The sequence below is a fragment of the Oncorhynchus gorbuscha genome, linkage group LG22, assembly GCF_021184085.1.
Source record: "Oncorhynchus gorbuscha isolate QuinsamMale2020 ecotype Even-year linkage group LG22, OgorEven_v1.0, whole genome shotgun sequence".
Taxonomy (NCBI): Eukaryota; Metazoa; Chordata; class Actinopteri; order Salmoniformes; family Salmonidae; genus Oncorhynchus; species Oncorhynchus gorbuscha.
The window spans coordinates 41975644-42045601 of NC_060194.1; the positions used below are offsets into that span (position 1 = coordinate 41975644).

Genomic DNA, 69958 nt, shown 5'->3' on the forward strand with positions numbered 1-69958 from the left:
GTTACGAGTTTCCGAGTTGTATTGAACACGGCATAAACTCCGAGTTTCCCACTTGTAAAGTGAATGAACCAATAGGAAGCTCGAGTTTCCGAGTTGTCGTGAAATCACCAAGAGAACAGCAAATGCGGCATGATCATCCGAACAACGCCCGCGTGACAGTCCAATAGGAGCGCGAGCTGTCACCATACGTCACTCAGGGATGTGGCTCGTGTAGAGGGGACGGAGGTTTATATACCCTCAAAGTAAACTTCCGAAACTTTTAGAAGCGGCAGTACTGAGTTGAGTTAGCTATGATTTAAATAGGCCTATTTATCTCTTTACAAACGTTTCACACATTTAGTCTCATTGAGTTTATCCAAACTTGTCAGGTCAGTTAGTCGGTCCATAATTTATTTGAAAAGTAATTTTTGGCAACTTGCAGGAGCATCATCATGTATCCACAATCTACAGTGGGGTAAGTGTTTTCCTACAATATCCACTGTTCATTATATCTGCGAATTCAGATATCAGAAGCATCGGTAATAATAATTGTGAACCTTATGGTGCTGTATGGAATTGTTTAACGTTATGAGTGAGTGTGGACTAATATAGATTCATGTGCGTACTTAACGGAAAGCCGTGGTCTTTTGCGCTTCTGTAGCCTGCTATACTATAATTATTTCTGGTCCAGTCCTAGGTTCATTTGTCAACACTTTTTCTCGGAAGAGCAGTTTTACCAGGTGACGGGCGCTAAATGAATGGTTAAAAGAACATCTGTCTATAGTGGTATGTGTAGGGTTTTACTGTGTCTTCATTTCTAAAGTCTACAATTATATCATGCCAGAAGGCTAATGCATAATTGGATTCGACTCCATTGCAGACATTTACTGGGCTGCGGAAATTCCTCAACATGGAAAATGTGGCTGTAACTTCGCGCTTGGTTCGTCACGTAGCCCAGCCCCATGAAAGGAATCTGTTACTAGACCTACACATGCCATGGGGTATGGTAACATTAGGAATGCTGGTAGTACCCTTTTACTGTTAAACCAGAATCAGATGAAGATTATTTACAATAGGAGAGAGCGTGCGTGTGTGGGAAGTCCTTGGAAAATGTTCTCAGTTGTAATCTTGTTGTAATGTTATATTACATAATAAAAGGCTGCTTCAGACACAGCTGTGTTTCCCAATTCCCTTCTCCTCCACCGCTTTAACTCACACTCAGGATTTGACCCAAATGGCACCCTATTCCCTTTACAATGCACTACTTTTGACAAGGACTCACCGGACTCTGGTCAAAAGTAGTGCACTATGTAAGGCATAGGGTGCCATTTGGGCTATGAACACAGATGGTCATGCCCATCTCACTGTTTTCTTACCATGAGGCTGTTTTCCCACACACTTCCCACCTCTCTCTCTCTCTGTCAATTACATTTCTATTTGTTTTCCTCTCTCTCTCTCTCTCTCTCTCTGTCAATTACATTTCTATTTGTTTTCCTCTCTCTCTCTCTCTCTCGCTTTCTCTCTCTCTCTCTCGCTTTCTCTCGCTTTCTCTCTCTCTCTCTCCTCCCTTTTCTCTCTCTCTCCCTCTCTCTCTCGCTTTCTCTCTCTCCTCCCTTTTCTCTCTCTCCTCCCTTTTCTCTCTCTCTCTCTTTCTCTCTCTCTCTCCTCCCTTTTCTCTCTCTCTCTCTCTCTCTCTCTCTCTCTCTCTCTCTCTCTCTCTCTCTCTCTCTCTCTCTCTCTCTCTCTCTCTCTCAGGTGCAGCTTTGAGGAGTGCAGTGCTACAGCTGAATGGCTCCTGTCCCGGACAGAGATACGCCCCCTGGTGGGGATAGTTTGTGGCTCAGGCTTGGGAGGCTTGGCAGAAATGCTGAAAGACCAGATGGCATTTAAATACAGCGACATTCCTAACTTTCCCCAGAGCACAGGTGTGTAGTTTTGTATGTGTGTTATGTATGTATACGTATCTCTAATCTCTAATACACTGTGTGTACTGATCTAACTGGTTTTTGTGTGTTCCAGTGCATGGTCACGCTGGCAGGTTGGTGTTTGGCATGCTGAAAGGGAAAGCATGTGTTTGTATGCAGGGAAGATTCCATCTCTATGAGGGATACCCCATCCATAAGGTTTGTTGATGTTTATATATACACTGCTCAAAAAAATAAAGGGAACACTAAAATAACACATCCTAGATCTGAATGAATGAAATATTCTTATTAAATACTTTTTTCTTTACATAGTTGAATGTGCTGACAACAAAATCACACAAAAATTATCAATGGAAATCAAATGTATCAACCCATGGAGGTCTGGATTTGGAGTCACACTCAAAATTAAAGTGGAAAACCAACTTTGGTGTAATGTCCATAAAACAAGTCAAAATGAGGCTCAGTAGTGTGTGTGGCATCCACGTGCCTGTATGACCTCCCAACAATGCCTGGGCATGCTCCTGATGAGGTGGCAGATGGTCTCATGAGGGATCTCCTCCCAGACCTGGACTAAAGCATCCCCCAACTCCTGGACAGTCTGTGGTGCAACAGTCTGTGGTTGGTGGATGGAGCGAGACATGATATCCCAGATGTGCTCAATTGGATTCAGGTCTGGGGAACGGGCGGGCCAGTCCATAGCATCAATGCCTTCCTCTTGTAGGAACTGCTGACACACTCCAGCCACAGGAGGTCTAGTATTGTCTTGCATTAGGAGGAACCCAGGGCCACCCGAACCAGCATATGGTCTCACAAGGGGTCTGAGGATCTCATCTCGGTACCTCTGGCGAACACATGGAGAGCTGTGCGGCCCCCCAAAGAATGACTGGCCCACCGCCAAACCGGTCATGCTGGAGGATGTTGCAGGCAGCAGAACGTTCTCCACGGCGTCTCCAGACTGTCACATGTGCTCAGTGTGAACCTGCTTTCATGTGTGAAGAGCACAGGGCGCCAGTGGCGAATTTGCCAATCTTGGTGTTCTCTGGCAAATGCCAAACGTCCTGCACGGTGTTGGGCTGTAAGCACAACCCCCACCTGTGGATGTTGGGCCCTCATACCACCCTCATGGAGTCTGTTTCTGACCGTTTGAGCAGACACATGCACATTTGTGGCCTGCTGGAGGTCATTTTGCAGGGCTCTGGCAGTGCTCCTCCTGCTCCTCCTTGCACAAAGGCGGAGGTAGCGGTCCTGCTGCTGGGTTGTTGCCCTCCTACAGCCTCCTTCACATCTCCTGATGTACTAGCCTGTCTCTTGATAGCACCTCCATGCTCTGGACACTACACTGACAGACACAGCAAACCTTCTTGCCACAGCTCGCATTGATGTGCCATCCTGGATGAGCTGCACTACCTGAGCCACTTGTGTGGGTTGTAGACTCCACCTCATGCTACCACTAGAGTGAAAGCACCGCCAGCATTCAAAAGTGACCAAAACATCAGCCAGGAAGCATAGGAACTGAGAAGTGGTCTGTAGTCACCACCTGCAGAACCACTCCTTTATTGGGGGTGTCTTGCTAATTGCCTATAATTTCCACCTGTTGTCTATTCCATTTGCACAACAGCATGTGACATTTATTGTCAATCAGTGTTGCTTCCTAAGTGGACAGTTTGATTTCACAGAAGTGTGAATGACTTGGAGTTACATTGTGTTGTTTAAGTGTTCCCTTAATTTTTTTGAGCAGTATATATATACATATGTGTGTGTGTGGCCTCGTTACAGTTGTGACTTAAATCGGCTTGTAAATAATGTGCAAATATTGTACAATCCAGGTGTGCAAAGCTCTTAGAGATTTACCCAGAAAGACTCCCTGCTGTAATCAAATCAAATCACAATTTAAAAATGCTTACTTACAAACCCTTAACCAACATAGCAGTTTTAATAAATAAGTGTTAAAGTATTTACTAAAATAAACTGAAGTAAAAAATAAAAAAAATAAGAAAAAAATGAAAAATAACAATTAAGGAGCAACAATAAACAGTAGTGAGGCTATATACAGGGGGTTGTCATGCAGGTGAAAGAGGACCCAAAAGCGACTTAACAGAAACAGAGTTTATTTAAGTCCAAACAGGGAATAACAGAAATCCTCTAGTCTGTAGAGGGGAAATAACTGGAGAAGCGGCCACAGACTGCAGGTCGCTTCGGGTAGGCGCAGGCCGTAGTTGACAGAGACACCTGCTCACACGCAGCATCTGATGAAGGCAAAAAACACGACAGGACAGGGCGATACACAATCACAGCAAAAACACGACAGGACAGGGCGAAACGCAATCACAGCATGGTGAATACTAAACAAGGAACCGACGGGACAGGAACGGAACACAAAGGAATAAATAGGGACTCTAATCAGGGGAAAGGATCGGGAACAGGTGTGGGAAGACTAAATGATGATTAGGGGAATAGGAACAGCTGGGAGCAGGAACGGAACGATAGAGAGAAGAGAGAGCGAGAGAGTGAGAGGGGAGGGGGAGAGAGAGGGATAGAAAGAGGGAAAGAACCCAATAAGACCAGCAGAGGGAAACGAACAGAATGGGGAGCACAGGGACAAGACATGATAATAAATGACAAACATGACAGTACCCCCCACTCACCGAGCGCCTCCTGGCGCACTCGAGGAGGAATCCTGGCGGCAACGGAGGAAATCATCGATGAGTGAACGGTCCAGCACGTCCCGAGACGGAACCCAACTCCTCTCCTCAGGACCGTAACCCTCCCAATCCACTAAGTATTGGTGACCCCGTCCCCGAGAACGCATGTCCATGATCTTATGTACCTTGTAAATAGGTGCGCTCTCGACAAGGACGGGAGGGGGAGGGAAGACGAACGGGGGTGCGAAGAAAGGGCTTAACACAGGAGACATGGAAGACAGGATGGACGCGACGAAGATGTCGCGGAAGAAGCAGTCGCACAGCGACAGGATTGACGACCTGGGAGACACGGAACGGACCAATGAACCGCGGAGTCAACTTACGAGAAGCTGTCGTAAGAGGAAGGTTGCGAGTGGAAAGCCACACTCTCTGGCCGCAACAATACCTTGGACTCTTAATCCTGCGTTTATTGGCGGCTCTCACAGTCTTCCCCGCAGACAAAGGCAGACCGGTAGTGAAGCCTAAGGCGATGTGAGACCATGGTCGAGAAGGAATGGGGAGCGGTCTGAGACGACCGGCAGGAGGAGAGTTACCCGACTTAGTCTGCGCGCAGTCCGAACAAGCAGCCACGAAACGGCGCGTGTCACGCTCCTGAGTCGGCCACCAAAAGCGCTGGCGAATAGACGCAAGAGTGCCTCGAACACCGGGATGACCAGCTAACTTGGCAGAGTGAGCCCACTGAAGAACAGCCAGACGAGTGGAAACAGGAACGAAAAGGAGGTTACTAGGACAAGCGCGCGGCGACGCAGTGTGCGTGAGTGCTTGCTTAACCTGTCTTTCAATTCCCCAGACTGTTAACCCGACAACACGCCCATAAGGAAGAATCCCCTCGGGATCAGTAGAAGCCACAGAAGAACTAAACAGACGGGATAAGGCATCAGGCTTGGTGTTCTTGCTACCCGGACGGTAAGAAATCACAAACTCGAAACGAGCGAAAAACAACGCCCAACGAGCTTGACGGGCATTAAGTCGTTTGGCAGAACGGATGTACTCAAGGTTCTTATGGTCTGTCCAAACGACAAAAGGAACGGTCGCCCCCTCCAACCACTGTCGCCATTCGCCTAGGGCTAAGCGGATGGCGAGCAGTTCACGGTTACCCACATCATAGTTGCGCTCAGATGGCGACAGGCGATGAGAAAAATAAGCGCAAGGATGAACCTTATCGTCAGACTGGAAGCGCTGGGATAGAATGGCTCCCACGCCTACCTCTGAAGCGTCAACCTCGACAATGAATTGTCTAGTGACGTCAGGAGTAACGAGGATAGGAGCGGACGTAAAACGTTCTTTTAGAAGATCAAAAGCTCCCTGGGCGGAACCGGACCACTTAAAACACGTCTTGACAGAAGTAAGAGCTGTGAGAGGAGCAGCAACTTGACCGAAATTACGAATGAAACGCCGATAGAAATTAGCGAAACCTAAAAAGCGCTGCAACTCGACACGTGACCTTGGAACGGGCCAATCACTGACAGTTTGGACCTTAGCGGAATCCATCTGAATGCCTTCAGCGGAAATAACGGAACCGAGAAAAGTAACGGAGGAGACATGAAAAGAGCACTTCTCAGCCTTTACGTAGAGACAATTCTCTAAAAGGCGCTGTAGAACACGTCGAACGTGCTGAACATGAATCTCGAGTGACGGAGAAAAAATCAGGATATCGTCAAGATAGACAAAAACAAAGATGTTCAGCATGTCTCTCAGAACATCATTAACTAATGCCTGAAAAACAGCTGGCGCATTGGCGAGACCGAACGGCAGAACCCGGTACTCAAAATGCCCTAACGGAGTGTTAAACGCCGTTTTCCACTCGTCCCCCTCTCTGATGCGCACGAGATGGTAAGCGTTACGAAGGTCCAACTTAGTAAAGCACCTGGCTCCCTGCAGAATCTCGAAGGCTGATGACATAAGGGGAAGCGGATAACGATTCTTAACCGTTATGTCATTCAGCCCTCGATAATCCACGCAGGGGCGCAGAGTACCGTCCTTCTTCTTAACAAAAAAGAACCCCGCCCCGGCCGGAGAAGAAGAAGGCACTATGGTACCGGCGTCAAGAGACACAGACAAATAATCCTCGAGAGCCTTACGTTCGGGAGCCGACAGAGAGTATAGTCTATCTCGAGGAGGAGTGGTCCCCGGAAGGAGATCAATACTACAATCATACGACCGGTGAGGAGGAAGGGAGTTGGCTCGGGACCGACTGAAGACCGTGCGCAGATCATGATATTCCTCCGGCACTCCTGTCAAATCGCCAGGTTCCTCCTGAGAAGTAGGGACAGAAGAAACGGGAGGGATGGCAGACATTAAACACTTCACATGACAAGAAACGTTCCAGGATAGGATAGAATTACTAGACCAATTAATAGAAGGATTATGACATACTAGCCAGGGATGACCCAAAACAACAGGTGTAAACGGTGAACGGAAAATCAAAAAGAAATAGTCTCACTGTGGTTACCAGATACTGTGAGAGTTAAAGGTAGTGTCTCAAATTTGATACTGGGAAGATGACTACCATCTAAGGCAAACATGGGCGTAGGCTTGTCTAACGGTCTGAAAGGAATGTTATGTTTCCGAACCCATGCTTCGTCCATGAAACAACCCTCAGCCCCAGAGTCAATCAAGGCACTGCATGTAGCACCGAACCGGTCCAGCGTAGATGGACCGACATAGTAGTACAAGATCTAGATGAAGAGACCTGAGTAGTAGCGCTCACCAGTAGCCCTCCGCTTACTGATGGGCTCTGGCCTCTTACTGGACATGAATTAACAAAATGTCCAGCAACTCCGCAATAGAGGCACAGGCGGTTGGTGATCCTCCGTTCCCTCTCCTTAGTCGAGATGCGAATCCCTCCCAGCTGCATGGGCTCAGTCTCAAAGCCAGAAGAGGGAGATGGTTGCGATGCGGAGCAGGGAAACACCGTTGATGCGAGCTCTCTTCCACGAGCCCGGTGACGAAGATCTACCCGTCGTTCTATGCGGATGGCGAGAGCAATCAAAGAGTCCACATCTGAAGGAACCTCCCGGGAGAGAATCTCATCCTTAACCACTGCGTGGAGTCCCTCCAGAAAACGAGCGAGCAGCGCCGGCTCGTTCCACTCACTAGAGGCAGCAAGAGTGCGAAACTCAATAGAATAATCCGTTATGGACCGTTCACCTTGGCATAAGGAAGCCAGGGCCCTAGAAGCCTCCCTACCAAAAACTGAACGGTCAAAAACCCGAATCATCTCCTCTTTAAAGTTCTGGAACTTGTTAGAGCAATCAGCCCTTGCCTCCCAGATAGCTGTGCCCCATTCTCGAGCCCGGCCAGTAAGGAGTGAAATGACGTAAGCAACCCGAGCTCTCTCTCTAGAGTATGTGTTGGGTTGGAGAGAGAACACAATCTCACACTGCGTGAGAAAGGAGCGGCACTCAGTGGGCTGCCCGGAGTAGCAAGGTGGGTTATTAACCCTAGGTTCTGGAGGCTCGGCAGGCCAGGAAGTAACAGGTGGCACGAGACGTAGACTCTGGAACTGTCCAGAGAGGTCGGAAACCTGAGCGGCCAGGTTCTCCACGGCATGGCGAGCAGCAGACAATTCCTGCTCGTGTCTGCCGAGCATGGCTCCTTGGATCTTGACGGCAGTGTAACGAGCGTCTGAAGTCGCTGGGTCCATTCCTTGGTCGGTTCCTTCTGTCATGCAGGTGAAAGAGGACCCAAAAGCGACTTAACAGAAACAGAGTTTATTTAAGTCCAAACAGGGAATAACAGAAATCCTCTAGTCTGTAGAGGGGAAATAACTGGAGAAGCGGCCACAGACTGCAGGTCGCTTCGGGTAGGCGCAGGCCGTAGTTGACAGAGACACCTGCTCACACGCAGCATCTGATGAAGGCAAAAAACACGACAGGACAGGGCGATACACAATCACAGCAAAAACACGACAGGACAGGGCGAAACGCAATCACAGCATGGTGAATACTAAACAAGGAACCGACGGGACAGGAACGGAACACAAAGGAATAAATAGGGACTCTAATCAGGGGAAAGGATCGGGAACAGGTGTGGGAAGACTAAATGATGATTAGGGGAATAGGAACAGCTGGGAGCAGGAACGGAACGATAGAGAGAAGAGAGAGCGAGAGAGTGAGAGGGGGAGGGGGAGAGAGAGGGATAGAAAGAGGGAAAGAACCCAATAAGACCAGCAGAGGGAAACGAACAGAATGGGGAGCACAGGGACAAGACATGATAATAAATGACAAACATGACAGGGGTACTGGTACAGAGTCAATGTGGAGGCTATATACAGGGGGTACTGGTACAGAGTCAATGTGGAGACTATATACAGGGGGTACTGGTACAGAGTCAATGTGGAGGCTATATACAGGGGGTACTGGTACAGAGTCAATGTGGAGACTATATACAGGGGGTACTGGTACAGAGTCAATGTGGAGGCTATATACAGGGGTACTGGTACAGAGTCAATGTGGAGGCTATATACAGGGGTACTGGTACAGAGTCAATGTGGAGGCTATATACAGGGGTACTGGTACAGAGTCAATGTGGAGGCTATATACAGGGGGTACTGGTACAGAGTCAATGTGGAGGCTATATACAGGGGGTACTGGTACAGAGTCAATGTGGAGGCTATATACAGGGGGTACTGGTACAGAGTCAATGTGGAGGCTATATACAGGGGTACTGGTACAGAGTCAATGTGGAGGCTATATACAGGGGGTACTGGTACAGAGTCAATGTGGAGGCTATATACAGGGGTACTGGTACAGAGTCAATGTGGAGGCTATATACAGGGGTACTGGTACAGAGTCAATGTGGAGGCTATATACAGGGGGTACTGGTACAGAGTCAATGTGGAGGCTATATACAGGGGGTACTGGTACAGAGTCAATGTGGAGGCTATATACAGGGGGTACTGGTACAGAGTCAATGTGGAGGCTATATACAGGGGTACTGGTACAGAGTCAATGTGGAGGCTATATACAGGGGTACTGGTACAGAGTCAATGTGGAGGCTATATACAGGGGTACTGGTACAGAGTCAATGTGGAGGCTATATACAGGGGGTACTGGTACAGAGTCAATGTGGAGGCTATATACAGGGGGTACTGGTACAGAGTCAATGTGGAGGCTATATACAGGGGTACTGGTACAGAGTCAATGTGGAGGCTATATACAGGGGGTACTGGTACAGAGTCAATGTGGAGACTATATACAGGGGGTACTGGTACAGAGTCAATGTGGAGGCTATATACAGGGGGTACTGGTACAGAGTCAATGTGGAGACTATATACAGGGGTACTGGTACAGAGTCAATGTGGAGGCTATATACAGGGGTACTGGTACAGAGTCAATGTGGAGGCTATATACAGGGGTACTGGTACAGAGTCAATGTGGAGGCTATATACAGGGGTACTGGTACAGAGTCAATGTGGAGGCTATATACAGGGGTACTGGTACAGAGTCAATGTGGAGGCTATATACAGGGGGTACTGGTACAGAGTCAATGTGGAGGCTATATACAGGGGGTACTGGTACAGAGTCAATGTGGAGGCTATATACAGGGGTACTGGTACAGAGTCAATGTGGAGGCTATATACAGGGGTACTGGTACAGAGTCAATGTGGAGGCTATATACAGGGGCACTGGTACAGAGTCAATGTGGAGGCTATATACAGGGGTACTGGTACAGAGTCAATGTGGAGGCTATATACAGGGGGTACTGGTACAGAGTCAATGTGGAGGCTATATACAGGGGTACTGGTACAGAGTCAATGTGGAGGCTATATACAGGGGTACTGGTACAGAGTCAATGTGGAGACTATATACAGGGGGTAGTGGTACAGAGTCAATGTGGAGACTATATACAGGGGTACTGGTACAGAGTCAATGTGGAGACTATATACAGGGGGTACTGGTACAGAGTCAATGTGGAGGCTATATACAGGGGGTACTGGTACAGAGTCAATGTGGAGGCTATATACAGGGGGTACTGGTACAGAGTCAATGTGGAGGCTATATACAGGGGGTACTGGTACAGAGTCAATGTGGAGACTATATACAGGGGGTACTGGTACAGAGTCAATGTGGAGGCTATATACAGGGGGTACTGGTACAGAGTCAATGTGGAGGCTATATACAGGGGGTACTGGTACAGAGTCAATGTGGAGGCTATATACAGGGGTACTGGTACAGAGTCAATGTGGAGACTATATACAGGGGGTACTGGTACAGAGTCAATGTGGAGGCTATATACAGGGGGTACTGGTACAGAGTCAATGTGGAGGCTATATACAGGGGTACTGGTACAGAGTCAATGTGGAGGCTATATACAGGGGGTACTAGTACAGAGTCAATGTGGAGGCTATATACAGGGGGTACTGGTACAGAGTCAATGTGGAGGCTATATACAGGGGGTACTGGTACAGAGTCAATGTGGAGGCTATATACAGGGGTACTGGTACAGAGTCAATGTGGAGGCTATATACAGGGGTACTGGTACAGAGTCAATGTGGAGACTATATACAGGGGTACTGGTACAGAGTCAATGTGGAGGCTATATACAGGGGTACTGGTACAGAGTCAATGTGGAGACTATATACAGGGGGTACTGGTACAGAGTCAATGTGGAGGCTATATACAGGGGTACTGGTACAGAGTCAATGTGGAGGCTATATACAGGGGTACTGGTACAGAGTCAATGTGGAGACTATATACAGGGGGTACTGGTACAGAGTCAATGTGGAGGCTATATACAGGGGGTACTGGTACAGAGTCAATGTGGAGGCTATATACAGGGGGTACTGGTACAGAGTCAATGTGGAGGCTATATACAGGGGGTACTGGTACAGAGTCAATGTGGAGACTATATACAGGGGGTACTGGTACAGAGTCAATGTGGAGGCTATATACAGGGGGTACTGGTACAGAGTCAATGTGGAGGCTATATACAGGGGTACTGGTACAGAGTCAATGTGGAGGCTATATACAGGGGGTACTGGTACAGAGTCAATGTGGAGACTATATACAGGGGGTACTGGTACAGAGTCAATGTGGAGGCTATATACAGGGGTACTGGTACAGAGTCAATGTGGAGGCTATATACAGGGGTACTGGTACAGAGTCAATGTGGAGGCTATATACAGGGGTACTGGTACAGAGTCAATGTGGAGGCTATATACAGGGGGTACTGGTACAGAGTCAATGTGGAGGCTATATACAGGGGGTACTGGTACAGAGTCAATGTGGAGGCTATATACAGGGGGTACTGGTACAGAGTCAATGTGGAGGCTATATACAGGGGGTACTGGTACAGAGTCAATGTGGAGACTATATACAGGGGGTACTGGTACAGAGTCAATGTGGAGGCTATATACAGGGGGTACTGGTACAGAGTCAATGTGGAGACTATATACAGGGGGTACTGGTACAGAGTCAATGTGGAGGCTATATACAGGGGGTACTGGTACAGAGTCAATGTGGAGGCTATATACAGGGGGTACTGGTACAGAGTCAATGTGGAGGCTATATACAGGGGTACTGGTACAGAGTCAATGTGGAGGCTATATACAGGGGGTACTGGTACGGAGTCAATGTGGAGACTATATACAGGGGGTACTGGTACAGAGTCAATGTGGAGACTATATACAGGGGGTACTGGTACAGAGTCAATGTGGAGGCTATATACAGGGGGTACTGGTACAGAGTCAATGTGGAGGCTATATACAGGGGGTACTGGTACAATGTGGAGGCTATATACAGGGGGTACTGGTACAGAGTCAATGTGGAGGCTATATACAGGGGGTACTGGTACAGAGTCAATGTGGAGGCTATATACAGGGGGTACTGGTACAGAGTCAATGTGGAGGCTATATACAGGGGGTACTTGTACAATGTGGAGGCTATATACAGGGGGTACTGGCAGAGTCAATGTGGAGACTATATACAGGGGGTACTGGTACAGAGTTAATGTGGAGGCTATATAGAGGGGGTACTGGTACAGAGTCAACGTGGAGGCTATATACAGGGGGTACTGGTACAGAATCAATGTGGAGACTATATACAGGGGGTACTGGTACTGAGTCAATGTGTGGGGGCACAGGTTAGACAAGGTAATTGAGGTAATATGTACATGTACGTAGAGGTATAGTGACTATGCATAGATAATAAACAGAGTCGTAGCAGCGTAAAAATGGGGGGTGGGGTCAATGAAATTGTCCAGTTAGCATTTTAATAAGCTGTTCAGGAGTCTTCTGGCTTGGAGGTAGAAGCTGTTAAGAAGCCTTTCGGACCTAGACTTGGCGCTCCGGTACCGCTTGAAGCTCTCAACCTGCCCCACTACAGTCCCGTCGATGAGAAAGGGGGCGCGCTCGGTCCTCCTTTTACTGTAGTCCATAATCATCTCCCATGTCTTGATCAGGTTGAGGGAGAGGTTGTTGTCCTGGCACCACACTGCCAGGTCTCTGACCTCCTCCCTATAGGATGTCTCATTGTGGTCGTTGATCAGGCCTACCACTGTTGTGTCGTCGGCAAACTTAATGATGGTGTTGGGAGTCGTGCTTGGCCAAAGGTGTGAATACTTATGTAAATAAGATATTTCTGTATTTCATTTACCAAATTTGCAGAAAAAAAGCTAAATATGTCTTCACTTTGTCATTATGGGGTATTGTGTGTAGATGGGTGGGATATTTTTTCACCCATTTTGATTCAGGCTGTATCACAACAAAATGTTGAATAAGTCAAGGAATGTTGAATAAGTCGAGGAATGTTGAATAAGTCGAGGAATGTTGAATAAGTCGAGGAATGTTGAATAAGTCGAGGAATGTTGAATAAGTCAAAGAATGTTGAATAAGTCAAAGAATGTTGAATAAGTCAAAGAATGTTGAATAAGTCAAAGAATGTTGAATAAGTCAAAGAATGTTGAATAAGTCAAGGAATGTTGAATAAGTCAAAGAATGTTGAATAAGTCAAAGAATGTTGAATAAGTCAAAGAATGTTGAATAAGTCAAGGAATGTTGAATAAGTCAAAGAATGTTGAATAAGTCAAAGAATGTTGAATAAGTCAAAGAATGTTGAATAAGTCAAAGAATGTTGAATAAGTCAAAGAATGTTGAATAAGTCAAGGAATGTTGAATAAGTCAAAGAATGTTGAATAAGTCAAGGAATGTTGAATAAGTCAAAGAATGTTGAATAAGTCAAAGAATGTTGAATAAGTCAAGGAATGTTGAATAAGTCAAGGAATGTTGAATAAGTCAAAGAATGTTGAATAAGTCAAGGAATGTTGAATAAGTCAAGGAATGTTGAATAAGTCAAGGAATGTTGAATAAGTCAAAGAATGTTGAATAAGTCAAGGAATGTTGAATAAGTCAAAGAATGTTGAATAAGTCAAAGAATGTTGAATAAGTCAAAGAATGTTGAATAAGTCAAGGAATGTTGAATAAGTCAAAGAATGTTGAATAAGTCAAAGAATGTTGAATAAGTCAAAGAATGTTGAATAAGTCAAGGAATGTTGAATAAGTCAAAGAATGTTGAATAAGTCAAGGAATGTTGAATAAGTCAAGGAATGTTGAATAAGTCAAGGAATGTTGAATAAGTCAAGGAATGTTGAATAAGTCAAAGAATGTTGAATAAGTCAAGGAATGTTGAATAAGTCAAAGAATGTTGAATAAGTCAAGGAATGTTGAATAAGTCAAAGAATGTTGAATAAGTCAAAGAATGTTGAATAAGTCAAAGAATGTTAAATAAGTCAAGGAATGTTAAATAAGTCAAGGAATGTTAAATAAGTCAAGGAATGTTGAATAAGTCAAAGAATGTTGAATAAGTCAAAGAATGTTGAATAAGTCAAAGAATGTTGAATAAGTCAAAGAATGTTGAATAAGTCAAGGAATGTTGAATAAGTCAAAGGGGTATGAATACTTTCTGAAGGCACTGTATGTATCACTGCCTGTTTTCTGAGTGTTTTTGTGTGTTATTTAAGTCCTAGTATTGGATTCCTCTCATTCTTTTTGAGCACCTCTCTTACTTTCTTTTGTTTGCTGAAGTGCAGAGGCCTACCTGAACTCTATTTTTCACATCGTATTTCACAGTATAGCTGGTTGTGCATTTGAATGTTATTAGGATCCCCCATTAGTTGATGCCACGGCATCAGCTAATCTTCATGTGTCAAAAAAATAAAAATAATAATAAACAATTACCATTTAAATTGCCAAATGTTGCAGGTCACAATGCCCATGCGGATTTTCAAGCTGCTGGGTGTGGAGACTGTCATCCTGACCAATGCAGCTGGAGGCCTCAATCAGGACTACAAGGTTGGGGACATCATGATCATCAAAGACCACATCAACATGCCTGGGTTTGCTGGGAACAACCCACTGGCAGGACCCAATGATGAGAGGTGTGTGGTTCTGTATATAGGGAACGGTTAAGGACGTACAATAGAGTGATTACGGAATGCAAATTAAAAAGGGTGCCGACGCCCAAAAATGCCTGTTTTACTTTAATTAAGCAAATGTAATTACTAGGTAATGTTTTTGAGGCGTGTACCCTTTTTCCACAACTGGTTTATCAGGGCCTGAAAACGGGTTTGGTTAAGTTACCACCACCTCCTCCTCCTAGGTTCGGGGTTCGGTTCCCCTCCATGTCTGATGCGTACGACAGGGACCTTCTGCAGCTGGCACAAGGTGTGGGGGCGGAGCTTGGCTTTGGTGACTTCCTGAGAGAGGGAGTTTACTGCGTCCTGGGCGGGCCCTCGTTCGAAACCATCGCTGAGTGTCGTATGATGAACAGACTGGGGGCTGACGCTGTGGGTGAGTCCTGGAGCAGCTACACCAAATTATCACAACACCTCAGCACTACTACAATCATCTTCTACTCCAGCAACAATTTAAACTTCTAAACTTTGTCCACTGCCATAACAATACTTTTGCAAGCACTCCGTTGTTCTTGTAGTTTGCTCTTGCCGTATTTCATGCAGAATTATGAAGAATGCAACTCTGCAACTTTTGAATTACATTGTCAGTTAGTGCATTGCTTTTGTCCTCCTCGTTCTCGTTGTTCTAGGCATGAGTACGGTGCACGAGGTGATTGTAGCGCGTCACTGTGGGATGCGTGTGTTCGCCCTGTCCCTGATCACCAACCAGGCTGTGATGGACTACGACAGCCAGGAGAAGGCCAACCACGAGGAGGTCCTGGAGACAGGCCAGCTGAGGGCAAAGCAGCTAGAGCGACTGGTGTCCAACATGGTGACCCACATAGAGCACAACAATAACGACGCCTGATAACTCTGACTGAATCTGGTTACACCGTGTGTGTATGGGGGGAAGGGGGCATTCCGTAATCACCCTATTGTACGTCCCCTAGATATCTGGCCACGCTGTTCTTTTTCTGTACTTTAACATTCTTCACGGTAGCTGTTTGTTGACAACATGAATCAGTGTGTTATGGAAACATGACAATTCGGAGTAAAGTACTATTATTTATGAGCCCTGCACTAAACGTTTATAAATATAGAGCTGTATTGAGGTGAATTGACCCGGTGCACTGACAATTTAATGTGTTAACTATATTTATTTTTGTTCAGTTCAGAAATACTTGCACGTTGTACATTTTCTAACAAGTGTGACTAATATGTAGATTTTAAAATTAGATGATATAGGTGAAGTAAATTACCAAAACGTAAGGGTGTTCCCATAATATAGTGGGCTCTAAAGTGCGACCAATTTGGTCGCAAATAGAACAAAATATTTTGCTGTGCGAACTGCAGTTTTAATTTTGGAGCACAGAGAGAATGGTAAAGGGATAGCTTCTCAGGAGATCCGTGATTCTAGTAAAGAGGTTCAGTATGAAGATGATAAGAAACTGCTTCTCCAATAGAAATCCCAGATCATGCATGTAGTTATGCGATGTCCTGGCAAAGTTAGCTAGCTAAACTCATGTGCGGAAACACACATCATTGGGTCGAACTGTCTGTCGTGTTGCACTGAACTGTGCATTTGCATTCCGTCAAATCAAAGGCACTCCTTCGATATAAATGAAAACGTGTAAGTTTGTCACTTTCACAAGGTTATGACATGTTCAGCTACATTGGCTCGAATCTAGATTGAAAATCGAGAAAATGAACGACTAAGGAAGAATTTTCCACTCATTGATTTCCCAAACCCCAGTCTGGTCTGTCGAGTCGGCTTTAATGTTGTGCCTCTCTTGAGTTTAGAAACTCTGTGATCATAGCAATGAGTGAATGACGGTTGTAACTAGAGTAACTTTTACGTAGCAGGTTAGGAGAGCATTTGAGCTAACCCTATCCATTTTATACCCTTAACCTAAGTATCGTAATCAACCACGTTATTTATCCTAACTTGCTGCATATTTTCCCTCCTAACTTGGTGCATAAGTTCTACTAACCTGCTATGAAAAAGCCACTTCCGGTAATGGCCGTACTCCTTTCTAGTCAAAACCATGAATGTCAGATATTTTGCATATAGACATCACAAACTTGACGCCCTTAAAGAGACACTGTACCATTTTCAATGTAATGCATCTCAATAAGAAAATAGTGCTTTTGCATAATGTAGAAACCTTATATTCCCCACATGACCAGTATTTGTATCAACATTTTATCTTTTTATAATAAACCAATGTATTTACAGCATAACATATTCGTTTCCAGGGCACAACATGTGCTTCAGAAGTAAATAGAATGAATATAGGCTATATATGCTCTATAAAAAACCGTTGCACTCTGATTTTTTTTTTTACAGTTGGGAGCACCAGTGCTACCCATGACATGTTTGAATTTAGAGCACTGACTGTAACGTGCTGTAAATTAGCAGTGTGTTGGTGTATTAACAATTATGTTCTCTGTATATTTTTAATACTTATTTATAGAAGCACTTTTTATCGTGTAATGTATGCTTTTTAGTCAACGTCTTAAAAGGGATTAAACTAGATTATTTTACCTTCCAAACAGTGGGTAGTTTTAGCTTTGCCTTTATAAGAATGCTCATGAATGTGTATATCGATGGGGATTGAAAGGTGAATATAGGGTATTTTGTTGGTGCTACACTCAAGTCTTACTGTCACAATAAACGGAGTCAACTTGATAGACTGTGGTGTTCAAGCATCACTGTTTTTTATGTCTCTGTAGAATTACTGTGTTGTCTCACCACAACTGTCAATCCAGGAAGCTCTTTACCACTTTCTCACCCAACATGTTTTAATGCCATGTTGCACCTCCAGCCAGCAATTTCCATGACGTCAGCGCAATGTTTTCTTATAAATACCCATACAAGGTCATGAGTAGGTTCTGTTTTACAAGCTGTCCTCCCCATCCCTTTAAGAGCATGGGTTGTGTCCCAAATGGCACCCTACCCTATTCCCTATATAGTGCACTGCTTTTAACGTGTTCACTGTATAGGGAATAGGGTGTCATTTGGGATTTTGGGATGTGACCCAGATCCTCCTATCATAATTAACCCTTTTTGTCTTATACCTAATGTGTAAAGTATGACTGCGCCTGAGAACTGTGCTGTCAAGGCCTAAATCAAGTTCAACCAAACCTAGTTGCTTTTTAAAACTAGCATCACGACTGTAGAATAACACAAAGGTCGCATTTCCCTGCTCAGACATTGCACGCCAGACGGTGCAGTCAGGCACCAGATTGTTATAAAACGATGTAGTTATCTGATAAGTAAAATACCTGTTGTAAGATCTGGCATGAGTCAGCAACGTCAGAACAGGGGAACACAGACTAAATCTGGGGGGTGATGCCCAGAATAGAGGCATCAACTATATGACACTTTTAGATAAATTATTGACCCCAATAGTCAGGAAACATCCATTTCCTCTTATCAACGCAAGTGACAAACGTTTCTGCAACCTTCACAAATAGTCAGAATCAACGACAGGATCTGGTCTTTTACCAGGCTTGGAGCTGCTGGTCCTCTACCAGGCTTGGAGCTGCTGGTCCTCTACCAGGCTTGGAGCTGCTGGTCCTCTACCAGGCTTGGAGCTGCTGGTCCTCTACCAGGCTTGGAGCTGCTGGTCCTCTACCAGGCTTGGAGCTGCTGGTCCTCTACCAGGCTTGGAGCTGCTGGTCCTCTACCAGGCTTGGAGCTGCTGGTCCTCTACCAGGCTTGGAGCTGCTGGTCCTCTACCAGGCTTGGAGCTGCTGGTCCTCTACCAGGCTTGGAGCTGCTGGTCCTCTACCAGGCTTGGAGCTGCTGGTCCTCTACCAGGCTTGGAGCTGCTGGTCCTCTACCAGGCTTGGAGCTGCTGGTCCTTTACCAGGCTTGGAGCTGCTGGTCATCTACCAGGCTTGGAGCTGCTGGTCCTCTACCAGGCTTGGAGCTGCTGGTCCTCTACCAGGCTTGGAGCTGCTGGTCCTCTACCAGGCTTGGAGCTGCTGGTCCTCTACCAGGCTTGGAGCTGCTGGTCCTCTACCAGGCTTGGAGCTGCTGGTCCTCTACCAGGCTTGGAGCTGCTGGTCCTCTACCAGGCTTGGAGCTGCTGGTCCTCTACCAGGCTTGGAGCTGCTGGTCCTCTACCAGGCTTGGAGCTGCTGGTCCTCTACCAGGCTTGGAGCTGCTGGTCCTCTACCAGGCTTGGAGCTGCTGGTCCTCTACCAGGCTTGGAGCTGCTGGTCCTCTACCAGGCTTGGAGCTGCTGGTCCTTTACCAGGCTTGGAGCTGCTGGTCCTTGGCAGGGCTAGAAGCTGTAGTTGAAGCACTCTGGGGTAAAGTTTCCCATAGGTACATCTCAAAGATCAGCTTCCCCTTCCCCAATCCTAACCTTAACCATTAGTGGGGGAAATGCTAAACTGGATCAGCATCGAGGCATCTTCACCGTACTCCGGTGGGAGCAGGCACAGTAATCAGGAAGTGACGTCAGTGTTTGTAAATGGTTAGGAATACTCAGGCCATTGTTTGCTCTGTAAAGGGCATTTATACTGTATCTGCTGTGTACTAAAGGTTCCTCCCCAGAGACGTGAAACTATGCACACACACATAGCCACATCAACATTGAGCCATGTCGTAGCCTGGGTACCAGACTGTTAGGCCAACATTCCACTCCTTATACTCCATGGCATATGACAAGGAGTGGAACGTTAGCTAAACAGACTGCTACCCAGGCTAGTCATGAAGTTAACTGTTGCAAAGTTACTCTGCCATGTTTAAAACAGCAGCTTCAGATCATACTGTAACTTTTCAAATATATACAGAACAAAAAAATAAAAGCTTTTGCCAGAGAACTGAATGTTCATTTCTCTATCACAAGCCACCTCCAAAGTAATTTTAGAGAATTTGGCAGTACATCCAACCGGCCTCCCAACCACAGACAACGTGTAATCACGTCAGCCCAGGACCTCCGCATCTTCACTTGCGGGATCGTCTGAGGAGTATTTATGTTTATAATAAAGCCTGTTTCTGGGAAAAAACTCATTCTGATTGGGTGAGCCTATGTCTTCTCAGGCCCACCCATGACTGCGCCCCTTCCAAGTGATGTGAAATCCATAGATTAGAGCCCCAATTAATTTATTTAGACTGATTTCCTTCTATGAAGTGTAACTCAGTAAAATCTTTGAAATTGTTGCATTTATATTTTTGTTCAGTATATATCCACAAAGCCCTTACTTATTGGAAATGCATCATAACACCAATATTTCTGTAATAGGACAACCTCTCCACAGAGTTTTCTATATTCTCTTTGACTCCGCTCTGCTGAAATGAGTGATTCGCCATTACAGTAAAGGAGAACTTCAAATGGGGGTTAGTTCCTGTCGCAAAACTGCACTAGGGTGACTATTAGTTTGCTCTGTTCTGAAAGTTGAGTACCACTGCCCTCTGGTGTGTAGAGATTTACACAATTTACAATCACACAATCCAATACAGCAGTCAAGACTCTACAAAGGTTTCCCTGATTATTAACTGGTTCCACAGCATACTGTGTGCGTCTATGTGACGTGGCCGAGAATAGAGCACTATATAGAGAAGATGGTGCTATTTGGGACACAGACATTGTTATATGACATGAATAGGTAATAAAACATTTTGCCAGAATACTTGATTATGGAGAGTACCGATTTTCATAGTTTATTAAAAGGCCTGATGCAAAACTATTCGATGTGCATTTTATTTCATGAAATGTTTCTGTAGTGTTGAAAATAGCATAAAACATCAAAGTTCTAATTTTTCTTGAACTATTTTCATTTCTAAAGTAAAACAAATAACTTTATCTTAAATTCAGCTTTGAGGACCATATTTACGGACTTCCTGGATAGAGGTTTAATAATAATAATAACAATAAACTAAATGACCCACTCAGCTATACCCAGCATGAATAATCCTGTGCCTCTTCAGATGGTGCAGAAGAGTGAAAGTCTTGCCACACTGAGAGCAACCATATGGTCTCTCTCCACTGTGGACACTCTGGTGTGTCTTGAGACTGCTCTGCTGGGTAAACCTCTTCCCACACGTGGCACAGCTATAGGGTCTCTCTCCCGTGTGAATGCGGTGGTGTATAGTCAGGTGCGAGGAGCAGTGAAAACTCTTCCCGCAGACGGTGCACCGAAACGGCCTCTCTCCCGTGTGACTTCGCTGATGTATCTTGAGATAGGACAGGCGACTAAAACTCTTGCCACACTGCGAGCAACTGAAAACCTTCTCTGTTATGGCTGTACCCCAGTGATTTTTCGTATTATAATGAGGCATAGAGAAGCTTCTGAGGCCACCTGGTGTAAAAGTGTTATTGTTCAATCGAATCCCTAAATGGGAGGCAGTTGGTCTGTCAGTGTCACTCAGTCCAAAGCTTTGCTCTGCTGTGTGTCCAGTGTCTTGAGGCCTGGACGGTGGGATGTGATTATTCCTCTGGGAGAACACCTGATCTCTCTGCCTGGTCTGCTGCTGTGAATGGTTGATCTGCGGTCGGCACTGAAAAGAACTAGACACAGACTGAGATGCACTTACTTTCTCTTTCTGAAAGACCTTGTTGTACATTGATCCATTGCACGGTCTATGTAAAGGTGAGATGGCTGATTTACTAGGGCCTTCCACTGGGCTAGAGAGGGGCTGGGCTGTGGCTGAGGCTGAGCCTCGGAGCGATCTGGAAAACTCTCTGAATACTGGTCGGCTACATAAGAGAAATCAGGAAAGTCAGTCTCTATGACTATGTCATCATTCCCTTGAACTATAGACGACCACAGTTGACTGTCTCTTTCATCCATTACAAATTCAGAGCTCACGGGGTTCTGCTGCTTTACTGTGCTCCTCTGACATCCAGCCTGACTAAATCCAGAATGTTCTTCCTCCTTCTCAGTCTTTATTACAAACTCTAGAACACTGGTCTCCTCCTCGCCACAGTGCCCAGACTGAGACTGGCACAGCTCACTAAGCTTCTCTTGGCCTTCTGCCAGCTGCTCTTCCAGGAGGATTAGTGGGTCCTGATTCTCCTCTTCTTCCAAGTCCTGATGATTCCCAATGGGAAGCTTCTGAATGGCATTATTGACGTATGCAGTGTTTCCTAGATAGAAGGTGCAAAGACAATCGTTATAATGTTATAAATAAATGATATATTTGTAGTTACTTACATTATGTCAAGAATTGCATGCCCTTCTTATATGTCCCAAAAATATATAATTGCAAAGCAAATGTTATCAAATTAAGGTTCAACACCATGGCCAGTAGAACACTGTTTGGAAACAAGGTAGCCCAAACCCACCCTATTCCCTACATAGTGCACTCCATTTAACCCAAGCTTTACGAGCCCCTGTTAAAAAGTAGTGCACTATATAGGGAATAGGGTACCATTTGGGACAGAGCCAGTGTTTTGAAAGGAAGTAGGCCAGTCCAATGAACCCAATGAATGCAGTCACCCTGCCCGATGAATGCAGTTGGCCAGTCCAATGGCCCATTGAATGCAGTTTCCCTGTCCAATGGCCCACTGAATGCAGTTGCCCTGTCCAATGGCCCATTGAATGCAGTAGGCCAGTCCAATGAACCCAATGAATGCAGTCACCCTGCCCGATGAATGCAGTTGGCCAGTCCAATGGCCCATTGAATGCAGTTGGCCAGTCCAATGGCCCATTGAATGCAGTTTCCCTGTCCAATGGCCCACTGAATGCAGTTGGCCAGTCCAATGGCCCATTGAATGCAGTTGCCTTGTCCAATGGCCCACTGAATGCAGTTGCCCTGTCCAATGGCCCACTGAATGCAGTTGCCCTGTCCAATGGCCCACTGAATGCAGTTGCCCTGTCCAATGGCCCACTGAATGCAGTTGCCCTGTCCAATGGCCCATTGAATGCAGTAGGCCAGTCCAATGAACCCAATGAATGCAGTCACCCTGCCTGATGAATGCAGTTGGCCAGTCCAATGGCCCATTGAATGCAGTAGGCCAGTCCAATGAACCCAATGAATGCAGTTACCCTGCCCACTGAATGCAGTTGCCCTGTCCAATGGCCCACTGAATGCAGTTGCCTTGTCCAATGGCCCACTGAATGCAGTTGCCTTGTCCAATGGCCCACTGAATGCAGTTGCCTTGTCCAATGGCCCACTGAATGCAGTTTCCCTATCCAATGGCCCAATGAATGCTGTTACCCTGTCCAATAACCCAATGAATTCAGTTACCCTGTCCAATAACCCAATGAATTCAGATACCCTGTCCAATAACCCACTGAATTCAGTTACCCTGTCCAATAACCCACTGAATTCAGTTACCCTGTCCAATAACCCAATGAATTCAGTTACCCTGTCCAATAACCCAATGAATTCAGTTACCCTGTCCAATAACCCAATGAATTCAGTTACCCTGTCCACTTGGTCCTCTGTGTTGCTCCCTGCTCCATGATCCATCATCCTGTCTCTCTACCTTAATGAAAGGGGTTTCTATCTCTGCAAACTAGAAGAATGAAACTATTAGACAGTATGCATTGTCAATTTGTCAGGTTTCAAGTCTGTAAAATTTAATTGGGTTATGGGTTTTCTAGAGATGTGTCCCTTTCGGCTCCTAGTTGAGCAAAGGGCCTCAACAGACATGCACCGTCAAGGCCCTTCTGTCTAATCAGAGCTGAAAGGAATACGATACTACCAATCTCTGATTCAACTACACAAGAATCAGTCTATGGAGCACAGACCTTAATTTCTCCCAAAGCTGACCCAAACACATCCTCATCTCCTCGTTGACTGGGTCTCCAGTCTGAAGCACAGCTGTCCATGTATTTCTCTGAAACAGAAAATTATTACAGACATAAAGGAGACTCCCAGGACTCTCCAGTAGTATTTTTTTGACAGGTAGGCAACCATAAGATTCCGACCTTATTTATGGTCACTGTAAGTACATCTTCCCAGTATGGTCCGGAGCCCGGCGAGATATGGTTCGGAAAACGTTGTGTGTGTAACCTTTATTTAATTAGGTAAGTCAGATAAATTAAGAACAAATTGTGCGCCGCCCTATGGGACTCCCAATCACAGCCGGTTGTGATACAGCCTGGATTCGAACCAGGGTGTCTGTAGTGACGCCTCAAGCACTGAGCTGCAGTGCCTTAGACTGCTGCACCACTCGGGAGCCGAGTTTTCTAATCAACGTTCCTCAATCCAGGGATAGAAGATGGCGCTGTACTACTAATTGTCCAAAATGATACAATGAGAAGACTGAAATACTGATCACTTTTACTTAAACTGCCCTTTTTTTGTCCTCATGCTAGACTAAAGCAACCCATTGGATTCCACAACACTTCAGGTAGTTACTCACCTCAACGCTAGGCGTCGTATTTTCACGGAATCCATGGGCTGCTATAGCCTAGGTAGACTAACGTTGGGACGACAAAAAAAAGGCAGTTTAATAAAGAAATAGCACTATTTCAACATTTTGATAATGGGAAAATTAGGATTGCAGCGTCATCTTCCATCCCTAGATTGAGGTACGTTTCCAGAGCCATATCTAGCGTCTGCTCTGTGGTGTCCTGAGCTAGCAACGGTAGCCTGACAACTACATTTCAAAACATTTACATTTTACATTCAAAACAAACCAATTAAAAAAAAAAAAAGAAAATCGTCCCAATAACAATCTATATTTCTCTATCTAATATTGTGCCTTGAATAAACACAACCACATAAATACTTAGCTATAGGTATCAGAATAGCCTTATCTACAAATAACAATAGAGGCCTAGCCTGTACGACTGAGCGCCTTGGAGCTAACGTTAACTAGGGAACATAACAGTAACGTTAAAAACTTCTGCGTACCACAACGTTTGGTACATTTACTCACCGGTGTGTCGTGAAATCCGCGCAATCTTCAGTTCATTATCCACCATGAGCAGTTTTCTCCGCAAAATTTCATTTTCATTATGCTTCCGAGATATTTCGAAATGTAATACAGCACAGTTGTCATCGATAAGTTTGGCGATTTCTGCCACCGCTGATTTGGCTAAAACCTCCATGATCGAGGTTAGTTGTGTCTGAAGTGCGATACAGTTAGACATTTTTGAGTGTCGTTTAAAAAACGAGTTAATCTAAATGTTATTCTAAAAGCTAGCTAGCTAGCTACATCAGCCAATTTAAATGTCTGCAAAAAATAAACCTAGCTAACGTTAGCTAGCTACTTCCGAGTCAAAATCTTCTTCTATCATGTAATGGCTGTCAGCAAACAAATGTTAAAGGTGCATGCCACCACCTACTGTGCTGGAGTGTGTGGACAATCATTGTTTACAACATTACTTCCACATTTCTAAATCCTCCAACATAACTCAGCACTTCAGAGAGAGAGAGAGAGAGAGAGAGAGAGAGAGAGAGAGAGAGAGAGAGAGAGAGAGAGAGAGAGAGAGAGAGAGAGAGAGAGAGAGAGAGAGAGAGAGAGAGAGAGAGAGAGATTATAATAGACCATGCCACAAATCCCTTCCAAACCCCCCCAACCCTATCCAACTCAATGACCTTACACTTAAATCTTTCCCTCTCTGCAACATACTTGCAACAATATAACAACACATGCTCCATCGTTTCATCAACCATACTCTCCAGACAAAAACCAGTCACATGCTTGCTAACAAGATGTAAAGATGAGTTCAATGTATAATGTCCTAGACACGTTGAGCAAATACCACCTCTTCCTTCCTGATCTAACATTTGAATCTTGGTCCACCAACCTTTCTTTGGAGGGAATATAAATGCCGGCCCTTGGGCTCAGGGTCCCATCCTGTCTGCCACACAAAAAAAGCTCTGATCTTACATTTGGCTTCACCTTTACCCAGTGAAACATTCATATAAATGATGACTCATTTTAAAGCTCATTTGGCTATGTGGTCTACAATTTCATTCCCTTCCACACCATCCAAACTATTCAACATAGACAGAGAATCTGAGCGTACTATGTATCATTCTGACAGGTTGAACATCCTCCACCCACTGAAGGGTAATTACTATCGCCAACTGTTCAACTGAGTATACTGTCAGTTCGTCTGTTAGTATTCTACATATCTGCACATTAAATTCAAGAACATAAATGCCTACTCCTGTGTGCCTACTATCTGGGTCCTTGGATGTATCTGTGAAAAGCAGTAAAAATGCATAAAAACTTATACCAATGTAATTGTCAACCAGTTTCCTTAAATCACTGACTTCTGACAAATATTTTATTCTCTACCAAGGTTAGATAAACAGGATCTGGGAGTAACCAGAGGAACATCCCTTATCAGCACAGAAGGGCCAACCTCCAACTCCCTCAAACCACTCTCATGAGCAAGCTTTCCAACCAAACCCACTGCCTTGTCTAGTAGTATATTCCCAACAGTCATCTAGAACGGTAGCAGTGAGATGATCCACCTCACAGCCTTTCAGCCTGACAGTTTTTACTCTGTATATCCAATGGCATCTCACCTGCCTCCACTAGTAAGACACATACATACAGATGTTGATTTAAATCCGCCAATACATATCCTTAAAGATATATACTGGATTCTGTCCAGCCTCTGAAGCTAAGCTTTCGCCGCTGTTCCATAAACTATACATCCGTAATCAAGTGTCGTCCTGATCAGAGCTCTAGAAATATCCATCAACGATGGTCAGTCAGCACCACATTCATAACCAGAGACCGAGCACATAAGATTCACCACCTTCTTACACATGGTTTAAACATTAATGACATGATCTTTCCATGTATATCTCGTATTGAACCATAGACCCAAATATGTGTACTTAGAAACCCTCCCCATAGGCTGTCCATACAGAAACAACTGTATAATATCAACAAGAAGAACATACAGCAAGACTTTGTCTCTGACCATTTTAAACCCCAGTAAATCTTGTTGAATAGATTTGGTCATGCGAGACATTCCTTCCCCTCTTCCTTATAGCTCCATCATCAGCATATAGGGAAGCCCCAATACCCCTACCTACATTGGAAAACAAATCATTAATCATAATATTGAACAAAATAGAACTGACAGCACTGCCTTGAGGAATATCATTGTCGACTACATAGGCATCAGATACAATAGATCCTAGTTTACCTTAAAAATGTGATTAAATAAGAAGGATAAAACCCAGTTATAGAATCTCCCACCAATACATTACATTTACATTTAAGTCATTTAGCAGACGCTCTTATCCAGAGCGACTTACAAGTCCTTCCATCTTAATCAGTAGGCCACATTCTCTCCACATTGTGTCTTTTCAATATATAAAAAGACAGTAGCAATTACTTCTTTCATGGCCGGAGTATTTTCAACTTGCTCACCTTTACTCATGTATCCAAAGTAGATCGACCTTTACGGAATCCACTTTGACAGTGACTCAATAAACCTCTATGTTCCAGGAAATATGACAATCTGATGACTATCATATTTTCCATCAATTTACACAAGTTAGAGGTCAGTGCTATTGGTCTAACTATCAGCACATGAAGGGTCCTTGCCAGGCTTTACAAAAGGTAATATTACTGCATGTTTACAACCAGGTAGGTATCACTACAAATCCTATTAAATTATCCCAGGGGAACATACATGACCTCATCAGGTACAGTAGATGCTTAAACATTACATAGCACAACTGATCATGACCTAGGGCTTTATATCCGCAGCCTATTAAGGTTGAAAATCAAATGTTATTTGTCACATGCACATGTAGACCTCACAGTGAAATCCTTACTTACAAGCCCTTAAACAACAATGCAGTTTCAAGAAAGATCCCTAATAAAATAAGAAATGAAAGTGACATATAATTAAAGAGCAGCAGTAAAATAACAATAGTGAGGCTATATACAGGGGGCACCGGTTAGTCAAGGTAATATGTACATAACAGAGAGTCGGAGCAGAGTAAAAGGGAAGGGGGGGGGGATAATGCAAAAAGTCTGGGTGGCCATTTGATTAGCTGTTCAGGAGGCTTGTGGGTAGAAGCTGTTAGAAGCCTCTTGAACCTAAACTTGGCGCTCCGATACCACTTGCCGTGCGGTAGCAGAGAGAACAGTCTATGACTAGGGTGGCTGAAGTCTTTGACAATGTTTAGGGCCTTCCACCGCCTGGTATAGAGATGCTGGATGGCAGGAAGCTTGGCCCCAGTGATGTACCGGGCCGTACGCACTACCCTGTGTTGTGCCTTGCGGTCGGAGGCCAAGCTGTTGCCATACCAGACGGTGATGCAACAAGTCAGGATGCTCTCAATGGTGCAGCTGTAGAACAAAAGGTCACTCAAATGTGCCGTTTTCTTTCACACAACACAATGCCATAGATGTCTCAAGTTTTGAGGAAGCATGCAATTGGCAGCGATTGCAGCCTCGAGACTTCTTGGGTATGATGCTACAAGCTTGGCACACTTGTATTTGTGGAGTTTCTCCCATTCTTCTCTGCAAATCCTTTCAAGCTCTGTCAGGTTGGATGGCTATTTTCATGTCTCTCCAGAGATGTTCGATCTGGTTCCAAGTCCGGGCTCTTGCTGGGCCACTCAAGGACATTCAGATACTTGTCCTGAAGCCACTTCCGATTTGTATTGGCTGTGATGCTTAGGGTCCTTGTGTGGTTGGAAGGTGAACCTTTGCCCCAGCCTGAGGTACTGAGCAGATTTTCATCAAGGACCTCTTTGTACTTTGTTCCATTCATCTTTGCCTTGATCCTGATTAGTCTCCCAGTTCCTGCCTCTGAAAAACATCCTCACAGCATGATGTTGCCACCACCATGCTTCACCGTAGGGATGGTGCCAGGTTTCCTCCAGACATGACGCTTGGCATTCAGGCCAAAGTTTTCAATCTTGGTTTCATCAGACCAGATCATTTTGTTTCTCATGGTCTGAGAGTCTTTAGGTGCCTTTTTGGCCAACTCCAAGCGGGCTGTCATGTTCCTTTTACTGAGGAGTGGCTTCCGTCTGGCCACTCCCATAAAGGCCTGATTGGTGGAGTGCTGCAGAGATGGTTGTCCTTCTGGGAGGTTCTCCACAGAGGTACTCTAGAGCTCTGTCAGACTGACCATCGGGTTCTTGGTCACCTCCTTGACCATGGCCCTTCTCCCCCGATTGCTCAGTTTGTCCAGGCAGCCAGCTCTAGGAAGAGTCTTGGTGGTTCCAAACTTCTTCCATTTAAGAATGATGGAGGCCACTGTGTTCTTGGAGACCTTCAATACTGCAGAAATCTTTTGGTTTCCTTCCCCAGATCTATACCTCGACACAATCCTGTCTCGGAGCTCGACAGATAGACAATTCCTTCGACCTCATGGTTGATTTTTGCTTTGACATGTACTGTCAACTGTGGGACCTTATATAGACAGGTGTGTGCCTTTCTAAATTATGACCAAACAATTGAATTTACCACAGATGGACTCCAATCAAGTTGTAGAAACATTTCAAAGATGATCAATGGAAACAGGATGCACCTGAGCTTGAGTCTCGTAGCAAAGGGTCTGAATACTTAGGTTTTATTTTGAATATGTAAGTATGTAAGTCAAGTTTTATTTTGAATACATTTGCAAACATTTCTAAAAACCAGTTTTTGCTTTGTCATTATGGGGTATTGTGATGTCATTATGGGGTATTGTGATGTCATTTTGGGGTATTGTGTGTAGATTATTGAGGACATTTTTTTATTTAATCCATTTTAAAATAAGGCTGTAACATAACAAAATGTAGAAAAAGTCAAGGGGTCTGAATACTTTCCGAAGGCACTGTATTCCTATGCAACACTCTGTAAGCCCTATTTCTTTCTTGAATAGCCGCAGTGCACTCTTTGATCCACCAAGGAACCACCTTCCTTTTGTCACCCACAACACTCACTGGCTCAAACAGTGCATTCATGTAGTATTCAGACCCCTTGACTTTTTCCACATGTTGTTACGTTACAGCCTTACTCTAAAAGTGTTTTTTTTTACTCATCAAAGGACTTGAACCCGATCAAACATATCTGGAGAGACCTGAAAATAGCCGTGCAGTGACGCTCCCCATCCAACCTGACAGAGCTTGAAGATCTGCAGAGAAGAATGGGAGAAACTCTCCAAATACAGGTGTGCCAAGCTTGTAGCATCATACCCAAGAAGACTCAAGGCTGTAATCGCTGGCAAAGGTGCTTCAATAAAGTATTGAGTTAAGAGTCTGAATACTTATGCAAATGTCTTAATTAGTTTTTTTTTTTTTGTAAAAAAAATCTAAAAACCTGTTTTTGCTTTGTCATTATGAGGTATTGTGTTAAGACTGATGAGGGTCAAAAAAATAATGAATCCATTTTAAAATAAGGCTGTAATCTAACAAAATGTGGAAAAGGTCAAGGGGTCTGAATACTTTCTGAATGCACTGTATCGTTCTAAATCTCCAGATATTTCATCAAACATCGCCACAGATAGTTGACAAGGGTTATAAAAATGTTGCTACTTAATTACTACTACTACTATTACTACCTGCACTGTAGATTTCCACTATCACACATTCATATTCAGATGGGACAGGTATATTACCATATATATATATATATGACCTTCCCTTATGAATGTGTAAGTCGCTCTGGATAAGAGCGTTTGCTAAATGACTTAAATGTAAATGTAATGAATGTAGCACAACCACCCACCCTGTCCAATTGATCAATAAGATCCAACTGAACAATAACCAGGAATAATAAAATCAAGATGTGGTCTAAGCCACGTTTCTTGAGCACATATCACATCAGGTTTGATCTCTAAATCAATTCCATACTTCTTAAAGTCCTGACCGTTAGCAATAAGGCTTCTGGCATTCCACTGAAGGATGACAAAAACCATGACTCTATCACTATACTGAGACATTCAATCATTAGAATGATTAAAAGTCAACATATCAACAATCATGGCAACAGTAACATCTGTTACTCCTAAAAACTGTTGCTGCTCCCACAATAACCTTTAACTTGGCTGTTCTTCTTTCCTCAAGTGCAGTCATGTTGATAACCTTTCCAATGAAGGCTATAAAGTCAATCTGATTAACTATCCAGGTGTCTTTTGACAAGACATATTTGTGAGAGCAAGCTTTCAGAACAGGCCTCGTAATGGTGTCAGGACGGACATAACTCCTACAGTAGGTCTGCTTATTCCAGGACTGACCCTGTCATCTCCATCATTCTGCCTAATAGTTCCACCAAACTGCCTTGAATCCTCTGCTTAAGAGACATTATGTAATAGGAATCCTCTTATAAAACATTGTATTTTACTGTTACTAAATAAAACAATTAAACACACAAAATTGAGACGTTCACAATTTTACATTTATTTCAGAAATCCACAAGCAGAAACCCCCCCCCCCAAAAAAAAAACAAATCAAAGCAAAAATAAATGAGGTTGATTTTCCTGGGTTAAGATAGCAAGAGTAAAAAACTCAATCATTTGAACTACAACCTGGCCCAATGATGAACTAACACAGCCTAACTTTACTCCTTATTGTCCAAGGATGTTCTGTTTAGAGGCGAATTGGGTCTGGAAGCCAAAACAGCCAAATACCCATCTAAACGTGAATCTATTCTCAATTGCAGCAGTTGGTTCTAGATACATAAACCCTCTACAGTTGCAGAAGACAGTATTTTTCGGTGTTTGTGGTGGCATCCATTTACACACAGGTGTTGGGAGATCATCATTAATCAGCCTTGTGGAAACATTAACCCTATAAAAAAGGTATCAATTTAACTTTTAAAAATGTATTTTCTCGCTGATATGATCCTTATGCTTCCAAAACTGTACCACAAGCGACGCGTGGTAATGTTCAGACCGAATGTCTGGGCTCTTAAAACTTCCCCGAACAGAAGACGCTTACTCCAATGACTCATGTGTAATGTAATGCAACAGAGTCATGCCCAAGGGTTAAAGAGGCAACCCTACCATCAAGGTCTTCACAAACAAACAAAGATGGATATGTAGCTTACATGTTAAATTGGATCAATGATCCATAAGGTTGATGCAGGAAAGTTATTCTTAAAAACACTTTTACATTATGAGAGAGATGATACCAGATGACATTAAAACAAATAACTACTCAATTGTTCCTTTTTCCTTTTAAAACAACTTTCAGTAAGTGTGTCCCCCAAATGGCAATTCATACCCTAGAAAGTAGTGCACTAAATAAGGAATAGGGTGCCATTTGGAACACACATAAGACTCTTTGGCCCTTGATTAACCTGTATGAAGTCTCTGATGAGCTTTCAGGCTGCTCTTCTGAGTGAAAGTTTTACCACATATCTCACAGCTGTAGGGCTTCTCACCAGTATGAGTGTGCAGGTGTCTTTCAAAATGACTATGGCGATCAAAACTCTTTCCACAAAAGGAGCATATGAAACATCTATTTCTTGTGTCGTCTGTAGTGGCACTGGTTCCCTCTGTACTGTCAAAACTGTCTATGCCAAGGGCAAATAAAATCCCCTCTTGACTGTAGTTTGGTTCTGTGATGTACGCTCTCATTGCCGTTTCCTCCTCTACAGGTAGAGGTGACGGTGGTACCCGGTCCTGAAACCTAGGTAGTACTGTTCCATCACCATCCTCCCTGTTCCTTGCATGTAGAACCACCCCTGCATACTGCTCTTGCTCAATCACATCCAACTTGTCTTTCTCATCCTGAAAAGACAAGTGTTGAAGTTCCACCTCTCTAGAAGCTGACGTATAGAACCCGTGGTGGTGCTGCAGTCCATCAAAAGGACTGTGATGGTATTTGACACTGGGTGAAACAGGAAGGGAGTTCTGCTGCTTTGTCGCATCGGAGGAGCAACCTGGATTTAGTGATCCAGACTCCATATCACTGTGCCTCTCTGTGAAAGATCTACACAGCTGACTCTCCCTCTCATCACTGTGCCTCTCTGTGAAAGATCTACACAGCTGACTCTCCCTCTCATCACTGTGCCTCTCTGTGAAAGATCTACACAGCTGACTCTCCCTCTCATCACTGTGCCTCTCTGTGAAAGATCTACACAGCTGACTCTCCCTCTCATCACTGTGCCTCTCTGTGAAAGATCTACACAGCTGACTCTCCCTCTCATCCATGACATACTCTGGGTCGTCCTGGTAACCTGGTCGCTCTGTGCTTTGTTGGTGTTGAGGTCCTGACTGACTGAGTATCTGGGATTCAAACTGCTTCTCTTTCTCTGCTCCCCCCACCAACCCCCTGCCCTCCTCCTCCTCACTGTGCCCGGAGCTAGGCTGTGCTTCACCAGGTGAGGGCTGATCCCTCGGTTCCTCTGGGTTCTCCGAGGGTCTAGGATAAAAGTCAGGCTTCGTATCATCAAGCAGAGATTGTCCCGTTAGCATGTCAGGATCGTCTGCTTGACAGGAAAAGAGTATCAAGTATTTTAGCATAGATTTTAACAACATGTCAATTCAAACAATGTACATCATCCAACATGAACAGTTTAATGTCATCTTAAACCCAACAGAGAACAGGAAAACGTATCCATCCCAAAATGGCACCCTATTCTGTATGGGTACTATTGATTAGAGCCCTTGGGGTCCTGGTCAGTAGCAGTACACTATAAAGGGAACAGGGTCCATTAAGGATGCAGCCTTATTTAATTATATAACGGACATACTGTCTGTTAATTACAGAATAATTGACTGATTTATGCATTTAAGAGTTAACCATTTCACATATTAAAAGTACGAAAACATCAATATTATTCTAATCTCTTACCTCTGTGAGTCTTCAGATGCCCTTTGAGGCTACCCTATGGGCCCTAGTCAGAAGTAATGCATACGTGGAATTGCCTATGACCTATAACCTAATAAGTGATTCTAATCTCTTACCTCTGTGAGTCTTCAGATGTCCTTTGAGGCTACTCTTCTGGTTGAAACACCTTCCACATATGTCACAACTATACGGTTTCTCACCCGTATGAATTCGCTGGTGCCTTTCCAGATGACCAACACGCTCAAAAACCTTCCCACAGAATGAGCAGATGAAGCACTTCTTGTCCTTGGTGACTCCTTGGAAGGTTTTCACCTTCCTTTCCGGAAAACTGGAGAAGATGGGAGGATGGTTCAGAGAAGCCCCGTCCGTGACCTGCGAGTTTGGCTGTACTGTACCGTCACTTGCTATCAAGAGTGTGTCTGAAGGTCCATAATGTTGCTGTCTGAGCTGTACAATCATATCCTCGCTGACATCTACATATGGTTTCCCTGGAGATGAAGCACTGCTACATGACGCCTCCACCCTTCCTGGGACAGGAAGTACAGGAGAGTGATCAGTGAGACACAGGGAGTTCTGACCTGAACTGATGAAATATTCTGAATTGCTCGTCTCCATATCGTTGTCTGCTTGTGAACTGGACATCCACGGCTGGCCGTCTCTCTCGTACGTTGACAAGTCATCATCCAGTTGCTCTTCTGCTCTCCCTGCAGTCTGTTCTCTTGCTTTATGATCTAGTGTCTGGAATGCATCCTTCTCATCCTCTGGCTCATACTTCATGGGCATCTGAGGAGCAGTTTGGAACACTTCGTCCTTCTCGTTCATCTGCTCTTCCTCAGACTGACGTCCATCCAGGAGAGGCTTCTCTTCGTTGTTAGCTAGTCCGTCAATCGATACTGTGGAAAGATTACATTTGATTAATAAAACAATGAGGCATATCATTGTTTATGTCCTATTAATAACCAATATATTGGATATCATTATGTAGTGAGTGTGTCCCATCCCTATATGATGCACTACCCTATGGGCCCTAGCCAGAAGTAATGCATACGTGGAACTGCCTATGACCTATAACCTAATAAGTGACTCTAATCTCTTACCTCTGTGAGTCTTCAGATGTCCTTTGAGGCTACCCTTCTGGTTGAAACACCTTCCACATATGTCACAACTATACGGTTTCTCACCCGTATGAATTCGTAGATGTCTTTCCAGATGGCCGTAACGTTCAAAACTCTTTCCACACAGTGTGCAAATGAAGTGTTTATTAACCTGGAAAAATCTCTTGGTCCTCGCTCTCCTTGCCGTATTATAATTTGGGTCAGAACCCAATACACATTGAGGGTCTGGGTTTGACTGTACTGTGCCGTTGCTTGTTCTCCTGAGCGCGTCTGACTGCCGATGACGTTGTTGCTGTCTGAGCTGTAAAATCATATCCTCTCTGACGTCTGACTCTAAATATGGTTTCCCTGGAAAGAAAACACTGCTGCGTGACGCTTCCTTCTCTTTTATCCCTGTAGTCTGCTCTTCCTGTTGACCCTCTCCTCCTGGCTCAGTCTTCACCAGAATCTCATCTGCAGGTCCAACTCCTTCATCCTTTTCATTAAAATCTTCCTCAGGCTGCAGTTTTTTAAGCGAGGTCTTCCCCTCACAAGTGGTACCACTTTTACCAGGCCCTGTGGAAATGAATAAGTACGGTATGTCAGTCATCAAAATCATTTATTGGTTGTTTTAATTGTCATCTAAATAGATGTGTTGCTGTGGGCAGTTGTGTCAAAGAAGGGTGTAATGGTTTGTAATAATAATGATTTGATTTCACATGCCTCCTGTTTCTATAGCGGGATGTACAAGTACACCCCCTGGACAGGATACTGGTCTGTTGTAGGGCCTTACTCCCAAATCCATCTCCTTAATGCTGAGTGGCAAGCAGAGAGAGTCTGTGGTCGAACCCCCAACCTTCCAAACTCAGGGTGTAGGCCTCCACTCTAACAACAAGGCCACTGAATTGGTTATAATAATAGTTATTGCTATTCCTATCCCATCTCATTGTGCACAGAAAGATATGACCCGAGGACACACTCGTCTGTTGTAGGGCCCTAACGTTAGCCCTGGGCACAGTGCAGTGTGAACGTGAGTAGGCTGATTAAATGCGCCTACATTGTTTACCTGCAAATATTTCTGTCTGACTAATGTTACGTCACGTGCACAGTTAGCTATTGATAACTATTGATTGATTATAAAATAGTTAGTACCACTACGTCGACCCACCTCTCCTAAAATTCTCAGCAGCAACTGATCGACCATGATGAATGCGTCTTCGAGCATTAATCCCTCGAGCTCTTCGAAGCTCGCTGTCAAGTTGTTGTACATTATTTTTCAGGACGTTGATTTCATTTTCCCGTCGACACATTTCCACACGTAACACAACTATGCCATCGTCGACTACTTTGCTAATTTCTGAAACTGCAGTTTTAGAAAGTACCTCTATGATGGAAGCGATCTGAGCCCGGAGAGAAACACTGCTCAACATTTTCAAACGTTTGCGAAAACTAAACAGAGTCTGACTTCTGCGGATGATTGAAACTTTGTATCTAAGTAATATGCTAATAATTTGGTTTAAATATTCTAGCAACGATGTGAATCGCGTAGTTATATGTGCAGCTACAGAGAGGAAAAGGTGAAGCGAGAGCTTTTACTCCAACCAAAATCTGCCCACGACGTGAGGAATTTTTGTATGGAGGTCAACGGAAAATGGAATTGTTAATTTGCTATGTGAGGTAAATACAATACTATATTGATACAATAGACGTGTCGTAATGGTTAACTTGTTATGCGTGCACTGATATAAGTAAACGCATGTGACATTTCGTCAATTTAGAAATATCGACTATATCGGAGTTGTCATAGAGCTAGATAGAGGCCTCATCATGGATATAATGTTGCCAATTAAGGGCTTCAAATCATTTTAAAGTAGTCAACTTGGTGGGGATTCCTATTAGTTGGGAGCAATCAGCCAATGAAGAAGAAGAAAAGGGCTCTTGAGTGGCTCAGCAGTCTAAGGCACTGCATCTCAGTGCTAGAGGCGTCACTACAGACCCTGGTTCGATTCCAGGCTGTATCACAACCAGTCGTGATTGGGAGTCCCATAGGGTGGTGTACAATTGGCCCAGCGTCATCCGGGTTTGGCGGGGTAGGCCGTCATTGTAAATAAGAATTGTTCTTAACTGGCATGCCAAGTTCAATTTTAAAAATGGTGCTGCCCATGCTGTCACAGATGATATAGTGGCACAGATACAAAATTGAGTCCTCTATCTATCTCCATGTCTGTTCACACGCGTATCTGCCTTGTCATTGGCTAGACTGTTCCCACCTGAACTCGCCTCCCCCTGCCTGCTTCCGTCTTTGATGACATTTATTTCCATTGTTAGAGCGGTAACTCGAATATCTTGTCAATATAATAGACAATCTTTGATGCAACAAACTAAAATAGGGTTATAGCCGGAAGTGGTGAAAATAGTCAACCGTAAATAGAAAAGATTATGAGCAACGGAATTTGAGATCTGGCGTCACTTTTTTGACGAGGCAAAGAGAAATAACATGAAAAGAGGTTCAACATCTTTAATACTTTATATATGAATACTTCATATTTTGGAAACCTAAACCTTCCCAGTACAGGTAGACAATATATCCGGTAAACTTTATTTTGAATCCCAAAATACACGAACTGGAAATGTAACCTTTTAGGCTGTCAAAGGAATATACACTATGACGGTAATTGGTTGATTTACCTCAAGCTATAATGACCTTGCTATCGGGAATCCTTGGGATGTCCAACTCTGACATCACATTTGATATTATTTTAATGGACTAAAAATGTGCTTATCTTTCAAAAACAAGGGCATTTCTAAGTGACCCCAAACGTTTGAACGGTAGTGTGTGTATATATATATATATACAGTGGCAAGAAACAGTATTTTCCCCCATCTGATTTTCTATATTTTTGTATACTTTTTTAAAATCAGATCTTGAACCAAACCCTAATATTAGATAAAGGGAACCTGCATTTAACCCCCCCCCCCCCCCCCCCCCACACACACAAATATTACTATTTCATTTATTTTGTTTTTTAAACAGTAATGCAACACCCCTGTGTGAAAAAGTAATTGCCCCCTTTAACTCAACGACATGTGTGGGTTTTCAAGCATGAACTGCTCGTTTCAAGTCCTGCAAGAAATTCTCAATTGGCATTAGGTCTGGACTTTGACTAGGCCATTCCTGAACTTCAAATGTGTTGCTTTTTAGCCATTTCATGTAGACTTCATTGTGTGTTTTGAATAATTTGACCCAGCTGCGTTTCAGCTCACAGACGGATGGCCTGATATTCTCCTGTAGAATTCTCTAATACAGAGCAGAATTCATGGTTCCTTCTATTAAGGCAAGTCATCCAGGTCCTGAGGCAGCAAAACATCCCCAAACCATCACACTACCACCACCATGCTTGACTGTTAGTATGAGGTTCTTACTGTGGAATGCAGTGTTTGGTTTTCGCCAGGCATAATGGGACCCACGTTGTCCAAAAAGTGGACTCAAGTTTGCCAAAAAGCACCTGGAAGAAGCTGATCATCAAGAGTCTTGAAGAATGTTCTCAGGACAGATGATTCAAAAGTATATCTTTTTGGACGCCATGGGTAGTTCATGCTTGAAAACACACAAATGTCGCTGAGTTACAACAGTTCTGCATTGAGGAGTGGGCCAAAATTCCTCCACAGCGACTTGATAGACTTATCAACAACTACAGGAAGCGTTTGGTTGGAGTCATTGTAGCTAAAGGTGGCACAAACTATTATTGAGTGTCAATGGACAATGACTTTTTCACACAGGGGCATTGGCTGTTGTATAACTTTGTTTATTAAATAAATGAAATAAGCAGGTAATTGTTGTGTTATCTGAAATGTTTTGCACAAATTTGTTTACATCCCTGTTAATGAGAATTCCTCCTTTGCTAAGAAAATCTATCCACCTGACAGGTGTGGTATATCAAGAAGCTGATTAAACAGCATGATCATTACACAGGTCCAACTTGTGCTGGGGACAATAAAAAGCCACAGTAAAATGTGCAGTTTTGTCATACAACACAATGCCACAGATGTCTCAAGTTTTGAGGGAGAGGCAAATTGGCATGCTGACTGCAGGAATGTCCTCCAGAGCTGTTGCCAGATAATTTAACGTTTATTTCTCTACCATAAGCCGGCTCCAACAAATTAGGCAGTCTGTCCAACCGGCCTCAAAACTACAGACAACGTGTAACCATGCCAGCCCAGGACTTCCTCATCTGGCTTCTTCACCTGCAGGATCGTCTGAGACAAGCCACCCGGACAGCTGATGAAATTGTGGGTTTGGACAACCGAATAATTTCTGCACATACTGTCAGTAACCGTCTAAGGGAAGCTCATCTACCTGGACGTCGTTCTCACCAGGGTCTTGACCTGACTGCAGTTCGGCGTCGTAACCGACTTCAGTGGGCAAATGCTCGCCTTTGATGGCCACTGGAGAGTGTGCTCTTCATGGATGAATCCCAGATTGAACTGTACTTGGCAGACAGCATGTGACCAGTCCTCTTCTGGTTGTGCCAGGTGGAGTTTATAACAGTACATGGCCAAGATGTTAAAACGTTCATAGATGACCAGCAGGGTCAGATAATAATAATCACAGTGGTTGTAGAGGGTGCAACAGGTCAGCACCTGTGTAAATGTTAGTTGGCTTTTCATAGCCGATCATTCAGAGATAGAGACAGCAGGAGCGGTAGAGAGAGAGAGAGATTCGAAAACAGCAGGTCCGGGACAAGGTAGCACGCCCGGTGAAGACATTTAATTTATGCCCCCCGTTTTACCATCGGAATGTGATACAAAAAGGGTGTCGGGTGTGCTTTAGGACCACGCGGGCGCCTCCCAGATGTGGTAGGCTGTTTGCAGTGTTTTTCCGAATGGATAATAAAAAATAACAAAAAATAAGTTATGCCCCCCCCCCCACTTCTAAAATCAAAGTTTTGCCCATGTATATATAAATATATGTAACTTATTAATGGACTTGTACAGTTTTAGTGTAGGGCAGTTCCAAGGATTCTGTATAGCACAACCATTTATGAAGCGCAAACATACAATTGATTTATATAAATAATACAGCTTTATGAATCAATTTACATACAAATTACATTATGTGCAAGACCAGGACATTTGAAAAATTCCTTAATACAAAATGTAATTAAAAAAAATTAAAAAGTTATACATTTTGTGAAGGAAATGAAGGGAGGAGCTCAACGGGACACTGTATTGTTCCCAGCTGCGTTGTTGTAGGCACGTTATTGCAAGCATGGCCGGGGACACTGAAACACATCTCAGTGACTATGCCGAAAATAACAACATTATCAGACAACCATTCCTTATCGGAGTGTCCGGAGGCACTGCCAGTGGCAAGGTTAGCAAGGTTATATTGTCTATTGTTGTATGTTTTTTTTAAACTGATGGAATGTGTTCAAATCGCTCATAAACTCGTCGACCGCGTGGCTCATGTCATACTGTTGGTTTGCATGACATCAATCCCTTGCCAATCTTGAGTAATCAGCATTTTATTAACGAGTTGGCTAAATGCTTGTAACTTTTACATGTGGTTTCCTTCATCCGTTGGCATCATATTTCCCTTGTCCCCAGGATGCCTAATTCCACCACACACACAATGGAAACAGTTTATTAAGTTGGCAAATACATTTGGTTGATTTTGATAGCCAACTATAATTAACGAAACGTTTCTAGTTAGTAAATTAGCTAAACTGTAATCGTTATATTTTATCCCCGGTACTACATGCTAAATATTTATGTTATTAAGTAGACTGGCTAGACAGCTAACGTTAGCTATGCTACTTTTTGTTGCACACACAGCTATAGAGAGCCTATAGCTTGTTATCTATCGCTCCATACAACCAGCTAACTCACTCTTTTGTTTAAAGTTATTTGTTTAACTAGCCCCGCGGGTTAGTCGAATAAGACCACGGTTCGTACCCTCTTCTGAATGTCAAAGTGACGACACACTGTGGCTATTATCCACTATTGGACTTATTTAATTGACGGAGGACCAAGACTTCTGGCTATTTCAGTTGTATCTATTGTTGACGCATAGCTGCCCAGCTAATATTAACCACATAACAAAAACAGACGTGGGCGCAAGCGGGAAACGGGCGTCAGTTGCTACTAATACATGTTTTTTTTTTTTTTTGTATTCCAGTATACTTTTGCAGGAAGAAAAGCAGGCTCGGTACATATCTTCCTAATATAATTATTCTTGCACATACGCTTGACGCACACAGAACTGAATTCTTCATCTAATGAACATAATGTCCCTGTACAAGTCACTTATTAATAAGTGACAAGTCCATTTCCCTGTACAAGACTTAAAAGACCTGCAAGGTATTGCATAAAAAAACGATAGTATATACAGTACCAGTCGAAAGTTAACTCACCTACGCATTCCAGGGTTTTTCTTAATTTGTACTATTTTCTACATTGTAGAATAATTGTGAAGACATCAACTGAAATAACACATGGAATCATGTAGTAACCAAAAGTGTTAAACAAAACCAACTTTTATTTGAGGTTCTTCAAAGTAGTCAACCCTTGCCTTGACTGCTTTGCAAATTCTTGGCATGTTCTCAACCGGCTTCATGAGGTAGTCACCTGGAATGCATTTAAATTAACAGGTCGTCCTTGTTAAAAGTCGATTTCCTTATTGAGCTTTCCTTATTGCATTTGAGCCAATCAGTTGTGTTGTGACATGGTAGTGGTGGTATACAGAAGATGGCCCTATTTGGTAAAAGACCAAGTTCATATTATGGAAAGAACAGCTCAAATAAGCAAAGAGAAATGACAGTCCATCATTACTTTAAGACATGAAGGTCAGTCAATACGGAAAATGTCAAGAACTTTGAAAGTTTCTTCAAGTGCAGTCCAAAAAAACATCACTTGCTATGATGAAACTTGCTGTCATGAGGACCGCCACATGAAAGGAAGACCCAGAGTTACTTCTGCTGCAGAGGATAAGTTCATTAGTGTTAACTGCACCTCAGATTGCACCCCAAATAAATGCTTTAGAGTTCAAGTAAGGCACACCTCAACACAAATTGTTCAGAGGAGACTGTGAATCAGGCCTTGATGGTCAAATTGCTGCAAAGAAACCACTACTAAAGGACACCAGGAAAATACTTACTTGGGCCAAAAAACACAAGTAATGGACATTAGACCGGTGGAAATCTGTCATTTTGGTCTGAGTACAAATTAGAGATTTTTGGATCCAACCACCGTGTCTTTGGGACACAGAGATGGTGAACGGATGATCTCCGCATTTGTGGTTCCTACTGTGAAGCATGGAGGTGTGGGTGTGCTTCGCTGGTGACACTGTTGGTGACTTATTTAGAATTCAGGGCATTCTTAACCAGCATGGCTACCACAGCATTCTGCAGTGATGCACCATCCTATCTGGTTTGTGCTTAGTGGGACATCATTTGTTTTTCAATTGAGATTGTTTGAGATGAGTTGGACTGCAGAGTGACGGAAAAGCAGCTCAGCATATGTGGGAACTCCTTCAAGACTGTTGGAAAATCATTCCTCGAAGCTGGCTGAAAGAATGCCAAGAGTGTGCAAAGCTGTCATCAAGGCAAAGGCAGGCTACTTTGAAGAATCTACAATCAAAAATTTATTTTGGTTTAACACTTTCGGTTACCACATGATTCCGTATGTGTTATTTCATTCATTATTTCCCCAGAATTCCATGTAACAGAATTATACAGTTGTACATTTGTCATTAAATAATTGTCACTAACAAAATAACGTTCTCTAACCATCTTTGAAAAAATTAAGATGTATTATTTATTGTGTTATTCCAACTCAAACACCTATGAGGGGAGAAATTATGTTTATATACAATTAACCAGGATAGTAATTCTTGTTTAGTGAAGTTACATTTGAGGAGAAATTCAATGACTCCCAACTTTTTTATTTTTTAAAACTAGAATTGGAATAATATTACAAATCCTATCCTTAAATTGATGTAATTGCTGATCCATCTAGTCTTAAATAATGTCGGGGTGTACCAAAATCAAGCACAATTAAACATCCTTGATTGATTTTTTTTTTTTTTTTTTTAAGTATTCCCTGTCTACGTCTTTTTTAATTGTTGCTTGGTGGGAACATCCAATGCCATTGCAGAATATATTCATCTTGATAATCCTTCCGTTTTTGACAGCAACATGATGCCTCTTTTTAAAAGAGGTCCGTTAACAACTAAGCATAATATTTTCTTCACTTTCTACTTGTACCCAGGCTACAAATGTATTTTGTTAGCTAGATTGTTCGTTTTTATAGTAGTACAGGACGCGGTCAAGATTTGTATGTAGTTAATAGCTTTGTGTGATTTGATAATGCCGTGTTAACACTGAGCTTAGTATGGCCTGTAGTTTTCCACTGTTTGTTCAAACTTGTTGGTTTGAGACCATAATTAAATACCAGTCGTGATACCAACAGTAGTTTGGAAAGCAAATTAATAGTTTGCATCGTATATCACAAGGCATATGTAATGAGCTTGTGAAATGAACTACTGTTAAAATTCTTAAAAGAACTCGATGGAAGCTTCTACTCAATGTCCTTTCCATTCCCTGGCCCCTTCCTTACCCTCCTCCGTTCCTATTGTTCGGTTGACCCACACATGAAGTTAACTTTTGGCATATGGCCACTGTTTTGCTCCATGGTGTTGGGTGTGACTGAGGTGGGGTGGTTTGGGATTGCTGGCCCATGGAGTTATGAGGAAGTAGTGAGCGAACAGTAATAACCTGCTGTGTGGTGTAGCAAACATGGTGTACTGAACATGACGTCACATTGCCCTACTGTAAGTGCACTGGAACCAGTGTGGCTCGGGTTGAATGGTATCCAGGCTTGTGCCTGCTTGCATCTGCTAACTGGGATGACTTACTGTCTGTAATATTTACTGTACACACACCCCGCTGTAGTGTTGTCTGGCCAAATCATAGTCTGTATATAGAAGCTACATCGTGTTTGAAAGGCTCTTAGATGAGGAGCTTTAGGTTAGTCTGTGTGCTGCAGTGCTGAACAACACGGTCTCCGGAGTGGGCGTCCGATTTCATTGTGACACTTTTTTTCACGGACACAAAAGCACCATAGTCTGTGGCAGGTCAGGAGAATGCCCCGTCAGCACTGGTAAATGGGAGATCCTGGCATTTGAGGGTGTCGGTGAGGACAGGTGGCCTGGGCACTGGGAAGGGCACTTGGGTCCAAGGTGGTACTTCCATAGTGCTCCCTGTTTTTGCTGGAGTACTGGGTACAGTATGTATTGCTGGTGTACTGGGTACAGTATGTTCCGCTGGGGTACTGTGTGGGGCTGTGGTGGTCATCAAATTGTCAGACAATGATTGTCAAGCAAATAACTGCGTTCTCACAGTAATTGACCATTAATTAACAAACACATTTAGCATCTCCTGGCTTCCACACACAGTCTACAAGCCACTGATGCAGACCTAAGGAACATCGACAGTCCAATAAAGCCAGTTTAATATAGCCTACACTATCACAATCCATTTATTTTAGAAACAAAAAATTAAGAAATGTGTTATTTCAAAATATCATAGTCTGAGTTGGAGTTAGTTGCTTAGAATTCTGTGGCATTCTTTTTTTTTAGTATGAAGAATACAATTGAACATAAAATAAATAAATAAAATAGAAAGGATATTTATTCCAAACGAGTGCACGCGTGCAGCTTTTCTGTTTTGAGCGGTTAACAAAGAAACTTGTCCTCATATGCTTTATTTTGTTATTTATGAAACTTCTGTTGGGATACAAACATTGGGTTTTGTGTTTTAATTTTTAATACATTCTAAGGCTGCATGATACAACTCCAATGATGATTTGAAAAAAGTGGCACGGAATGCATGGGCTTTGTTTTTTTGCGCAGGCTGTACACTTCATCAGCGCCTAATTCACAATTTGACAAGCACTTGATAATGCCTTGAATCCAGGCGGAATCCCCTTTGGCTGTAATGCCCCCTAAAAAAACATGCAATTTTGGCCAGAGTCCGTTGTGCTCTTGTGTTGAATATAAGAATTGTAATTCCCTTCTCCCGGGTGCGTGCTACGAAGCACCTCTCAGTTATTAGCCAATGTCCGGCACATGATGGGGTCCTTCTCATAGGCTACAAGTGAAGACTAACACATCGGATGTTGGAAGAACTGTCCACATTTACTTGTAAAAAGCTGTCGTCGAGGCAAAGAGGTGGCTAATTTGAAGAATCTAAATTATAAAATATATTTTTTGTTTAACACTCTTTTGGTGTCTACATGATTCCATATGTGTTATTTCATAGTTTTGATGTCTTCACTATTATTCTACAATGTAGAGAATAGTAAAAATAAAGAAACCCTTGAATGAGTATGTCCAAACTTTTGCCTGGTACTGTAGTTTGCAATAGAAGTTGCTTTTTAGGTGTCACTTTCATTTAGGTTTGGATAGAATTTTGATTAACCACAACAATCATTGTAAGATATGAAGATATGACGTTATTGTAAATTAAATTAACCTGCTCCGTGAAAATGTGCATATGAAAACTAACTGCCGCGCAGATCGGTAGAAATGTTCCGATAAATTGGTATTCCACCTGAGAAAGGTAGCCAACTCCTCCTGTAGCTTTTACTCTCCTGAAGTTGCCGGTAACAGGCCTGCCAACATGCACGCATTTTGCGTACCAACTACTAAATTCTCTGTCCATGTACGCAGGTATGAGATCTGAGTTAAAAGTGTAAAAATAAAACATTTTAATAAAAAAAAAAAATCCACTGAGTAAATCTAACATCTCGATTTTCAAGCTGCAATACACAAACATGTACAGAGTTTGTCAACAGACATGGAGATTAATACATCATTATTTGACGTAGCTACCCGGTGTCTGCCCCTCCTGTTTGTTGTGATGCAGAGTTTGCCGACTGTCAGCTGTACATAAAACACATGGACAAATCCCTTTTCGACTCTGTGTGTTGTGGAAAGGTAAACACTAATTGTTTCAAGCTAACGTTAGTGAACATAAGATGACCATTCAGTGGGCTCTAAAGTGCCAGCAGTTCACTAGCATTTGCTAGTGACAGAAATTCAATGCAAATACAAAAAAAAAATAACTTTTGAGCAGAGTCTGGTCAACAAGCTCAGGCCTGAAGAGAAATTGGCACAAGTGAAGGGGGGTGGGGAAGCCTGGTCTACTCCCACCTTTCGGCTGATATTGGTCATGTTCCACAGCAATGCAGACTGCAAACGAATATTCAGTCTCGTTTCCAAGAACAAACCCCAGTACAGAGCCTCCCTCAGTACAGACACGTTGAGTGCCCTCGTTACCAAGAAAGTTTCAATGATTGACAGAGGAACTGTTAGCCACAGATTATTCTACCCTGATGCGTAAGGCTAAATCTGCAAGCTATCAGGCAAATCTGTGTAGGAAATGATTTTCTGAACATTTTGAAGGTCTCCAGAAGATTTGTTCTCACCCCCAGTTTCCTATCATAGCCTTTTCGTTTTTATGGATAACATGTTACTTTGATACGGATGCTCTGCTTCAAACATTTGTTCTTATCATATCAGTAAAAGAAAAAGTGCATTAGACGTTTGTACATTTTGTACCTAAACAAGTAACTTAATAATAAAATTTAAATAAAATAATAAAATAAACTCCAAGAATAAAGGCTCTGTTTTTTCTATTTAGTTATTGTGACTTTTACCATATGTGTAAATGGAATGCCTTCAAATTATCCCAAACTTTTATAGACTTGATTGATCGCAATTATAGAATTGTACCAAGACACACACATTGCACGCACACGAGTGTCCGGGTAATGAACCCCAATTCGCTGTGTGCTATGCAGGCCAGTTGAATCTCCAATTTGCCGCATTGGACAGTGTTGGCAGGTCTGGAGTAATAGCAGAATCTGAAAGCCAGCATTATCTAGATCTCTGGCTCCCTCTTTGTTTATTTCGTCAGACAAGCTCAATTCATATAGTTGATTTTATTAAAGTCATAGGGAGCCTAATATTTTTGCCTACTTTTACTTCACTACATTCCTGAAGAAAATAATATACTTTTTACTCTATACATTTGTTACATTTTGACAGGAAAATGGTCCAATTTATACACTTATCAAGAGAACATCCCTAGTGCCTCTGATCTGGTAGACTCGCTAAACACAAATGCTTCATTTGTGAGTTGGGGGTGCCCCTGGTTAGCTTAATATAAGGAATTTGAAATGATTTTTTACTTTTGATAAGTACATTTTAGCAATTACATTTGACTTTTGATACTTAAGTATATTTAAAACCAAATACTTAGACTTTTACGCTAGTATTTTACTAGGTGACTTTCACTTAATAGAAAACGCCTCGAGTTCTCTTTACCGTGACTGCAAATGTGATTATGAACGTTATGCTTTATTATAAAGGTGAAAGAATTGAACTCACACGTCGCCTGTGTATGCACACGTCGCCTGTGTATGCCAGTTGGGCATACAGACTTCTGTGTACAATAGACTTCTGAGTACCAGGCAGTTGGCAGGTTTGGTAGGCTACTAATGACAATCAGCAGCAGCATCAGAGCTTGGAAAAGACTAAACGGTCACCTGGAATTTGACTGCAGTCATGACTCGTGACCGTCAGTGTGGCAGTAATATGGTCACCGTAACAGCCCTAGTACTAGTTACTCTAACTCACACACTGTGCAGTACACAGAACATACTGCAACTAGTACACCATACAGTATGCTCTACTCTGTACAGTAACTAGCATACTGTAGAACATACTGTCTTCTACTGGTGTACGAGGTATTGCCGCAATGTTTGTTCATCAAATTGTGTATTTTATAAAAAATTAAGTAAATAGCCCACATTTGCTTGAAAAATGTATTTAAGGGCCTCCTGAGTGGCGCAGCGGATGTAAAGCACTGCATCATAGTGCCTGAGGCGTCACTACATACCCGGGTTCAATCACAGGCTGTGTCACAACCGGGAGTCCCATACGGCAGCACACAATTGGCCCAATGTCATCCGGCTTAGGGGAGGGTTTACTTGGCTGATCACGCTCTAGCGTCTCCTTGTGGTGGGCCGGGCGCCTGCAGGCTGATTTTGGTCGTCAATGAAACAGTGTTTCCTAACACATTGTGCAGATGGCTCCCGGGATAAGACCGTGGGTGTTGTGCATTTTGGCGGGTCATGTTTCGGTGGATGCATGACTCAACCTTCGCCTCTCCCGAGCCCGAAGGGGAGTTGCAGCGATGAGATGATCACAATTGGATATCATGAAATTGGGGAGAAGGGAGTATTTTAAAGGTGTTGTTTTTCCAGGTTTACATTTTGCTCAGGTTTTTGCTCAAGCACACCTTTTAAATAGAAAAACAACAATTGGATGTAAGTCCATAACGATGCTTAAAACCCTTTCCTCCAGTCAAATAACAATGTTATGAATATTTTTAACTTATTAATTAACCATTACTTGTAAAATATTTTATTAAATACAGTGTTTGTCATGGTTTTGTATTTTAGAATTCTCTCTGTGTGAACTGAAAATGTAATGCATTTCAACTCTATCTCTGACAAATGGTACAGGTACTTTTTTTAGTAAAAAAAAAAAAAAAGCCCATAACCATGTGTATGAGGTGTATAGTCTTGTTTCAAAGTAGATTTGTTTAATAATATAATAATAATAATAATATATGCCATTTACCATCTTCATTGAATGTTTTCATAATTTATCTGCAGATAGGCCAAATGAGTGGCTCTCTCACCGATCCGATCCGGTAGGCTACAGACGAGTCACTCACTTTAGCATCACTGTTTGGCAAACCCCGACGTCTAGGAAGTCCTTTGGTTTACTTGTCCCGACACCATGGAACTACGTTTTATGAATGCCAAAGGCATATAGAAGATTGACTTTATTCAGTCAGTTCAACACTTTAATTATTTATTTTAAAGAATTAGTCAACACTTGCTGTTCAGTTGTCAAATCAACGCACAGTAAATAGCCTACTATGCACCACAACTCTGTGGCTGGCTATGTGAAACACGAGAAAGAAAATAAATGACTGTATCAGAAAACAATGAAGCTAAGTCGTGTCATTTACTGCTTGTGTTACATGGGACGTGAAAATACACCAGCATCATGCCCTCTTCCAACAGTGTAAAGAAATGTGACTGCAAACAGAGATCTGTATATAGTGACGATGTTCATGTCTCCGCCCTAACGACGGGAGTCGTTGTCCCCAAGGCGGGAAAGGCAGGCGACAAGCTTAGGTCCACGATATAGACTTATCAAATATCGTTTGTTTTACAACAGTGTGAAATGCGTCCTGTGTTCTTCTGTGTCTCTGCAGTCGTCGGTGTGTGAGAAGATCATGGAACTTTTGGGCCAGAACGACATCGACCACCACCAGCGACAGGTAGATTCCATTCTCTCCCCCCAGTCCTGGTTTTTCTGAACTGTAGCTCACAGCCATAGCACTCAGGGTTTAGCTTCCGCTGTGCAGCCCTGACCGATCTGCGTCATTGTTTTTCCAGGTAGCCAACCTCTCTCCAATCTATCCCTATTCTGTTGTTTTTTAATATATATATATATATATATACCAGTATTATACAACCCGAGATGGTTAGCTTCCTCAGTGTAGTGCTGACTTATGTCGTTGTTTTCCAGGTAGCCATCCTCAGCCAGGACAGTTTCTACAGAGAGCTGACTCCAGAACAGAAGGCAAAAGCACTCAAGGGCCAGTTCAACTTCGATCACCCAGGTATGGGGTTGGGTCCGCATAGGACTGGTGGGGCCGCTAGCTACGTGGGGCCGCTAGCTACGTGGGGCCGCTAGCTACGTGGGGCCGTTGGGGCCGCTAGCTACGTGGGACCGGCGGGGCGCCGCTAGCTGCGTGGGACCGGCGGGGCGCCGCTAGCTATGCGTGGGACCGGCGGGGCGCCGCTAGCTATGCGTCGGACAGGGAGCAGTGGCTGTCTGGGGCTTGGCAGGGTCTGCTTTGCTGTGTGTAGATGAATCAGAATGTCTGACTTTTAATGTAGTTCAACTAGGGCTGACCCCATTTAGTCGACTGATCGATTGTTGACCAAGATTACACTTTTTTTGTCGAGCAGTCGCAAATATATTTAATTTATGGCACACGAGACACCTATCTGATTTGCGCCTGTCTCATTGGACTAATTCATTGTTCATGCCGCAGGGATGGCACAGTCCACGAAGGTGAGCGTGGTGGCTGGCGCACAATGCACAGCTCTTCTGAAAAAGCAATCTCGTGCCAATTTGTGCAAATTCATTGTTTCATCATTTAGTTGTGTGGGTTGTTTGCCCTTTGATTGTTCGTCAATCAATTCCCCATTCCATATATTACCAATAGTACATTAAGGTTAATAATCATCATTTCTAATCTACAGTGTTTGTTTGGCTTCGGTAATTTCTGCTAATGCATTACATTTTTTTATTATTATTATTATTAATATTATTAGTTGTTTACTGTTCATTGTTGGAGTGGACATGTTGTTTGCAGAGCGTACAACCAATGCAACACTTGTGTGAAACCAGTTTTGGTTTATTTAATTCCATTTTGAGTTAGGTCAATTTATTAATTGTCTTTTGTTTGGAGCACTCCTGTCAATGTTGAGTAAGGACGTGTACCCGATTACACACAGAAGTAGGCCTAGGCTACCTGGCCTGTGCGAAATTGTATAAATGTGCCCATTTGGGGATCTGATTTAATATTTCCTATTGGCTTAACTCACCACCACCCAATGAACTGTGGCGCTTCTCAAAGTAATTTTTTCAGCAAGTAAAAGTCTGTGAGTGACAATAGTTCCTCAATGCATTTGGAAAATCTTTCCAGTTCTCTCCCTTTCCAGTGAAAACGACATAAAATAGGCCAACCTGATTACTTCTTATCCCTTGCATGAATAGTCTACAGGGCCGGACCCAGTTGATACAATGTTTCACCCTTTTTAATTATATTTCAAACAACTCAATTTATCATGATCCATGGCCACATTTCATATAAAATTTGAGGCGTTAATGTTTTTTACCATCGCATACCTGATCCATTTTTGTCCTCTGTCGGCAATCCATCTCTCATACACTCAGCCCATCTTCCTGCCATACTCCTAGTCAGCAGATCTATAATAGCAGAGTCTCTCTCAGCTGCTGCACGGGGGAGGGGGGGGGGTGTGTGTGTGTGTCTCAATTAACACTTACTCCTCAAGTGTTAATGTCCTCTCACTGATTTAAAAGAGAGATGCCTGGCATAGTCTAGCCCATGTCTCCTTCAATCCAATACTTTTTAGATTTGTGTGAAGAAGTGTCAGGAGATATTATTGGGGGAAACCCAGGGTCTGAGAGACAGACCATAACAGCTGTGACCCAGGAGACTCCACACAGATTCCTCAATTACACTAGTCTAGTGTGTGTTTGATAGCGTGTGTTCACATGTGGGTTTGGTGGAGGCCACTGTCAGCAGAAGTGTACATGGAGGTCTGTTATTTTACCAATGGAATGGAAGTGAAACCTTTTTTTTTCAATTTTATTTTTATTTATTGTTTATTGTCTCTTATTGTTTTTACTTGTGAATCGAAATGGAATTTTTCTTTCTCTAAAACTGTCATTCTTCAGATGCCTTTGACAATGAGTTGGTCATGAAGACTTTGTGGCAGATCATGCAGGGGAAGACCGTACAGATCCCTGTGTATGACTTTTTCACCCATTCCAGGTGAGCTTCTTGTTGCGGTGTCCACACACAAGGGGGGGTGTAATCAAGGACTTAGCCAGCTAGCTCGCCTAAATATCTTATCTTGAATTGGACATGGTCGAATTGACTCAACAACCAAAATCACATATCCAAAATGTAGCTTTCTTAATGAAGCAGGAAATCAATAGTTCTATATCAGGGTTAGCTGGCTGTTGCTTGATAGTATACCCCTCTACTCTTGTTTGTATTCTAACAAGAACTGTACATGTTTCTAACCCTGGTATTCTTATTTGTCAAGTTCAGGTAGTACCTACTGAGAACAGCCACGTAGAGCAGGTTTCTGTGGTCTGTATTAATACAGAGTTGTTGGGTATTCAATCCCATTTTATCTGTCTCATTGGTTGTCTCTAACAGGATGTTTTCTTAGGAAATATCAATACAAACTGTTTGTACAATACCAGGCTGTTCGTTCTTATTTTATGTCGTGTGTCCTGTTGGGTCATCCTGATTTTTTATTTTTTATTCCTGGTGTCTTGTTTGATTCCAGGAAGGATGAGTTTGTGACTGTGTACCCGGCTGACGTGGTGCTGTTTGAGGGCATCCTGATGTTCTACTCCCAGGAGATAAGAGACCTGTTCCAGATGAAACTGTTCGTAGACACGGATGCAGACACGCGGCTTTCACGCAGAGGTGTGTTTGCTGACTCCACTTCCTTGTGTATTTCTGGATAAGGTTAAACGTCGTACGAACTCTTGCCAGTCAGACTCGGTGTCAGTGTCTCTTCTTCACTTCTGTGTTCCAATTCTAGGGTGGGTGTGTGTGTTCCAATTCTAGGGTGGGTGTGTTCCAATTCTAGGGTGGGTGTGTTCCAATTCAAGGGTGTGTGTTCGAACCTGTTTTATTTCTTCCAGTGCTAAGAGACATAGGTGAACGGGGCAGGGACCTTGAGCAGGTTCTTACTCAATACATCACATTTGTCAAACCTGCTTTTGAGGAGTTCTGTCTTCCAGTAAGTTTCCACTCTGTGTCCCCGTTATATTGTGTGCTAGTCAATGAAGCCAGCCATAATCTTTGCAAATACTTGCATAGTTATTGTAGTACTTGTAATGTTTATTTCCAGACTAAGAAGTATGCTGATGTGATCATCCCTCGTGGAGCAGATAACTTGGGTAAGGAGGAACGTCCATGAGATCTGATCCTTTAATACCCTTCTGGGTTGTATGCAATCTTTTTTGCTCCTTTTTGTCAATATAGTGAAGGGTTATGGTAAGTAAGGAAAGGCTCTTATGCAGCCGCCACGTTACATTACTTTTCCCTCTGGAGTTTCCTTGTTTTATACCCCTTTTGTGAATGTACCCTAACTTCACTGTTCCCTTCCTCTGGTCTTTTTTTTCTTTCAGTGGCAATAAACCTGATAGTACAGCACATCCAGGACATTCTAAACGGAGGACTGACCAAGCGGCACAGCGGCTGCATGAACGGGCACAGCACGCCCGCCCGGCAACGACAGACCTCAGAGTCCAGCAGTCGCCCTCATTGACCTCCTTTGTATTGGAGGCAGAGTGTGATTAGATCTGTACATAATTCCCGATGGCATTGCCGTATTTAAGATGGAGGAAGGCTACGTCCTGATTCTCTACCCTGTTACCAGAGTGTACACTTGCACACTTCTGGTCCTTGTAGGAGAAGTGTAGAGAATTGGGACGCAGGCAAAGAGTAACTACCATGCTTATTATTATTATTATTATTACTACTACTGTTATTACAGGTACTTTTATTGTAATTGTTGGATTTGGTTCAGGCGGGGGGAGAGAACCTACAGTTTTTGCAATGAGATCACGTGTTAAGAATGACCCCCTTTTTGTTGATCTGTTTATTTCAAATTTGTATTTCATATAGTTTGCTTTTTGACAGATTTAATCAAATGTGGAAACTGGTGTTGTCCAATGAGAATTAAACCTTAAAATCACAGGCTGGGATCCAATTCCTCATTGAGAAAAATGTTGGACCTTGAAATGGGGATAAAACTAGACAGTTGAAATGAAAACTCAGGATTGCGCTCGTTATTCGTTCTCGTTGACAATCTTGAAATAGGTTTTTCCTACCCTTTTTTTTTGGTCTTATCGTGTTTTTCTAGTCTGTATGTTCAGTTCTGTTCCCTAGTTGAGTTGTCTTTTTCCTGTCACTTACCCTCCACCATTTGCTAAGCTACAGAACCTCCACAAGAGGGAAGTTCCAAACTCCATGACATTCTAAATTCCACACAGAATAGGTAGGTTGAAGTAAGTAAAGAAGTAGTAACAAAGGTTGAATATTCTCAAACAAGGGTTCTTTATTATGGAAGCCCAATTTTGGTGTTACTTACCTGACAACGGTGGTATGGTTAGCTTGGGCTGACTCGTCCTGCATGATATCTTGTGTATTTCCTGGTGGTGGAAGCCAAATACAATCTCGTTGTCAACACAGTAAAGTGTTATGAGTGCTATAACACAAAATATAAATTGTCCCGTTAATTGATTAAACTTGCACAAGATCTTCAACTATTTGCATAAAATGCCTTTCCCTAATTTAATCTTGAAGCAGAATTAATTTAACATTTTGAAGAAATAAACCTATTGGAGTTTAATTTCCCCTAGTCGTTTAGTAATGGTTCATTCCTAATATTTTCCTAATACTGTTTTCTCAGGTTGACAGAGTACCATTTGAAGTGCAGAGATATTATTTGTCAAACTGAGGGATGGGTCCCATAACAGCAATACACCTGAATCATTATTTTTCTGGCAAGACTTGAAACCATGAAACCAGCACCATGCCTTTTTGCTGCTGAATTGAACCACAATACACAATACTATTATTTCCAATTAGTCCATTTCTGTAAAATGGCTCGCATATCCCAAGTGTTGTATTTAGTAAGCATACAGTTGCTGAATTGTGACTTAATATTTACCATAAAATTTGTCTGGATGTTGGATTGATGTAGAAACGTTGGATGATTGGAACAATAAAAGCACATTGCAAAATGGTACATTAAAAAACTGCAGGTGTGTTTGACTTACTCCTGCAACAGCTGATTAATTGTTTTTTTAATGTAGAAAAACCCGTATACATACAAGAAGTATACAACTAGACAATGATAACATGTGCTAGGGGGTACAACAAATTACAGCTTATACAAAGACCTTAAAATAAACACACACTGATTGTTTTAACAGCTTTCTTATTGGAAGAAGGTAGACTGGTCTTAATGTACTGCTTCAATTCCTTATAGAGAAGTTTTTTTAAATTAGTAAATTTACATTTATGAATATGACATTTTTCCATTAGCACAATTAGATTTGAGGTTAAATTGTTTTTCTTTATCCTTATGGTTAAGGAAACCGAGCAGCACATTCTCCCATAAAAAAAGTAATCAAGGATATTAACAATTATAAAACAATCTTTTCATATTTTTTTTACATGTTTACAATGTGAAACTGTTTCTTGATGCTCAACACAAAGTACAGTCTGTCTTTTTGGAGTTTCTTTAGGTAGTGATTCGCAGGGTAATACTTATGGATCATTCTGAAAGAGACATCTTTGACCTTGTTTGCAAGTAGGTATTTGTGTGGTAATAACCAGACTTTTTTTTCCAACAGATATTAGTGACCAATGTATTCCAGTAAAATGTGACATAAGGAATGGATACAATATCCCTTTAAAATAAAGCACGTATAGATCTGTTCTGACGGAGCAAGGAGAAACAGTTTCCCTATTTGAGAATCAACTGAATTAAGCGGAGGAAGCTTAAGAAGGTGAGGTCTGGCTATACTTCTAAATAACATGAGAGTTCCAGATGGAATAGCATCAGACTCAACTGTCTAAGTGTTACAGGGATATTATAACGACGTAAAACAAAATCCTAATTGAGTAACAATGCTTCTGCATTAAAAGGTTTACTCACCAGGTGGATATGATTATTGAACCAGTTCTTTAAAAAATACTTTTTTTCTTCTATACAAAATATCCTTAGGTGATTGATTCTTGACTATGCGTAAAAGCGTGCCTTGACGTAGCTACGCTTGCGTATTTTGAAACGAGTGTTTACGCAAAAGTACTAGAGTGTCAAGATGGTGGTAAGTGAGGCCACATCATTCAGAGCATGCACGTTTTCAACAATATTTACATTACCATGAATTAAATGCGTGTTATATGTTTCATAGAAAATTGGGCTGCAGTTCAAAGCCACTTTGGAAAATGTCACAAATGTGCGACCAGAAGGTGAAGACTTCCGCTGGTTTCTAAAGGTAACTTAAGAATTTGCTAACCAGCTGATGCTAGCCATTTTACCATGAGCTATAACGTTATATTTATCATGACACACAATAAGCGAATTTGTCAAATGGTGAAAAGTTGTATCACTACATGAACAAGACATTTACAGCACGACAAGCTATGAAAGGTACTCCTGTGACGTTATTTTCAAAACATTGCTAGTTTTTAGTCGGTAAACAATACGCATGTGACGTGTAACGTTAGGCAGCTAACGGTAGGTAACAATACAAAAGCATTGCTGATGTAGTGTTGTGGATCCCAGTAACCCATAGAATTAGGATTAGAATAGAATGTGTATGCCATGACTACACACTGTATGCTTCCGTAGTTGACAGACTATTCCCTATAAAGTACACAACTTTTTTTTTTTACCAGAACATGTGCCCTGATCAAAAGTAGTGCACTACATAGGGTCTAGGCCTGTAGTATAAAGTAGTGCACTACATAGGGTCTAGGGCTGTAGTATAAAGTAGTGCACTACATAGGGAATAGGGTGCCAGGGAATAGGGTGCCATTTGTGACAAACATCGTAACATACATACTTTTGTCACAGTTAAAATGTGCCAATTGTGGTGAGATCCCAGAGAAATGGCAGTATATCAACCTTATGGTGAGTAAAGGTGATTTTTTTTTATCAATGTATCTTATTATTCAAAATCACATTTGATATGGTGACGGATATTCCACACTTTGCAGTGACTGACTGTTTCCCTAGGACAGTGTACCACTTAAAGGAGGAAGAGGGAGTGCCAGCATGGTGCAGAAGTGTAAACTCTGTGCCAGGGAGAATTCTATTGGTAAGCAAACAGAGAAGTATTACACATACGTTGTTTCATACATTCAGCCATTTCACTTTCCTTTGGGGATCTGAGATTACTGGATAGAGGTAAGCAACAGCTCCACCTTGTTTCTGCCATGATGTTTATATGTGTATGTGTGTTCACAGATATCATGAGAGACACAATCACCCCGTACAACGTGAGTACAGTACTTATTGTGAAGCTTACCTCTCAATTGATCCTTGGCTTGACTGCAATTGAAGGTGGGAAATGTTTAGTAATAATACTGCCTATTTCATCCTTACCACTCTGTTGCTGCTGACACTTGAAGTGTTCTGCTACAGAACAGTACATCTTTAAAACACAAGAGTATTTATTTGTTTCAGCCACTCACACCTTCTTGTCTCTTCCTCGTGGTGGTGGTGCTGCTGCTGTGAAGGCTGAGGATAGTGAGAGGTTTAAGACCATGGTGCAGTTTGAGTGTCGAGGCCTGGAGCCGGTAGACTTCCAACCACAAGTGAGAACAGGGCACACTCCTGTACTGTATGTTGTCAAATCTCAGCTAAGGTTGTAGAAGCACAGGTTATATAGCATCAGGGGATTTGTTTTCTCCCTGACTATTCTGATAAACTATAACAATTGGATCCACTCTATCATTCAAAAACAGATTCCAAATGTTTAGCATAGACATTTCTGAAACCTTGACATTTTCTTTATTTAGTGTTGTTTTGTAACAGTTTAATGACAAATGTTCTTAAGAACTTGTAATACTGCTGAATGAACAATAAAGTCAACTAAAATATGTGTTTTACAATACTACAACACCTCAACCTTGTCCGCTGTCTCTAACATCACATTACTTTGACCTTGAAACACAACAGGCGGGCTTTGCTGCAGAGGGAGCTGAGTCGGGGACCAAGTTTCCTGAAATCACCCTACTGGAAAAAGTTAGTATTTTTGATCTATGGCCAGTAGGTCAACATAATAAATGTGAACATTGATTACAAGAATAGTTTCCAGTACCCAATACAATAGTTATTTTCAGTTCAAGAACAGCATTTTTAATACTTCTTCTCCATATCAGGACTGGACAGACTATGACGAGAAGGCCAGTGAGTCAGTGGGCATCTATGAGGTCACACACCAGTTCATCAAGTGTTGAGTTACGGTCAAGCGCTTTGTACGACCAGCTAGCCCAGGTGACGGGATGTAAACACACTGGCCAGATATCCACTCATCCACTGACTGAAATGGCTGTCGGTGTCAGACACATCCAATGCTAATGCAGTGCTGTTGACAGTTATAATGCAGTGCTGTTTGGTTTGTGACAAGCAAGAAGCATTTGAGGATTGATTGAATGAGATATGTGACCATGCCTTTCCTTTTGTCACTACCCCAATAAAGATCATGAATAAAATAAAATAAACTGATAATGTGGTTTTAAGGTTTTCTCTGCCTGGAATGATCTGTATCAGAATGAATTGAGTAAATCTGACGCACTTCGGTCACAAGAAGTAGTGATTAAACTCAACCATGTATGACTGCCACTGTTTTTGAAAGTTTGTTGTTATTGTCAACAATAGCACAGTACTTTGCTCTTAAACGCACTTTTTTAATACAGTCAATAGTAAAACATTATCTCGCTAACGTATTTGGCCAGAGTTCATCCAGAGTTCAACCATTGTTTACACAACTGGACACACTTTCAACTGACTTCCATTAAGAAGTCACTGTATTGTGTAACGTTAATATGGGTATAGAAAGCTGCTAGCATCATTACAGGCAAGGAGTTATGCTGCGTTCACATGCTCCACGGAAACTCCTTCGTAGTACTTTGACTTCTCAGTTCGGTGAACGGTTATCATCCGTATTGTCACTCTTCCCTCTTGGAAGCACTCGTCTCAGCACAACAACCAGAATGGCTCCTCAAAAGAACAGAGTATTCGTCATTGGAGTGGGAATGACAAAGGTAAATCTTGCTATTGGTTATAAATGGTTGCATTTCGACTAGCATTCGTGCTAGCTGGATTGCTATCTAGTATTGAAAGACTTTAGAAAAGAGCTAGCTCGTTGTCCTTAGCTAGCTAACGTTTTACCTGTCATGTTGGTTAGCAGCATTTCCAAAATAAGCTACAGGAGCTTGTCATTTCTTTCGACAATTAACATAGGCTAAGCAACTACTGTTGGCTGAACATATAACGCGAGATTTAAGACTTTTGTCAGCTGTTCATGTTGGTGTTGCTAGCTATCTAGGTAACTACAGTAACGTAGCTAATTTCAGCTAGCTTTCAAGCTATCCTGGTTAGCTAACACGAAACATTGAATAACAACTATACTAGGCTATCAATGTTTAAAATTGTATTGTGAATTATGGCTTGGAAATGTATTTGCTACCTAGCTAAAATGAAATTGCCATACGTGGCATTTTAAAACCCAGTCTAATCTGAAAGTCCAATACTCCATGGTCATAGGCTAATTGTGCCAAGGGTCATGGATGCATTGCACACACCGATAGCTAGATAAACACTAGCTGCATTGCATGCAGCAGAAGGACGCCCCTCCTGTGCAGTCAGAATTAGAAGAATACTTTCTTTGTCCATTGCTTTTTCAGATCTCTCTCACTCTCTCTCACACACACACACAGGGGTTGTCAGCCATAATACCGTGCAGTTTACGGGCAAAGTGCCTTGCTCAAGTACACAGCAGTCATGTTGACCCAGAGCTCTGTCTGTGTAGTAGTTGAACTGTTATCCCCAGTCTGAGATTTGATCCAGAACCCTCTCCTGTGTTTTGTCTTTGCAGTTTGAGAAGCCAGGAAAAGAAGACTTTGACTATCCCGACATGGCAAAGATAGCAGGTGGTTTTCATTTCATTACTGTACCTGTCCTGTACTTGCCAACATTGCTACATTCACCTGGATACACCTTGAGCTATAGTCACCTGGATACTACCTGGTTATAATACCCTGTGTTGTACATGTCATATAATAGTGATGCCCATTGTGAGTGATGCCCATTGTTCCCTGTTGTGTCTTATAATCATGTTCTTATGACTCAGGCGAGAGGGCCTTGTCTGATGCTGGAGTCCCCTACTCTGCTATAGAGCAAGCCTGTGTGGGCTATGTGTATGGTAAGAGACTGTCATTGATTATAATGTTAACTGTCCGTTAAAAGTATTTTCTTTAGGCATATTAAATGCCTTGTGAGTTGCCTTCAAATTCATTCCAAAAGTGCTGTAAGTGTCCACTTAGTAATAAGCTATGATGTCATATAGGCATAGTAATAAGCTATGATGTCATATAGGCCTAGTAATAAGCTATGATGTCATATAGGCATAGTAATAAGCTATGATGTCATATAGGCCTAGTAATAAGCTATGATGTCATATAGGCATAGTAATAAGCTATGATGTCATATAGGCCTAGTAATAACCTATGGTGTCGTATCGGCCTAGTAATAACCTATGCTGTTGTATAGGCCTGTAAGATATTATAACACAATGCAATCATTCACCTGAGCTGACCTGTGTCTGTGTCATGAAGAGAACTGTCTAGTGATGAACTATTGCTTTTAAAACAAGATCCCTTTAAGATGTCTGTCCATCTGTATGTCTCATCATGTCTGAGGTGACTCCACTTGTGTTACTGTCAATGTAAATGACCATATTATTATCATTATCTTTCAGGTGACTCTACCTGTGGCCAGAGGGCCATCTACCACAGCCTTGGCCTGTCAGGGATCCCCATCATCAACGTCAACAACAACTGCTCCACAGGCTCCACTGCCCTGTTCATGGCCCGACAGCTAATCCAGGGAGGTGAGTGGCACTTGACCATAGATATATTAATCATATCTGTGTTACACACAGAGTACTCTATATATACAAAAGTATGTGGACACCCCTTGAAATGAGTGGATTCGGCTATTACAGCCACACCCATTACTGACAGGTGTATAAAATCGAGCATACAGTTGTTCAATCTCCATAGACAAACATTGGCAATATAATGTCCTTACTGAAGAGCTCAGTGACTTTCAACGTGGCACTATCATAGGATACCACCTTTCCAACAAGTCAGTTCGCAAAATTTCTGCCCTGCTGGAGCTGCCCCGGTCATCTGTAAGTGATGTTATTGTGAAGTAGAAATGTCTAGGAGCAACAACGGCTCAGCTGCAAAGTGGTAGACCACACAAGTTCACAGAACGGAACCCCGGGTGCTGAAGCGCATAGCGAGTAAAAATGGTCTGTACTCTGTTGCAACTCTCACTACTGAGTTACAAACTTCCTCTGGAAGCAACTTCAGCACAAGAACTGTTTGTCAGGAGCTTCATGAAATGGGTTTCCATGGCCGAGCAGCGCACACAAGCCTAAGATCACCATGTGTAGTGCCAAGCGTCGGCTGGAGTGGTGTATAGCTCGCCACCATTGGACTCAGGAGCAGTGGAAACACATTCTCTGTAGTGATGAATCACGCTTCACCATCTGCTAGTCCGACGGACGAATCTGGGTTTGGCGGATGCCAGTAGAACGCTACCTGCCCAAATGCATAGTGCCAACTGTAAAGTTTGGTGGAGTAGGAATAATGGTCTGCGGTTGTTTTTCATGGTTCGGGCTAGGCCTCTTAGTTCCAGTAAAGGGAAATCTTAACGTTACAGCATACAATGATGTATTTTGGCAACAGTTTGGGGAGCCTTGGGGAAGGCTCTTCCCTGAATTGGAACGCTGACGGCGAGCCAGGCCTAATCACCCAACATCAGTGCACAACCTCACTAATGCTCTTGTGACTGAATGGAAGCAAGTCCCCGCAGCAATGTACCAACATCTAGTGGAAAGCATTCCCAGAAGAGTGGAGGCTGTTATAGCAGCAAAGGGAGGAGCAACTCCATATTAATGCCCATGATTTCAGAATGAGATGTTTGACGAGCAGGTGTCCACATACTTTTTTTCCTCTTTTCTGGACGTCATTGGATGGGACACAGAGAGGTGAGTGGGACTGAGATAGAGGGGGGCAGGATTGATTCCTGGGACTAGGATTCCTTTCCCTGCTCTGGTCACATGTTCAGGACAAACTCCTGACCCTTGTGATGCCATGTCCTGGAATCAAACTGAAGTAGGATGCATGCTCATCTACTATGATCCGTCTTATGCTGGACCTAAACATTTGCCTTCTTTTGCTGACTGTAGGTCTGGTTGACTGTGCACTAGCCCTTGGCTTTGAAAAGATGGAGAGAGGCTCCTTGTCATCAAAGGTAAAAACCAATCGTAGTACTTGATCAGGACTAACCCAGTGTATTGAAGTACATGATCAGGACTAACCCAGTGTATTGTAGTACATGATCAGGACTAACCCAGTGTATTGTAGTTCATGGACAGGACTAACCCCATGGACAGGACTAACCCAGTGTATTGTAGTTCATGATCAGGACTAACCCCATGGACAGGACTAACCCAGTGTATTGTAGTTCATGGACAGGACTAACCCAGTGTATTGTAGTTCATGGACAGGACTAACCCAGTGTATTGTAGTTCATGGACAGGACTAACCCAGTGTATTGTAGTTCATGGACAGGACTAACCCCATGGACAGGACTAACCCAGTGTATTGTAGTTCATGGACAGGACTAACCCAGTGTATTGTAGTTCATGATCAGGACTAACCCAGTGTATTGTAGTTCATGGACAGGACTAACCCAGTGTATTGTAGTTCATTATCAGGACTAACCCAGTGTATTGTAGTTCATGGACAGGACTAACCCCATGGACAGGACTAACCCAGTGTATTGTAGTTCATGGACAGGACTAACCCTATGGACAGGACTAACCCAGTGTATTGTAGTTCATGGACAGGACTAACCCAGTGTATTGTAGTTCATGGACAGGACTAACCCCATGGACAGGACTAACCCAGTGTATTGTAGTTCATGGACAGGACTAACCCCATGGACAGGACTAACCCAGTGTATTGTAGTTCATGGACAGGACTAACCCTATGGACAGGACTAACCCAGTGTATTGTAGTTCATGGACAGGACTAACCCAGTGTATTGTAGTTCATGATCAGGACTAACCCAGTGTATTGTAGTTCATGGACAGGACTAACCCAGTGTATTGTAGTACATTATCAGGACTAACCCAGTGTATTGTAGTTCATGGACAGGACTAACCCCATGGACAGGACTAACCCAGTGTATTGTAGTTCATGGACAGGACTAACCCAGTGTATTGTAGTACATTATCAGGACTAACCCAGTGTATTGTAGTTCATGGACAGGACTAACCCCATGGACAGGACTAACCCAGTGTATTGTAGTTCATGGACAGGACTAACCCGGTGTATTGTAGTTCATGGACAGGAGTAACCCAGTGTATTGTAGTCCATGGACAGGACTAACCCAGTGTATTGTAGTTCATGGACAGGACTAACCCGGTGTATTGTAGTTCATCGACAGGACTAACCCAGTGTATTGTAGTTCATGGACAGGACTAACCCGGTGTATTGTAGTTCATGGACAGGACTAACCGCATGGACAGGACTAACCCAATGTATTGTAGTTCATGGACAGGACTAACCCCATGGACAGGACTAACCCAGTGTATTGTAGTTCATGGACAGGACTAACCCGGTGTATTGTAGTTCATGGACAGGACTAACCCCATGGACAGGACTAACCCAGTGTATTGTAGTTCATGGACAGGACTAACCCAGTGTATTGTAGTTCATGGACAGGACTAACCCAGTGTATTGTAGTTCATGGACAGGACTAACCCAGTGTATTGTAGTTCATGGACAGGACTAACCCAGTGTATTGTAGTTCATGGACAGGACTAACCCAGTGTATTGTAGTTCATGGACAGGACTAACCCAGTGTATTGTAGTTCATGGACAGGACTAACCCAGTGTATTGTAGTTCATGGACAGGACTAACCCAGTGTATTGTAGTTCATGGACAGGACTAACCCAGTGTATTGTAGTTCATGGACAGGACTAACCCCATGGACAGGACTAACCCAGTGTATTGTAGTTCATGGACAGGACTAACCCCATGGACAGGACTAACCCAGTGTATTGTAGTTCATGGACAGGACTAACCCCATGGACAGGACTAACCCAGTGTATTGTAGTTCATGGACAGGACTAACCCCATGGACAGGACTAACCCAGTGTATTGTAGTTCATGGACAGGACTAACCCCATGGACAGGACTAACCCAGTGTATTGTAGTTCATGGACAGGACTAACCCCATGGACAGGACTAACCCAGTGTATTGTAGTTCATGGACAGGACTAACCCCATGGACAAGCATATGGAGGTGATGTTCAACACATATGGGATGGCAGCAGCCCCGGCAGCACCACAGATGTTTGGCAACGCGGGCAGAGAACACATGGAGAAATACGGTAAATATGATGGTGTGCGTGCACAGGTGTACAGTACCTTATGAAGTGTGTTGTTCTCAACCTTTTCTTTCATCTGGATGATACACCATGTAGTGGGTGACTGTGGAACTCTGGGAATTCTGTCATTGAATAGTTAAGTGTATTAATTCCCGGGACTCTTCCAGGTACTACACCAGAGCACTTTGCTAAAATCGCATGGAAGAACCACAAGCATTCCACCAACAACCCGTAAGACTGCAACCATCAACTCTTTAACACACAGAAGGCCTGGTCATTAGAAATGACCTTCTTTGACCAATCCAAAGATCAATGTTTTCCTGCCACGGCATGACAACTGTGTGTGTGTGTGTGTGTGTGTGTGTGTGTGTGTGTGTGTGTGTGTGTGTGTGTGTGTGTGTGTGTGTGTGTGTGTGTGTGTGTGTGTGTGTGTGTGTGTGTGTGTGTGTGTGTGTGTGTGTGTGTGTGTGTGTGTGTGTGTTAACAGGTACTCTCAGTTCCAGGATGAGTACAGTCTGGACCAGGTCAAACAGTCCAGGAAGGTGTTTGAGTTCCTTACTCTTCTCCAGTGTTGGTAAGGAGTCCCACTATCTCTCTGGGGCAGTGTTTCCCCTACCAGAGGATAGGCAGAGTGGGGCAGCCCTCCCTGACCTCCACCTCTATAGAGTTTGGCTTTATTTGATTAGAATTAAACATTTTGGTGTTAAGGACCAGGGTGTTGCTTTGGGGGCTTTTGCACTCTGGCAGGAAAAAGTATCTATGGGACACTAACATTGTCGTCTCTCTCTCCCCCCCCCCCAGTCCTACCTCTGACGGTGCAGGGGCAGCTGTCCTGGCCAGTGAGGGCTTTGTGAGGCGCCATGGTCTAGAGCACCAGGCGGTGGAGATCTTAGCCCAGGAGATGGTCACGGACCTCGCAACTACCTTCGAAGACAATAGCTGCATGAAGATGGTGAGAGGGGACATAAAGCTGTTCAAAAGTATCCAACAACTTTTAAATGCAGAACAACAAAAAGATGGTGACTTATTGTGTTGTTTGCTGTTAGGTTGGATACGACATGACCTCCCTGGCAGCCAAGAAGTGTTTTGAGACGGCGGGCCTGAAACCCAGTGATGTCAATGTGATCGAGCTACATGACTGTTTCTCTGCCAACGAGCTGATCACGTACGAGGCTCTGGGGTTGTGCCCAGAGGGTGAGTCTGACCCTACCAATCGACCGCCTATTTCTAGCCACATAGAAGTAGCATTGTTAATTCTCTAGAATGTTTTTTTCAATTTAAAATAATATATAGAATTGCCTTTTATTTGTTTTTCACTGTTTCTGATTTGTTCAGTTCAATGTTTTACTATAGTTGAATTATTCATATATTCTTTTGAATGAGAGGCCTTCTGTGTGTCTATTTGATCTCATGTCATACTCCTGTCATAAACATAATGCGTTTTACCCCCTGGTTGTGTTCCCTAAACATTCTGAGTTTTACCCCCTGGTTGTGTTCCCTTAGCATTCTGAGTTTTACCCCCTGGTTGTGTTCCCTTAGCATTCTGAGTTTTACCCCCTGGTTGTGTTCCCTTAGCATTCTGAGTTTTACCCCCTGGTTGTGTTCCCTTAGCATTCTGAGTTTTACCCCCTGGTTGTGTTCCCTTAGCATTCTGAGTTTTACCCCTGGTTGTGTTCCCTTAGCATTCTGAGTTTTACCCCCTGGTTGTGTTCCCTTAGCATTCCGAGTTTTACCCCCTGGTTGTGTTCCCTTAGCGTTCTGAGTTTTACCCCCTGGTTGTGTTCCCTTAGCGTTCTGAGTTTTACCCCCTGGTTGTGTTCCCTTAGAATTCTGAGTTTTACCTCCTGGTTGTGTTCCCTTAGCATTCTGAGTTTTACCCCTGGTTGTGTTCCCTTAGCATTCTGAGTTTAGCATTCTGAGTTTTACCCTCTGGTTGTGTTCCCTTAGCATTCTGAGTTTTACCTCCTGGTTGTGTTCCCTAAGCATTCTGAGTTTTACCTCCTGGTTGTGTTCCCTTAGCATTCTGAGTTTTACCCTCTGGTTGTGTTCCCTTAGCATTCTGAGTTTTACCTCCTGGTTGTGTTCCCTTAGCATTCTGAGTTTTACCCCCTGGTTGTGTTCCCTTAGCATTCTGAGTTTTACCTCCTGGTTGTGTTCCCTTAGCATTCTGAGTTTTACCTCCTGGTTGTGTTCCCTAAGCATTCTGAGTTTTACCTTTGTACCACACTTTGTGACTGTCTGCCATGTAGGCCAACATAAAAAGCGTGTTAAAGATCAAAGGTATTATATTATTTAATGTATCAGTGTTCTATGTTCATAGGTAAGGCTGGAGAGCTGATAGACAGAGGAGACAACACGTACGGAGGCCAGTGGGTGGTTAACCCCAGCGGAGGACTCATCTCTAAAGGACACCCTCTGGGAGCCACAGGTAATAATAACTATCACCACGTGACCTCTAACCCCTGACCCTTCTCGCCGTCACCCCATAACCCCTGACCTCGTAACCCTTGACCCCTCTATGAGCTACAGGTAAACAACACCAACCATCTCCTGCTGACCCAGTGACTTCATCCTCCTCCTAATCCAACAACTAATTTTGTATGCAACAAATTAATGTTGAAAAAGCTACATTATAGATTAAGATGGAATCTGAATGTGTGATGTGTCTGTATTTCAGTCATGACCACCAGAGGGCAGTAGTCTCCTGAGAAAGTCAGTAACTCCCACAAAAGCCTTTATCCACGCTTTGCCTGTAACACACAGACAGGAAGTGACATCCTGAGTAGTCCCAGGAGGATATTGAACTGTGTGCTAGGTTGATTCCTGTCATTACCTTCTTGCCCTTTGCTGTTGTCTGTGCCAAATAATGTCTGTACCATGTTAGAGCGTCTGCTAAATGACTTAAATGTAAATGTAAATGTACTATGTTACATGGACTCACTCTGTGTGAAATAATAGGAGTTGACATGAGTTTTTAATAACTAACCCTTCCTCTGTCCCCCATACTACATCTGTAAAATCCCTCCGTCAAGTATTGAATTTCAAGCGCAGATTCAACCACAAAGACCAGGGAGCTTTCCGAAAGCCTCATACAGAAAGGTGGTGATTAGTAGATGGGTAACAATTACAAATCAGACACTGATTATCTTTAAGCATGGTCAAGTTAATATTTATGCTCTGGATGATGTATTAAACCACCCAGATACAAAGATACAGTCGTTCTTCTGAACTGCTTTTAGTGATTTTAAAACCACTACAGAGTACAATGTCTGTAATGGGAGAAAACTGAGGATGGATCAACAACATTGTAGTGACTCCACAATAATGACCTAAATGACAGAGTGAAAAGAAGAATAAAAATATACATCATATAAATATTCCAAAACATGCTTATGTATGCAACCAGGCACTAAAGTAATACAGCAAAGGAATATACGTTTTGGCCTAAATGCGAAGCCTAATGTTTGGGGTAAATCCAACGCATCACTGAGAAACTGCCTCCTTATTTCCAAGTATGTTGGTGGCTGCATCATAGTATGGGTATGTTTGTCATCGGCAAAGACTGGGGAGTTTTTCAGGATGAAAAGAAACAGAATGGAGCTAAGCACAGGCCAAATCCTAGAGGAAAACCTGGTTCAGTCTGCTTTCCACCAGACACTGGGAGACAAATTAATCTTTCAGCAGGGCAATAACCTTCAACACAAAGCCACAATTACGCTGGAGCTGCTTACCAAGAAGACAGCGAAGTGTTCTGGGTGGCCAAGTAACAGGTTTGTATTAAAACTGCATAAAAATCTATGGCAAGACTTGAAAATTGCTGTCTAGCCATGATCCCCAACATCTTGACAGAGCTTGAAGAATTTTTAAAAGAATAAAGGGCAAGTATAGTAAGTATAGCTGTTATGAGACTTACCCAGAGTGACTCACAGCTGTAATCGCTGCTAAAGCTGTTATGAGACTTACCCAGAGTGACTCACAGCTGTAATCGCTGCTAAAGCTGTTATGAGACTTACCCAGAGTGACTCACAGCTGTAATCGCTGCTAAAGCTGTTATGAGACTTACCCAGAGTGACTCACAGCTGTAATCGCTGCTAAAGCTGTTATGAGACTTACCCAGAGTGACTCACAGCTTTAATCGCTGCCAAAGCCGTTATGAGACTTACCCAGAGTGACTCACAGCTGTAATCGCTGCTAAAGCTGTTATGAGACTTACCCAGAGTGACTCACAGCTGTAATCGCTGCCAAAGTTGTTATGAGACTTACCCAGAGTGACTCATATAATGAAGGTTTTTTCATTATTTATAAATTCTATACTTTTTTAAAGATTATTCTTCCACTTTGAAATTATAGAGGATTGTATGTAGATTGTTGACAAATAAAATGACAATTGAATCCATTTTAATCCCACTTTGCAACACAACAAGGGAGTTGTAGACTTTCTATAGCCACTGTACTGTATTTATTAAGGACCACCATTTAGTTTTGCCAAGGCAGCAACTACTCTTCCTTGGGTTTATATTGGATCCCCATTAGTTCCTCCCAAAGTAGCAGCTACTCTTCCTGGGGTTTATATTGGATCCCCATTAGTTCCTGCCAAGGCAGCAGCTACTCTTCCTGGGGTTTATTATGGATCCCCATTAGTTCCTGCCAAAACATCAGCTACTCTTCCTTGGGTTTATATTGGATCCCCATTAGTTCCTGCCAAAGCAGCAGCTACTCTTCCTGGGGTTTATATTGGATCCCCATTAGTTCCTCCCAAAGCAGCAGCTACTCTTCCTGGGGTTTATATTGGATCCCCATTAGTTCCTGCCAAGGCAGCAGCTACTCTTCCTGGGGTTTATATTGGATCCCCATTAGTTCCTGCCAAGGCAGCAGCTACTCTTCCTGGGGTTTATTATGGATCCCCATTAGTTCCTGCCAAGGCAGCGGCTACTCTTCCTGGTGTTTATTATGGATCCCCATTAGTTCCTGCCAAGGCAGCGGCTACTCTTCCTGGTGTTTATTATGTGCTGGAATGCTAACCTAGGAGTCACGGCCAGCAAGATTAGGGAGGAGTGTTAACTTGTCACCCTCTTTGATGTGGCAGGCAAGAGTTGATGGAAATTAAGTGCATTGGAACGCTAGCGAGAGTGAGATTTTGACCACGATGACCCGACCTGGTTAAATCGGAGAGGATTATCAATGTCTGTAATGGAGGCCTTATGTGGTAATTTTTCAATGTAGGAATTAGAAAAGAAAAATGGAAGGTCGTTGTGTTTTTATAGGGCCAGCAATGTGTTGTGTCAGGGACCTAAGGTTATTTTTAATTTGTGAAATGACATCCTGCCTCAGCCACACTCTGGGTTCAAATGCCTGTTGTCCATCTGGTTAGATTTAGCAATCCAGCATTAGCACTTACAGGCTTTGTGTGTGTGTGTGTGTGTGTGTGTGTGTGTGTGTGTGTGTGTGTGTGTGTGTGTGTGTGTGTGTGTGTGTGTGTGTGTGTGTGTGTGTGTGTGTGTGTGTGTGTGTGTGTGTGTGTGTGTGTGTGTGTGTGTGTGTGTGTGTGTGTGTGTGCGCGTGCGCTCAGAAGGAAGGACAAACAGGAAATCCATAATCTATGATAGGAAATCAATCTGTTAATTGAGACCTTTCAAATATGAAGACTTACATGTGATGTTCAGTTTGTTGTCCAAGTAGATATTACAGTAGGCTTTCCAATCCCTCTGGTTGTTAGCATGATGACTTTCTTATATAACGCTTATATAGCTGTAGAGTGCCTTGACCTGTGATTTTGTAAGTTCTGGCCCAGTTTTCTGATCTCACAGACATCCTAGAGCTCTTACATGTAATTCTGTGACTGACCTTCGTCTCTCTGTGGTGTATTACTCTGGTCTGGTTCAGTATTAACCTCCCCTCTCTGTTGTTGATGTGTCAGGTCTGGCCCAGTGTTCTGATCTCACAGACATCCTAGAGCTCTACATGTAATTCTGTGACTGACCATCGT

The 69958-nt window shown here is 43.0% G+C and overlaps 6 protein-coding genes across 12 annotated transcripts in view; 4 read left to right on the forward strand and 2 right to left on the reverse strand.

The window, feature by feature from the left end:
- Positions 1 to 231: 231 nt before the first annotated feature.
- Positions 232 to 17687, forward strand: LOC124009477 (purine nucleoside phosphorylase-like). Its single transcript, XM_046321295.1, has 6 exons — positions 232 to 454; positions 1735 to 1904; positions 1999 to 2102; positions 14808 to 14983; positions 15205 to 15395; positions 15649 to 17687. The coding sequence occupies exons 1-6, from the start codon at positions 432 to 434 to the stop codon at positions 15864 to 15866; spliced, it is 882 nt and encodes a 293-aa protein (XP_046177251.1). The 5' UTR covers positions 232 to 431; the 3' UTR covers positions 15867 to 17687.
- A 2962-nt stretch (positions 17688 to 20649) lies between these two features.
- Positions 20650 to 25187, reverse strand: LOC124009476. Its single transcript, XM_046321294.1, has 4 exons — positions 24847 to 25187; positions 23711 to 23799; positions 23385 to 23475; positions 20650 to 22101 (listed from the first exon to the last, which is right to left on the reverse strand). The coding sequence occupies exons 1-4, from the start codon at positions 25058 to 25060 to the stop codon at positions 21545 to 21547; spliced, it is 951 nt and encodes a 316-aa protein (XP_046177250.1). The 5' UTR covers positions 25061 to 25187; the 3' UTR covers positions 20650 to 21544.
- Positions 25188 to 31320: 6133 nt separating this feature from the next.
- LOC124009516 (gastrula zinc finger protein xFG20-1-like) lies at positions 31321 to 36449 on the reverse strand. Of its 4 annotated transcripts, none has more exons than XM_046321369.1 (5): positions 35943 to 36449; positions 34778 to 35350; positions 33797 to 34573; positions 33012 to 33318; positions 31321 to 32963 (listed from the first exon to the last, which is right to left on the reverse strand). In XM_046321369.1, exons 1-5 carry the CDS (start codon positions 36202 to 36204, stop codon positions 32180 to 32182), a joined length of 2703 nt encoding a protein of 900 aa, XP_046177325.1. In that variant the 5' UTR covers positions 36205 to 36449; the 3' UTR covers positions 31321 to 32179. The 4 variants fall into 4 exon arrangements, with proteins under 4 accessions (XP_046177325.1, XP_046177326.1, XP_046177323.1 ...); XM_046321370.1 differs by having other exon boundaries at positions 31321 to 32804; positions 32901 to 33318; XM_046321367.1 differs by having other exon boundaries at positions 31321 to 33318; positions 35943 to 36448.
- On the forward strand, positions 36382 to 54521 carry uck2b (uridine-cytidine kinase 2b). Of its 2 annotated transcripts, none has more exons than XM_046321373.1 (8): positions 36382 to 36451; positions 49129 to 49194; positions 49446 to 49539; positions 51411 to 51507; positions 52034 to 52176; positions 52398 to 52495; positions 52607 to 52655; positions 52887 to 54521. In XM_046321373.1, the coding sequence occupies exons 2-8, from the start codon at positions 49150 to 49152 to the stop codon at positions 53024 to 53026; spliced, it is 666 nt and encodes a 221-aa protein (XP_046177329.1). In that variant the 5' UTR covers positions 36382 to 36451; positions 49129 to 49149; the 3' UTR covers positions 53027 to 54521. The 2 variants fall into 2 exon arrangements, with proteins under 2 accessions (XP_046177329.1, XP_046177327.1); XM_046321371.1 differs by lacking the exon at positions 36382 to 36451 and adding an exon at positions 39993 to 40148.
- A 1016-nt stretch (positions 54522 to 55537) lies between these two features.
- Positions 55538 to 58025, forward strand: czib (CXXC motif containing zinc binding protein). Of its 3 annotated transcripts, none has more exons than XM_046322600.1 (8): positions 55538 to 55598; positions 55686 to 55769; positions 56351 to 56407; positions 56513 to 56594; positions 56744 to 56839; positions 56963 to 57093; positions 57458 to 57523; positions 57661 to 58025. In XM_046322600.1, the coding sequence occupies exons 1-8, from the start codon at positions 55593 to 55595 to the stop codon at positions 57736 to 57738; spliced, it is 600 nt and encodes a 199-aa protein (XP_046178556.1). In that variant the 5' UTR covers positions 55538 to 55592; the 3' UTR covers positions 57739 to 58025. The 3 variants fall into 3 exon arrangements, with proteins under 3 accessions (XP_046178556.1, XP_046178557.1, XP_046178558.1); XM_046322601.1 differs by having other exon boundaries at positions 55543 to 55598; positions 56744 to 56775; positions 57016 to 57093; XM_046322602.1 differs by lacking the exons at positions 55538 to 55598; positions 55686 to 55769 and having other exon boundaries at positions 56518 to 56594.
- Positions 58026 to 58338: 313 nt separating this feature from the next.
- The window catches only part of scp2a (sterol carrier protein 2a), a 21678-nt gene continuing 10058 nt past the window's right edge, over positions 58339 to 69958 (forward strand). The window contains exons 1-11 of the mRNA XM_046322599.1: positions 58339 to 58545; positions 59379 to 59433; positions 59634 to 59705; positions 60261 to 60392; positions 61761 to 61825; positions 63849 to 63975; positions 64140 to 64203; positions 64460 to 64546; positions 64774 to 64924; positions 65019 to 65166; positions 66293 to 66400. Coding sequence (XP_046178555.1) covers positions 58369 to 58545; positions 59379 to 59433; positions 59634 to 59705; positions 60261 to 60392; positions 61761 to 61825; positions 63849 to 63975; positions 64140 to 64203; positions 64460 to 64546; positions 64774 to 64924; positions 65019 to 65166; positions 66293 to 66400 — 1186 coding nt within the window. The 5' untranslated portion in view covers positions 58339 to 58368. The remainder of the gene's footprint in view (positions 58546 to 59378; positions 59434 to 59633; positions 59706 to 60260; positions 60393 to 61760; positions 61826 to 63848; positions 63976 to 64139; positions 64204 to 64459; positions 64547 to 64773; positions 64925 to 65018; positions 65167 to 66292; positions 66401 to 69958) is intronic.

Coding starts and splice junctions, on each gene's coding strand:
- LOC124009516 (XM_046321367.1), bottom strand. CDS start 36,204: ATGTTGAGCAGTGTTTCTCTCCGGGCTCAGATCGCTTCCATCATAGAG. Junction 35,351..35,942: donor TGCTGAGAATTTTAGGAGAG/GTGGGTCGACGT, acceptor TCATTTCCACAG/GGCCTGGTAAAAGTGGTACC. Junction 34,574..34,777: donor ACATCTGAAGACTCACAGAG/GTAAGAGATTAG, acceptor ATCTTTCCACAG/TATCGATTGACGGACTAGCT.
- czib (XM_046322600.1), top strand. Junction 56,408..56,512: donor GGCAGTATATCAACCTTATG/GTGAGTAAAGGT, acceptor CTGTTTCCCTAG/GACAGTGTACCACTTAAAGG. Junction 56,595..56,743: donor TGCCAGGGAGAATTCTATTG/GTAAGCAAACAG, acceptor GTGTGTTCACAG/ATATCATGAGAGACACAATC.
- LOC124009476 (XM_046321294.1), bottom strand. CDS start 25,060: ATGTCTAACTGTATCGCACTTCAGACACAACTAACCTCGATCATGGAG. Junction 23,476..23,710: donor CAGCTTTGGGAGAAATTAAG/GTCTGTGCTCCA, acceptor TCATTCTTCTAG/TTTGCAGAGATAGAAACCCC. Junction 22,102..23,384: donor CAGAGGACCAAGTGGACAGG/GTAACTGAATTC, acceptor CCTTCTATCTAG/GAAACACTGCATACGTCAAT.
- LOC124009477 (XM_046321295.1), top strand. CDS start 432: ATGTATCCACAATCTACAGTGGG. Junction 455..1,734: donor TATCCACAATCTACAGTGGG/GTAAGTGTTTTC, acceptor TCTCTCTCTCAG/GTGCAGCTTTGAGGAGTGCA. Junction 2,103..14,807: donor AGGGATACCCCATCCATAAG/GTTTGTTGATGT, acceptor CAAATGTTGCAG/GTCACAATGCCCATGCGGAT.
- uck2b (XM_046321371.1), top strand. CDS start 40,044: ATGGCCGGGGACACTGAAACACATCTCAGTGACTATGCCGAAAATAAC. Junction 40,149..49,128: donor GAGGCACTGCCAGTGGCAAG/GTTAGCAAGGTT, acceptor GTGTCTCTGCAG/TCGTCGGTGTGTGAGAAGAT. Junction 49,540..51,410: donor GTTCAACTTCGATCACCCAG/GTATGGGGTTGG, acceptor GTCATTCTTCAG/ATGCCTTTGACAATGAGTTG.